The sequence below is a fragment of the Mchenga conophoros genome, linkage group LG4 (assembly GCF_057382185.1).
Source record: "Mchenga conophoros isolate Kocher_MC1m ecotype Shallow Benthic linkage group LG4, M_conophoros_male_GT1.1, whole genome shotgun sequence".
NCBI classification, from domain to species: Eukaryota; Metazoa; Chordata; class Actinopteri; order Cichliformes; family Cichlidae; genus Mchenga; species Mchenga conophoros.
Window position 1 is genome coordinate 14,620,827 of NC_140529.1, and position 68,369 is coordinate 14,689,195.

General features: G+C 41.0%; 6 protein-coding genes and 1 non-coding gene across 15 annotated transcripts; 2 read left to right on the plus strand and 5 right to left on the minus strand.

Annotated features, from left to right (window-relative positions):
- Positions 1-205: 205 nt before the first annotated feature.
- xpnpep3 (X-prolyl aminopeptidase 3, mitochondrial) lies at positions 206-9,475 on the minus strand. Its single transcript, XM_085270579.1, has 12 exons — positions 9,328-9,475; positions 9,131-9,244; positions 5,781-5,903; positions 5,508-5,695; positions 5,148-5,367; positions 3,553-3,737; positions 3,391-3,453; positions 2,935-3,048; positions 2,730-2,815; positions 1,857-2,040; positions 1,146-1,266; positions 206-1,065 (listed from the first exon to the last, which is right to left on the minus strand). The coding sequence occupies exons 2-12, from the start codon at positions 9,195-9,197 to the stop codon at positions 899-901; spliced, it is 1,518 nt and encodes a 505-aa protein (XP_085126705.1). The 5' UTR covers positions 9,198-9,244; positions 9,328-9,475; the 3' UTR covers positions 206-898.
- A 1,181-nt stretch (positions 9,476-10,656) lies between these two features.
- Positions 10,657-20,895, plus strand: st13 (ST13 Hsp70 interacting protein). Of its 3 annotated transcripts, none has more exons than XM_085270580.1 (13): positions 10,657-10,816; positions 11,214-11,353; positions 13,873-13,921; positions 14,015-14,111; positions 15,436-15,509; positions 15,655-15,721; positions 15,845-15,929; positions 16,036-16,146; positions 17,238-17,340; positions 17,508-17,624; positions 17,722-17,761; positions 17,983-18,089; positions 20,125-20,895. In XM_085270580.1, the coding sequence occupies exons 2-13, from the start codon at positions 11,244-11,246 to the stop codon at positions 20,257-20,259; spliced, it is 1,095 nt and encodes a 364-aa protein (XP_085126706.1). In that variant the 5' UTR covers positions 10,657-10,816; positions 11,214-11,243; the 3' UTR covers positions 20,260-20,895. The 3 variants fall into 3 exon arrangements, with proteins under 3 accessions (XP_085126706.1, XP_085126709.1, XP_085126707.1); XM_085270583.1 differs by lacking the exon at positions 10,657-10,816 and adding an exon at positions 10,889-11,006; XM_085270581.1 differs by lacking the exon at positions 10,657-10,816 and adding an exon at positions 10,959-11,096.
- A 359-nt stretch (positions 20,896-21,254) lies between these two features.
- rbx1 (ring-box 1, E3 ubiquitin protein ligase) lies at positions 21,255-24,072 on the minus strand. The gene is made up of 5 exons (XM_085270585.1): positions 23,929-24,072; positions 23,022-23,100; positions 22,816-22,886; positions 21,592-21,677; positions 21,255-21,414 (listed from the first exon to the last, which is right to left on the minus strand). Exons 1-5 carry the CDS (start codon positions 24,001-24,003, stop codon positions 21,402-21,404), a joined length of 324 nt encoding a protein of 107 aa, XP_085126711.1. The 5' UTR covers positions 24,004-24,072; the 3' UTR covers positions 21,255-21,401.
- Positions 24,073-24,215: 143 nt separating this feature from the next.
- trnaq-cug (transfer RNA glutamine (anticodon CUG)) lies at positions 24,216-24,287 on the minus strand. The gene has a single exon. It is a non-coding gene; the product is annotated as a tRNA-Gln (tRNA).
- A 1,114-nt stretch (positions 24,288-25,401) lies between these two features.
- Positions 25,402-31,737, minus strand: chadla (chondroadherin-like a). Its single transcript, XM_085270584.1, has 11 exons — positions 31,667-31,737; positions 29,813-29,971; positions 29,056-29,250; positions 28,823-28,978; positions 28,578-28,723; positions 28,104-28,342; positions 27,634-27,896; positions 26,652-26,988; positions 26,205-26,557; positions 25,818-25,984; positions 25,402-25,735 (listed from the first exon to the last, which is right to left on the minus strand). The coding sequence occupies exons 2-11, from the start codon at positions 29,969-29,971 to the stop codon at positions 25,444-25,446; spliced, it is 2,307 nt and encodes a 768-aa protein (XP_085126710.1). The 5' UTR covers positions 31,667-31,737; the 3' UTR covers positions 25,402-25,443.
- A 1,309-nt stretch (positions 31,738-33,046) lies between these two features.
- On the minus strand, positions 33,047-44,048 carry LOC146575738 (ran GTPase-activating protein 1-like). Of its 5 annotated transcripts, none has more exons than XM_085270586.1 (16): positions 43,913-44,048; positions 43,011-43,130; positions 42,785-42,912; positions 40,808-40,867; positions 40,539-40,718; positions 40,272-40,406; positions 39,898-40,056; positions 39,398-39,511; positions 38,851-38,950; positions 38,637-38,721; positions 37,528-37,675; positions 35,458-35,574; positions 35,253-35,358; positions 34,251-34,339; positions 34,040-34,161; positions 33,047-33,681 (listed from the first exon to the last, which is right to left on the minus strand). In XM_085270586.1, the coding sequence occupies exons 2-16, from the start codon at positions 43,120-43,122 to the stop codon at positions 33,600-33,602; spliced, it is 1,737 nt and encodes a 578-aa protein (XP_085126712.1). In that variant the 5' UTR covers positions 43,123-43,130; positions 43,913-44,048; the 3' UTR covers positions 33,047-33,599. The 5 variants fall into 5 exon arrangements, with proteins under 5 accessions (XP_085126712.1, XP_085126716.1, XP_085126714.1 ...); XM_085270590.1 differs by having other exon boundaries at positions 33,997-34,161; XM_085270588.1 differs by lacking the exon at positions 43,913-44,048 and adding an exon at positions 43,625-43,736.
- A 4,301-nt stretch (positions 44,049-48,349) lies between these two features.
- On the plus strand, positions 48,350-67,017 carry LOC146575739 (zinc finger CCCH domain-containing protein 7B-like). 3 transcript variants are annotated; one of them, XM_085270592.1, is made up of 22 exons: positions 48,454-48,594; positions 48,852-48,919; positions 49,040-49,076; positions 51,641-51,838; positions 53,241-53,399; positions 55,625-55,705; positions 55,834-55,876; positions 55,979-56,151; positions 57,490-58,084; positions 58,612-58,673; positions 58,765-58,858; positions 59,035-59,196; positions 60,217-60,431; positions 61,104-61,204; positions 61,347-61,528; positions 61,980-62,065; positions 62,402-62,562; positions 63,480-63,585; positions 64,949-65,057; positions 65,210-65,346; positions 65,468-65,637; positions 66,377-67,017. In XM_085270592.1, exons 2-22 carry the CDS (start codon positions 48,861-48,863, stop codon positions 66,555-66,557), a joined length of 3,111 nt encoding a protein of 1,036 aa, XP_085126718.1. In that variant the 5' UTR covers positions 48,454-48,594; positions 48,852-48,860; the 3' UTR covers positions 66,558-67,017. The 3 variants fall into 3 exon arrangements, with proteins under 3 accessions (XP_085126719.1, XP_085126717.1, XP_085126718.1); XM_085270591.1 differs by lacking the exon at positions 49,040-49,076 and having other exon boundaries at positions 48,354-48,594; XM_085270593.1 differs by lacking the exons at positions 49,040-49,076; positions 63,480-63,585; positions 64,949-65,057; ... (1 more) ...; positions 65,468-65,637; positions 66,377-67,017 and adding an exon at positions 62,843-63,471 and having other exon boundaries at positions 48,350-48,594.
- Positions 67,018-68,369: the final 1,352 nt, after the last annotated feature.

The window sequence follows — 68,369 nt, forward strand, 5'->3', positions numbered from 1 at the left end:
TGTAGGGTCTTTACTTTACAATATAAACCACATTGAAGCGAATTCTGTCGTGATTTGACACCATGTAGATAAAAACTGAATTGAATGAATGGTCCTACAATACTGTCCTTTTTGTCCAAGACATAAGGGGACAACTGACCCTTATAATATAGTGAAGGAAATGTCATCTCTCACTATGATCGACCAACAAAACATCCTCCATAAGTAACCCAAGTTAAACCCATTGAATTTATTAGTTATGAAAGAAATATTGGAAATATTTTAATACACAATAATTTAGAAAACAACACAACTCTCCTCTCTGCTAAAAGAAAAACAAAATCCAACACACACTGACACTCTTGTGACCTTTTTCACATTCAGCAGATTAATGAAGACATCACAGTAACTCCAGATTTATGACGAGCAGCCTTTTCAGTACTCAGGTTTTTGGATCCTTTGTACTGCAGTATGAGTTGGAAAACAATTATGCACTTCTGTGTGCAACTTCTTCAGTGAGATATGAAAATGAACCATAGTTCAGAAAACATGATGAGAATCCAACCGGTTTTATCACGTAAAATACTTTTGTGGTAGCTGGATGTTAGCTGTTGTTTGTAGATGTTGATTTAGGCTTTAGTGTCAGATTTGGCTCACTGATAGAATCTGTAATCTGCCTTTTTTTGTAAATAAAGAATTGCAACTTTATGTTTGGCTGTTTGGTTTTATGTCTTGGAGCTGAGTTGCTCTAATGCAGCCAGTATTTCATAGACAGAGTAGTGAGGATAACAGGTTGTTGTGACTTAAAAACTAAAGTCTTATTGTGTGCTCCCACCTGTAATGCACCACGGCCCTGAGTCTCAGGATATAAACAGATAGCAGTGAGTAGCACTCGGTCAGTTCTCTTTCTCTCCCTGCTCTATCTCTGTGCACAGGCCCGCTCTACATCAGCGATGGTCTTTGGTGCGTCAGAGGACAGAATCAGAGGTCCTCCCTTCTCTCTGATAACCACGTCATCCTCAATCCTGACACCCAGACCTCGAAAGTGCTTCGGCGCTTGGTCGTTGTCTTCACAGATGTATAGCCCTGCAGCAAGACACAATGTGAGCCGTAACGGTAACGGGACAGAACATTTACATGCAGGTGCAACCGTGTGGATTTCAAACCTGGCTCTATGGTGATGGCCATTCCTGGCTGAAGAGGTTGCGAGCGAGATAGTTCAGGAGTGTCGTGGACATCCATGCCCAGGTAATGGCCAACGTGGTGGGGGCAGTACTGCCTTGCAGCCTGGAATTTAAATAAATAAATAGTTAAAAAGGCTGCAGCAGTCAGACGAGTGGTTCTACTAAAGTCAAACCTCACATAAACCTTAACAAAGCACAACCACATTAAAAAGCACTTAAAACACCAAAATAAAAGATGAATGGAAGTCCAGCATGGACCTGAGAGGAATCCTCTGGATTAGGTCATCTGGTCTGCACACAAAAAAACAAAACAAAAAAACAAAAAAAACAACAAAAAAAAACTTTTTGAAATGTTGAATTGAAGCTCCAGCTTTAGTAACTACCGACACAAGATATCACCTGTAATACTGAAAGGGAAATCTGACTTCATAAGAATATAACGCCAGCATTCCTTCTGAAGCCTAAATTATACTCTGTTGCAGATACGGACAGCCAAAGACCCGACAACAGAGTAGTTATTCCTGTTATACTTCTTTGACGACCACTTGAAGTCCACTGCATGTGTAAAAATTCTGAGGAAAAGTACGATTTGTCCGGACTCCTCCTCTAGGGACCATGACACTGTGCAGATGAGCCTCATTAAATATGAAGTGCACAACCAATCTGGGCACCCACCGTTTTTCCAATTATTACCTTTAGCGCCTCAGCATCGCTGGTACTGGCCCCGAGGATGCCAAGCCGCTTAAGCTGTCGTCCCAGCAGAGCCAGCATGGTGCTGTAGATGTGATCCAGACTGACGCCTGGAGAGCAAAGAGATAAACAGGAACGCTGGACCTCCAGGACGGATTCGTAGAGCTCAATCTGTGCAGGACTGAATCTAGTATTGAACACAAAAAAAACCAAAACGTTTATTTCTGTGACTGGAACTGATCAACCTTCAAAAACAGACTACAGTTTCTTTAATTTAAGAGACCTAAATTCTAGAAATCAGATAAAATGAAGTTTAAAGTTGAATACCACGATCACCAAACCAGGATTGGAGGTGATGTGAACCACCTTTATTAACACATGCACTCTGGAAACAAATACTTGGAACAAATAGATGACTAAATAAACCTGGATGTAAAATGAAGTTTGACAAATTTACACTGTACACTGACTCATGGGCTGCGATGCACAAATGGGAACTTCACTCTATCGTTAGCGAAGTCATGATAACAGATGGAAAAGAACTTCTGCCACAACTCAAGGCGTAAAGGATTGAAACCTACAATCAGCGATTGTAGTTTTGTAGTTTAGTTTCTCTCATTTCCAAAAGCTAGATCACCCCTTTTTTTATTTTTTCAAACAAATGTCTGGTTCTATTAAGGGTTGCCACACTAGATCATCTGTTGCTATGCAAGCCAATACGCACTGTGGTAGGTAATTTTTCAGATCCCCATATTGAAAAAGCTTTTGTGTCCTTCTTGAGGGCATAAACTCTCCATATTTATGAGCTCATTAAACAAACTATCACTTCTGTAAACAGTTGGCACCAAATATTTTAAGGGTAATCAGCTTACTTACTTTCCATTTATTGGCCACGTTCGAGTGATATCGCTGACATAACCAAAGTATTCGCAACCACCATCCAGCAACACCATCTCACCATCCTGATGGAGACAAAGAGGAGGGAGCAAAACGTAATGAGTCATATATGCTACTTAAATACATGTAAAGTAATTATTCTCAGGAATATCTGTGTCCTCTGACGTGTTCATGGAGTAATTACCTTGATTATTTGGTTGTTATTTATGTAGTGCAGAGTATTAGCTCGATTTCCTCCAGCAATCACAGGAGGGTACGCAAGAAAGTTAGCACCATGGATCCGATTCTCAAAATCAAACTGGAAAAAAGGTTATGTTAAATACAAAGAATGGAGGGGAGGCTCAAGACTTTTGCACAGTACAGTACGTAACAAATAAAGTAGACACTGTAAGACTTAAACAGCATTTTCAGTTTAAGGTACAACTCTCTGGAGTTCCATACCTGCTCTTTTAAAGCAGATTCGTGAAATTAGGAGGGAAATTTGGAAAATTTCAAAGCTGCTTCTCCAACTGTAAAAATCAATAAACTAACACTTACTGTTCTAATAATTACATCATGAGCCTAATCAATGAAAGACACAAAGATAATGACTGCTCGCACACGTAAAGGCAGTGAAGACAAAGGTCATCACAGAAGTCACCTTAGCAAACAGGACAGCTTCATCCACATCTCCTTGAGACAGAGCCATTGTCCTCCTAAAAGCCTGAAAGATAACAATATGAGCTGCTGCAAGTACACTTCATAAATCTAACATTCACTTGGAGTCTTCAAGAGCTTCACAAGAACCAATTTAAACGTCAACCTGTGCCGTGATTCGACCCGCTTCTTGCATGAGAGCCACTTCGGCTGAGCTTTTGAGGGCCCTGAGAGAGTGTATGAGAGGTCTGAGAGTGCGTGGTGTCGGCCCCGCCTCCAGAACGGGACACACGTGAGCCTGGTGGAGCTGAGGGTGAGCCGGCTGAGAAGTGTCGTACCACAGCATAGTGCCTGGAAGAGGATCAGAGAAGACAGAAATGCTAAGAGTGAATTTGAAGTGATAAAAGAGCTAAATAGAAAAAAAAAAAAGAAAAACATTTTAATACCTAAATGAAAAGTTTTGGCACTGAAATAGGAAAGCATTTATCCAACAACTGCATTTTTATTTACCACACACGTCCCATCTTTCTTTACTACCGTCCTGTCAAAAAGAACGTCTTCACATCAGTCAATAAAATTATATTATATACTCATCCCAGATTTTGAGTAGATGCACCTATGGTATCAATTTGTAAATCCTACTTTGCCTCACTCTTAAGTTATCACATCCACCCGGCTGTTCAATGGGCTGATGACAATACCCCATTAGCATTTTACAGTTGAAGGACAAAAGAATCCATGCAGATCCGCAGGTGCAGAGCCAAAAAAATGTGAACACAGAACAATAATCAACAGGTCACACATTGCACAACTCTAGAATCCTTATTTATTGCTTCTAGTGAAGTTTTGAGTACACCTGCTCTTCGTTTATGAAGATGAAGAGCAACCCACCTCAGCAGCAATAACCTCAATTATCAGTTTCTTACATAATTGTGGAGAAACGTTGCTTCACCTCATTGAGGTTTGTGGGCATTCATTTATGCACAGCTCTCTTAAACTTCCACCAAAGCATTTTAGTTGTGCTGAGGTCTGGACTTGAGGCGAGTCTAGGCCTGTCAGGTGAGGTCTGACTGACACCTTGATTTTTCTCTTTCACCCATTTGCTGTTAGGGATCATAGTCCTAATGCATGGCTTAATTTGTGCCAAGCTTCAGCTGCTGCACAGAGGGCCTCCTGTCTGCGTGGAGAATACTTTGGTATGAAGAGGAGTTCATTGTCAACTCAATGACTTCAAGGTGCCCGAGTCCTGTGGCTGGAAAATGAGCCCATTCACCGTGCTGACAGTTGATACGAAGTGCTTGTGCTGATATGCTGTGGTTGGTTTTCCCCTGTGCTGTGTATTATGGCCATAATGCCAAACGTGTGGCTTGTTGCATCATTATAAACCTAATTCCCCCCAAACTGTACAAGCAAGAAACTTGTGGGTCTTTTGCAGATTTTCTGACCTTGAGGTTAATTTGATAGGGCCACCACTCCTGGGCAGAAGTTTTGCTTCCAGAACACTCCATCCATCCATCCATATATATTCCTGCGATAATAAGGTTTGTGAAAGACCCTGAAGCAGTGTCACTTTGCTTCTTTATTCAAGCAACATGCGTAATTCAGACTGACCACCCAAAACCATTGGGCCTCCTTTTCCTTTCTCAGAGAAAGATATGGCAGTTAGTGATCTGGTAGGAATGAACCATAACACTTTTTTTTTTCTCTCCGCAGGATTGCAAAGAGTAACCCCCCCCCCCCCCACCACTCCCATGCACCCACCTTTCAGGCTCTTGAGTACAACACCCAGTTCTTCTATGCTATGAACTCTCTCTATGCCAGTCAAAGCAGCTGCTCCGTCCTTCCCAGACCGCGGTCCGTCCCACAGTTCTCTCCCCGGGTCTCTGCGAGGGACGAACAAAATAGCCTGGTCTGGTTGACCCTTCCCGTGAAGAACCAAGGCACTGTCAGGTTCGAGAAAACCACTGAGGTAGAGGAAATCCTGAGGAACACGTGTTTTGAGATGAATTAGTAAAAACTTACCCAGGAATTTCACCCAGGAAAAGGAAGAAGAGCAAAATCCAATTTTTTCTCCTTTCTGAAGAATTCTGAACTGAATGCAACTTGAAAGCAAGTGCTCACCTGGTTCTGATGGAAGGGATAAGGGATGTCATTGGTCATGTATCTAGTTGGGTGAGACAAAATGATGGCCACATGGGTGCTGGAGGAAGCAGAAGGTCCGAGTCTTTCGGCCTGAGCCTCGATAAGCGAGGCCAGTCGGTGTCTGCGGAGCTCATATTCCGTCTGGCTCAAACCTGGGGTTACCTCACCTGAGGAGAAGCATGCTTTCCTTAAAGAAATAAATTAAGAAATGACATTTTACAAGATCAGCTGTCCACTGTAAACAATACTCACCATGTTTGATGAGGTGCGGATGAGTGAAAGGACTGGGCTGGCCAAGGTAACGAGGTGGAACCGTCTTTGGCTTCAACCCGCCAGGTTTCACAGAAATGTTTCTGCACAGGCACCAAATACATCCTGCAGACAGAAACACACACAGACTGTAAACAGGTGCTTTGGTCAGTTCAGTTTGACTAAAGCAAAGTTATATCAGTTCTGTCCGCTGGGCGATGCTGGAGTATTGAATATAGTAGTTTTTTCTCATGCATCTTTTTAAACAATTTTAGAGTTCGGTACTAAACGTTAGTAAAAGTTAAAAAAATAAAAAAAAAATAAATAAAAATAAAAGACCCAACCCCATTTATAGCAATTTTCAGGCCACTACAAAGCATCCCGATGATTATTTACTGGGTAGAAGTCTGGCTGTCTTTACGGTTTCATGCAACATATCAGTGGGACGAGTGGGTGTCTTCAAAATGAGATAGAGAGAGAAATCAGTTGCATTAACAATCTATTATCTCCCACCTACTTACCTTTTGCTCATGTTACTAGGTAACAACAGGATGTCATGGGACAACTGACTATTAAAATTGGTGAGTGATCTAAGCCCTGTGACATTAACAGATTTTTTTAAAGTGTAAAACTAGCGCAAATGTAATATTATACATATGTATTCAGTTACGGTGTGTCTGATTTCAGCCAATATGTAAAACTTTATCCATACAAAACCATTAAAAAAAAAAGGGGGGGGGGCTCATTTAGCAATCACCTAGAGGTGGGGGGGAGTGACAACGATCAGCTCCAGGCTTCGCAAACCAATAAGTTGCGTCACAGCAGCTTTATCAGCATAGAGCAGCGTCTCGCATCAGAAAGTATTTCAGTGTACCGACGGGTAAATCGCTGCCCACTGGTGGTGAAGGTTTGAAGTTACATTTTTTTAAAAGAGCGATTACAAAACATACCTTTATATAAACAAGTAAAAAGCACAGCGGCGCTGGACAACATTAAATTATTATGACTTTATTAGATATTTATTATCTGAGCATCAACATATGCTGTATTTTACAGGTTGAAGCAATGGTGAAGTTAGAGTAGCCCATCAGTACAGTGCTGTGAAAAAGCATTTCCCTGATTTCTTCGTTTTCTGCATAGTCGGTACACATCTTCATCAAGCTCATCAACAAACACATTTGTTTTTTTAATTAGAAAAATATAACCTGAGTAAATACAAAATTCAGTTTTAAGTGAATATTTTATTTAATAAGGAGAAAAAAAACCCTACCTGACCCAATGTGAAAAAGTATTTTGCTAAATCATGAACTGTGATTAATTAACCACATTTTTGGAAAGCGGAGTGCAATTTCAATTTAACTTTTTTTTTTTTTTTTTTTTTTTTTAAATTAAACCTTCATTTAAGGACCACATTTTGTATTTTCTCAGGTCATCTTTGCACATTCATTAGCTAAACCACATAAATGGGACACATAATCAATAAATAAATCAGGAAGAAGAAAAAAAAAATCATGGCATTGTAACTACATGCCAGTTCAGTTCAGTGGATCTAAGCTCCAGTACTGTGCAAAAGTTTCGAGCCAAATGAAGACGCACAGGGGTGGCTGTGTCCATAAGAACCTTTTGTTGATCCACCTACTGTTCACTGAAGGGTCATTAGAAATGGTCTCAGTGGAAGGTTGAGGGATGCCAAATTACACAAGAACTTGACCAAAAATCAGTGACAACAGGTCTGATGGAGTGTTGAATCCAAATGTGACATTTCTGGTTCAAACTGTCATCAGTACGTACAGGGGAAGTCAAGAGAGAGGTGCAACAGTGAGTGTCTACAGCAATCTGTAAAACAGGGTGGAGGCTCTATCATGGTTTGGAGTTGCATTTAAGCCAGTGGTGTTGGGGATCTTGTCAAAATTGATGGAATTATGAATGCAGAAAAGTACCATCAGACTTTGATCTACCATGCAATCTGCCTTTTAAGTCTGACGTCATTCGCCGTTTCAGGGTCCAAACTCCTCTTCAACTCAAACAAACACTGCGGCATCACTGGGAGCTAAAAAGTGCCAAAATTCTTTAGTTTGTAATGAAGTAAAAAGTGTGGCTGCTCTACCAGATGCAACAATCAAGTTTAAGATTCAGGCATCCATGAAAAACAGGATTTATGAAGTTAGAGGTTAGTGGGGAGTAAGTTCGCTAGTTTCTATCCAAAGATGATACACCATATTCTGACTGAGTTATCCTGAAAAATGAAAAGTACAGCGCAGCAATCACTTTGGACATGCATGAAGACAGAAAACTAAACAGCAGCAATGTTTGTAAGGTTACTGAAGTTGGGCTAGCTGACAGAGCTATGGTTGATATGGAAAATAAAAACACATTAGCACAGTGAAGTTGGAGGATGAACGCAAACTTTTTTGCTCTCAATGAAAGTTAATGTGAGAGACCCCAATGGGCAAAGACAAATGCAATCGTACAACAGGAAAAAGACACTGAAAATGGACCAAACTTCAGTCAGCAGAACGCCTGTGATGATCCATCCCCAGCACGTGGTTAGTCACTGATATCCTGCTGCATAGTTTGGATTACTTGCTATGAACAACAGCTTCATGCACCCATTCAAATCTTCGTTAGCCTCAGAGTGATACTTTTCTGACACATTAAAATATTTGGCGGCTCCCAAACAATAAGCTGGTTTAAATCAACTGAGCTTTACAACGTGCTGCAGACAAATGGCGGTAATAAAAACCCAGAGAGGTGATCAGCCAGTGATCACTGACTATTTTAAGGGCTTGTTCAGATTAAACTGAACACAATACAAACACTTTTAAAAGACACCAGCCTTAATGGAAACAGGGTTTATACGTCATCACTTAACAACCGGATACTATCTGGAAAGTGTCTGATTGATTTTTCAGGATGATAATGATCCCAAACACACTACCAATGCAGTAAAAGCATACCTAGAAAAACACACATTGGCCTCCCCAGAGCACAGACCTCAACATTATTGGAGCAGTGTGGGATCATGTTGAAAGAGAACAGAACAAAACCAACATCCAGAGAAGAGCTTTAAATGTCCTTCAAGAATCCTGGAGAACTATTCCTGAAGATTACTTAAAGAAATGAAAAGAAAGCTGCCTAAAAGACATTAGACTGTGTTGAAGAATAAAGGCGGTCGTACCAAATATTGACTTTCAAGCTGGTTAGAATTATTCAAGCTCTGTTATTGCCTTATATACTGTCTCTAGACGGGTTTTTTTCCCCATTTCCCACCCAACATGTACATAAGAGAGGCATGGTTCAGGACTTTTGCACAGTAATGTCATTGTAGTGATTGTAAAGTTACTGTCTCTAACCTCCACTCCAGGTCCGTGGCATCAGCTTGACAGCGGTCCTCACCAAGGCGCTCGCTGAGAGCAACATTGTTGCTGCAACTTGAGGACACCGATCAGTCACAGCATGTCGCTCCCCTGCGGAACAAAGTGTGACAGTCAGCGAACTACCGAGCACTCATATTCACAGAGACACTCTGAAGTAACTTATTATCACTTACCGAGGTTAACAGTCTCTCCTCCAGCAGTTATATGTACCCTGAATGACAGCTACACCTAGCTAGCTCGCTATTCTCACGTCTGCTAGCCACGCTCGTTTGTAGTTCATGAGAATTGCTTCCCTGAGTTTGGTTTCCCAGGTAGAGAAGCGGAACCCTCTCCCTTTCCTACTTGTTGAACCGACTACAAGCAGCTTTTATTTTAGTCATTTGTACACTCAATAAAATGGAGGCTATCGAGTGCCAAAAATAATCAAATAACTAGTTAAACAATTAATTAAATGTAATTAATTAAAATTGTTAACAAATAAATTATTAAATGTTTTAAATGGCATTATTGATATTTCAATTAATTATGTATAGATTTATTTAATGTATTATTTCATATTTTAATTAATTATCAGATTTTATTATTTACTGAATGATGTATTTATTTGATTCATTGAGGCACTGTATGTCCTCCATAAAATACACCATCAGCTTGTAAAAACAAGTCACAAACATTGCTCTCTCATAAAAAAAATAAACTACTAAACTAGAAACCAGCACAACACTGTCACTCTATTATTTAGTATGATTTTAACTTACAACAAGAAAAAAAAAAGTAGACTATTACAGGAGCTTCTTTCTAGCATTTCTACTACATGGTAGAAACAACAAATACGTGTATATTTATTAGCGATTTACACTATGAAATTCAGCGTATATGATTAGAAAATGAAAGTGCCTAAACCGTCAGGCGCGTTGCTGCCTGGGAGGCTAGACTCCGGGAAAACTGGCCCACTCAATGATGAGGTAACATGCTGCCTGTGCATTTTAACCCTGAGCGTGACATTTCAGGGAATAACGAGACAAGGTTCAAGGTGGGATGGGTTTGTATGTTTTTATTGCCTATTATTGCACTAACTTTTCGTATTTATGTTCCTCTTCTTGTATACAGCGCTTTGTGACTGTTTGCCTGTTAAAGTGCTTATTAATTTATTTATTATTATTGTCACGATGCTGATACAGCCATGACTAGTAAAAAAAAAATCTAAATGCACTGTTATATTAAAATGATCCAGTACAACTACAGGAAATGCTGTTCACTATGTCAGTAGAAAGAATATTAAATATTTATATATATATTTATATTAAATATTATTTTTTAATATTTCTATTTACAGATATTTATATAAGAAGAAAATAATGTTAACACTTTTACTACTTGGGTTCATTAACCCCTCTAATGAAATAATCTCGTACTTCTAGGGTTTACAAAGTTTGGAGGAGCTGAGTTGATTCGCACGCGCTGTGAAGCGGAACCGTTTCTGTCAGGCCATGCTCAGGGCACATACCACCCTTACCCCCTTGGTCTGTCCGATAACACGCCTGAATGAAAACCCAGGAGCGACGCCACTGTCGGTGAAGGTGTATTATAGTACTAACATCGACTGCAGGCTTCTTCTGTGTGTTTTTTCCTTAACTGTCAGTTAGGCATATCTTCGGCGGGGTGAGTTTGCTTTTATTCCTGAAAATAATGTTTGCATCTACGAACTATTTTCATTAATCATGGCCCGCGGTGCAGCAAGCTAACGACGTTATTATGCGTCAAACGGTCGCCGCGTCACAGATGAATTCACATTTCTAGAAACTTCTGACCTACGACCCCTGAAACAGTCAATACTCATAGGCGTTGCGTGGTTGGTTCATTTATAAAGCTTCAGTAGCGCTTGGTGCTGGTTTTATATTGAACTGTGGAGCTGGTTACTGCGCACGCTCATTCAATCCTTGTGCGTTAGCATACCTAGCTTACGGATGCTGTCATTTGTTTACGTGCAGCTAAACACAACTTCGGACTTTGCTAAGCTGTTGATTGTTTTTCCTCTCTGGTTTCCCCCTGCACCTAGAGCTCCGTCTGGTGGACGTGAAACTGCAGCATGGACCCACGGAAAGTGGCCGAGCTGAAAGGCTTCGTGCAGTTGTGCGAGGCTAATCCCGGGATCCTGCACCTTCCAGAGATGGGCTTCTTCCGGACGTGGCTGCTAAAGTCAGTACACTGGGAACTTACCTGTTGCTAAAAACAGTGGGAAGCCATTGTCTAATGCTGGTCTTCCTGGTTTAAGGAATCACAGATGATTTTTTTTTTTCATAATGCCAAAACAAGTGCTTAGGTGAGATCTGAAACAGACTGTAGAGTTGACCACATGCCCTGTTCCGCCCACCTAACGGTAAAGAACACGGCCCCCCCACCGTAGGGTGCACAAAGCAAAGCCTCACAACACAACTAATTGTTAAATTAAAACCCCAGAGGTTGTTTTGCTTCCGTTGATGTTAATACCTCAACTCTGCAATGCAGAAAACTGTTTTGTTTTTTCATCTGAACAGCTCGGACTGTGGTACTATTATTTGTATATATTTTTAAGGTGCAGTCACTTATTTTTTTTGAGTTTGTTTAATATAAAAAGATATTGTGCTTAAGAATATGCATCGATTAGTGTGTAATTACATTTCCAACAAATTGAGGTTCTCATAAACTAATTAGTTCTCTTAAAAAAATACAGAGGAGCAGGTGTCACTTTATGGAAGCCGCCATGTTACCCTGCAAACTTGAATACAGTGACTGACATGTACATCACTGTATGTGGGTAGAGACCAGCAGCATACGTCAGAGGCCGCAGAGAAATCGTAAGCGTTCGCGTACGGTGGAGGTGAGATTTAATTTGTGTCTGCGCCTTCCCACTCAAGATATGAAAAGTTACACCTAGGTTTTATCGGTCCCCTTCACCAAAGAAGTGAAAAACGCATGATGGCATCTTAATAAAACATCATCCTCTTGCTCCTCATCTCAAGCCTCATCTCCTAAATTGAACTCAGAGAGGTCTAACACACAGAAACGTGCATAAACGTGCTTATTTATTCTTGATATTGTCACAGTTGGGTATTGTCAGCCGATTAGACACGCGACCCTCCTGAGCAGACAATGAGCAGGCTAAACAACAAAAGTTGGTTATAAGCTAACATTATGCCAGGTAATTTTAGTCTCTTGTGTCCTAAAAATCGCTGTTCCATGTGATAAACAAACCTCAGTGACACTGTTATCTGAAGAAAGCGATTCGTTTCAGACTCTTTCAAAGCTTTCACAGTTTTACAGCTGCCTCCAGTGTAAATAGACCTAGAAACACATTGACAACTGAGGTAAACAGCTGACTGACAGCCTGTACTCAATACAGATGAACTGCAGTCAGTTGTTTGTCCTGCAGAAGTTCGATGGGATTATGCACTTGAATTGGGGGGGTTTAAAAACAAGCTGAAATCAGTTGACTGCAGTCTGCAAAAGACTGACATCTGGTGGTGAGATTTTCAGCACTGTAACTTTAACTAAAGTAGCAGACTTTTGTCTGTGCTGCTGAGAATTTTTAGAAATAAACTGCTTTGAAAAACTGAATTAAAAACCAATTAGCCAAAACATTAAAAACTAGACTACTAGTATTCAGACACCCACCAAAGGACAGATCTGATATATGTGTGTGCTGCTGAGCTCTAACTTAATTTTTTAACACCTAACTACAAATCATTAGTTTTCTGATGGATTTGAATACAGGTTTTGTTTTACTACACTCTTGGGCTCACCAGGAGCCCACTATGATTGTTGGGGGTCTGACACAACTTCCTGTGGGGATAAAAGAACGGTCTTTAAAGGTTTGGGACAGGTTAAATAGGGTTAGGTAGGGTAAGGGGCTAGTGAGTACACCTTCTCAGCATCTGTCCTCACAATTATTATCATAGAGGCATGTGGGCCAAAATCTCAAATCAAAGTTCACAGAATGAATGTTTTAAGGTGCCAATATATCGTCCGCTGTGATCGCTTTGCTCACTCCGTACCGTCATCACACAGATACAGGCTTATACTGGTTGTTAAGCCATGAAAAAGTCGCTGCAGTATTTTCCTAAATGATAGTTGTTAGGGCTCCGACAATATCGCATCACAAGTGCCGATAAGAAAGAGAAGGAGTCAAAACTTGAAGCCAAGACTTTGTTGAGTGTCATTTTTTTAGGGGGGGGGTTGATTCTTTCTACACACGTTTTCAAACAGTTGCAATATCTCCCTCCGGGCGTCAGTACACGATCGTACACTTGTGTCTTCAAACAACCTGCGACTTCTGCGGGGCAACGAACCAAGTTACAAAACTCAAGAGGTGCAGAACCGGCCAACACGCCACAAAGATTGGGTCTCGCAACACAGGATGTGATCTCAAAATCATCATCAGAAACCAGCGACCCAGGGATCATTAAAGTGGCCTTACTTTGTGCGCTGCTTGTTTTACTCAATTTAAGCTCACTTTTTGCAGTTTTAGATGCTGTGGTTCAGTGAAGTGGTACCAAGGAGAGGGACGTAACTTTAAATCTGATGGTGTATATGATTTGATTACACTAAAATGTTGAGAAATTAACTAAGCAATATGTTCAGGTGAAGTAACCCTGTTGCAATATCTGTTTAGGCTTTTCCTCCAAAACAATGTCTTAAAATTTAATGTTTTGTGTTTATTTTATTGTTCTGTTTTGCAGCATGGGTGCAACAATCCCTCCACCACCCAAGACAAGTGACTCATGCCAGGTGATGCCTAAAATATTATTTAATTGCCTTTTACTTCATGCTAATGTCAGAAATTACACCTCATCGTAACAAAGCGTGCTTTCTGACTTGTAGGGTGGCTGTCCCTGTGGCCCTCCACCCACCACAGCTTCGCCTCCTGAGCCTGAGCCTGCGCCTGCTGTGCCGTCTGAGAGCGAGGAGAGTGAAATAGGTACTGTATGCCCCACTCAACACTTTGTTTCATGACAGCCTGGAGCTTTGATTTACATGCTGTAAATTTAATAGATTAAATGAAATAATGAACACAATTTACAGAAGATTTTTTTTAATAGAGTACACTTTAACTGCTAGTCCTTTATTTATCAATGAATGTTTTAATTAATTATAAATAAACAGAAAACACTTCTATTTACATCCTATTAAAGCATTTTAACATCATTATTTAGTACTGAAACAGACTCAGAGCTTACCCGCAATCATCTAAATTCCTTATTCTAAATATTTCTAAACTATAACAATGAGGGAGTTAACACAAGAATCAAGTAAGAATACTAAAGAGAAATTACTTGAACAGTTACCATCAGGATACAAACATTAAGTTCACCAAGGAGGATGCCGGGGAAAACACACAGACATAAACATATTAAAAGATATCCAAACTGGGCCTTTATCAAGTCACCAAAAATGCACCGAAAAGAACCTGAAGCATCAACCAGTGAGGAGCACAGTGACTGGGAGAATAACGCTGTCATCCACGGCACTTCAGACCCAGCCACACACTCAGACAAAAACCCTAGCTAAACAACTCAGTGCAGAGAGGAGTGCTTGGTTATAGACATGAGAGCGACCATTCCACAGCCACATGGCACAACACCTCTTCTACAGGATGAGACTGGGCTGTATGTTTGCCTTTAAAGGACAAAGGATGCTCTCCTGAGGATTCTAATGTTCACATTTTGGACAGAGAACAGGAGGCAGTCTACATCCAGTTTTGATTTAACCACCATTCGTGTTTCCACACTGACAATCCCGTGAGCTTTTAGAGCTGAAGGGGCTTACTGGATGAGACGTGAAACCCAAAAGAAGTCCAATTGGCTTCAACTTGAGCCATTTCAGATCAGGATAGAATTTTTTCCATCCAGGCTGAAAAAGCTAATGCTATCGACAGATGGAGCACAGTGGAGATGTGGCTGGACGCATGTGCAGAAAAATAGCTCACTGATATGTAACAGTTCTGATGTGGTCACATAAAAATTGGTGTAACATCCCAACATAGAATGTTTTTACATTATATCCCTTGTTGGTAGCTGAGATGTGGTGCAGTTTTTGCTAGCTGTTAACCTGTTTTTAAGCTACACCAATAATTTCATTGAGCTTATTTCAGTTAGTGTGGAGCTGAGTAAACGTTCCCCGCCAACAATAATGGTTCAGTCCTGCAGGGATGCTGATGCGAGTAATTGTCTACCCTCCAAGTTATAGAACAAACTGCTCCCGTCTTAATTATTTATGTTATGTTTTTGTGTTTGGTTTCTCAGAAATCGACAGAGAGGGAGTGATCGAGCCAGACATTGATGACCCGCAGGATATGGGCGAGCTTGAAGACATTGAGGTAAAATTATGCACATACATTAAATCAAAATTTAACCCTATCTTAGTTGGAAGCTGAGCCCCTGACTAAGATTCAGAGACAGAGAAATTACTATATTTTAAATTTTAGAGAGACTTGAGGCATAGATATCCATACTCTCCCACAGGTCACAGAGGAAATGATGGACCAGGCCAATGAGAAGAAGATGGAGGCCATTAACGCTCTAGGAGAAGGTGGGTTGATGGTCTGTTTACAATGAACAGTGAATGCAATTCCTGAATGCTTCTCCCTGTACATGGAAGAAGAAATTAAAAGGACTCTATGATCTGTAATGTCTCATTTTAAATATATTTTAGGTGATCTGCAGAAAGCTCTGGATCTTTTCACTGAAGCCATCAAGCTTAACCCCTGCCTTGCCATCCTCTATGCCAAGAGAGCAAGGTGAGAGTCCACTGTGTCCTTCATTTGAAACCACTGCCTCTTCTTCCCTCAGATACCGTCTGTTCTGAATGCCTTTGAGTGTAACTGGTTATTCTCTTCGTTTTAGTGTCTACATCCAGATGCAGAAACCCAACGCAGCCATAAGAGACTGTGACAGAGCCATCAGCATCAATCCAGACTCTGCACAGCCTTACAAGTGGAGGGGGAAAGCTCACAGGTACGAGAGAGCTTCTGCTGCACAGGCAACATAGCCAAACTCTCATTCCAAACTTCCGCAAAAGCATCATTCAGGCCTGAATTACTCCCCTAAATGGGCTGGTCAGTGCTCATGATGTTTGCAGTGATAAGACATGCTTTTATTTTGAAGGCGAATATTGTCCATTTCTGGTTCATGTCACACTTTTTCAGCTTTCACAACCAGTCGGAGAGTAAAATTTTAAAGTTTGCAGACAAGTTGATGTCTTCCATGCAAACTACATGTGACAAGGTTTTTTGGTACAGCACCCTCTTTTACCTAGCAACAGCCAGCAGCCCTCAGCAACCACCAATCACCAAACAGATGGAGGAATGTGCATTTTCCCTCTTGGCCTGTGTGAATGGGGCCTTAAAAATGCTCCAAATAGCACCAACAACAGACAAAAACACTTCAGTGAGTCAGATTAAGGGAGGTGATGTTAAGCAGATCTCTGTCAGCTCTGCTTCACTGTATTCAATTAGTTCAGTTCGGTTTTATTTATTTAAAAAAAAACTTGTTGGGGGTGAAGGAAAAGGAAAAAAAGGAGTGCATAGGGAGATGATGACAAATGAAAGTAGAGAAAATGTAATGTTGCCCAGTAGTGGCTTCTTAACTAAAGGATATTTCAGAGGGTGTCTGTCTCTTGAATCCAAACTGGGGCCTCAAAGCTGAAGGCTCTGCCTCCCATTCTACTTCTAGAAACCACAAGTAAGCCTGCAGTGTGAGAGTGAAGTGCTCTATGAGAGTAACAGGATGATTTGATGAGGACTGATTGATCAGGGTTTTATATGTGAGGAAAAAGATTGTAAATTCAATTATGGATTTAGCAGTGAGTCAGAGAAGAGAAGCTAATGTGGGAGAAATTTGATCTCTGTGTCTAGTCTCTGTTGGTGCTACAGGTGCAGCATTTTGGATCAACTGAAGGCTTTTTAGGAGCTTTTAGAAATACCTTTAACTCAAGCAGCCATATAAGTCCTAAAGTGATTAAATATGTGAGTTATTAAAGTTCTGAAGAAGGTAACTGGAAATGGAAACCAAATATTGTCAGTAAATTGATGTTTGTCCTGCTGCAGGCTGCTGGGACACTGGGAGGAGGCAGCCAGGGACCTGGCCACAGCCTGTAAACTGGACTATGATGAGGATGCCAGTGCAATGCTGAAGGAGGTCCAGCCAAAGGTAATAGTGAAGTGAACAGAAAGATTAAAAAACGCTTTGCCACAGTTTCATTTTTTTGGTGGGAACAGTAATGCAGGTAGTTCAATATGTAGAAGGTTGCAGTTAAACAGCAAAGTCCTGATCTGTTTACACGATCTTAATGCAGATGAACTCTTTGTAATTTTCAGGCCAACAAAATCATAGAGCACAGACGCAAATATGAGCGCAAGAGAGAAGAGAAGGAGATCAAAGAGAAGCAAGACCGGATAAAGAAAGCCAGAGAGGAGCACGCACGGGCTCAGAGGGTGAGTTGCTGGGAGGAATTCCACAGATTTTCCAGGAGTGAAAAAATCCAAAAACTGTATGACACTGATGAATGTCTCATTCATTGTTTTGCAACAGGAAGAGGAAGCACGACAGGCTGGAGGAGGATTCTTCCCAGGTAGGAGAGCAAAAGCAACTCATTTTACTGCCGAATGCCTTATGATGGAGTCCCATAATTTATACTCCTGTAAACACTGATTGTTTTATTGATCATCCCGTGTCTGCAACGTCCAGGGTGAGAACAATGTGTGAAGCTGTGTGTTCATGTCAGGGTTCTGTTATGCATCCATTTATTAGACACATAAGTGCAAGTATAAGTCTATAATCATTGCTTGGCAGGTCCGGGTGGATTCCCAGGCGGATTCCCAGGTGGAGCCGGAGCTGGTCCCGGCATGGCTGGTCTAGGTGAACTCCTGAAAGATCCTGAGCTGCTTAATGCCATGAAGGTGACTAACTCTGTCCTCCACATCACAGCTGTCCCATGGTTAGGGTTGGTTATTTTAACACGTAACACGGTGCTGAGGAGAGTCTTGTAGACAGGACGGCTAATAGAACAATTTTGATGCGCACACTTAGACCAGGGAGCTTCAGGAGTGGGTTGGTTGTTTTTCCACACAGTAACAAATGATTATTTTAGCCTTTAGGGCAGCATGGAGATGAATTTAGTTGTTGTTCTAATTTTTACTCACTGACAAAGCTGTCTGCACAGTGTAGCCAGCACCTCAATAAAGGCAGATACCTAGAAACTGTATTTCTACTTGGTTTAGGAAAAATTCTCATCGTTTTGACATTTAAAAATCATTGATGTCACCTTTAACATTATGTCAGCAGCTATTCTCCACCGTGAACTATGTTAAAAACAAACACCGCTCACGCCTCACAGATGACAGCTTACAGTCCTGCGTAAAGATGAAAGTGACTTCGTACAGCCCCGATTTGCAGATGCTGTGTGCAGAGGTTCAGGAGCAGAAGTCCCATTGTAAACATATCACGGCAGACCTGACGATGTTTGCATGAACATGCTTTTCAGCTTCTCTTTATTGACCACTTTTCACTCACGGTTGCTTTACGCATACAGCCGGCTGTAGCTTTGCAGCTCACAGCCCGACACACACCAACACAACAGCACAGACGTTAAGGCGGCGAGGCGTGATTGCGTGTGCCGCTCAGGTGTGTCCGCCTCCCCTGCAGTGGCGCTGCAGACCACGCCCCGCCAGACACATTAACCGGGTAAAATACATATTTAGGCAGAATTTTGCAAATATCTATTTTTCTTTTTTAGCAGCATAGTACTTTTTTTCCAGTTATTTTTTTAAAAGTCAGGTCAAGGATCCAAAAGCCCAAATAAGGGTGGCGGCTCACAACAGTGTTTGTTTGCTGAATCATTTTAGTTCAGCTGGGTGTCTTTCCTTTTGTTATATTTCTTTAAGAGTTCAAAATGTGTTAATTACATAAATAAAATGTAATTTTCTCTGTAGCACTTCATGGATTTCATAAGCAACACACCTTAGTTGTTCACACAAAGCATAAAGGTAAAAAACAATATATACAGTGTTATCTTCATTTTAGATGTCAAAAAGTATTTGCTGCTCCCAGTGTTTTCGTTTTCATGGAAACCGGGTTCAAATGGCTCTTCAAATGGTGTTAAAGGTTGCTGACCCCTGGTCTAGTCAGCCGATCACATGGCAGCAGCCTTTAGGCATGTAGACATGATCCAGATGACAAACTGAAGTTCAGACTGAGCAACATACTGGTGATTTAAGTGGCTTTCAATACAACATTGTTCTTGGTGCCAGACAGGCTGGTGTGTCTGGATTTAAATCAGGGGTGCCCAATCCCGGTCCTCGAGAGCTACTATCCTGCAGCTTTTAGATGCATCCCTACTCCGACACAGCTGAATCAAATGGTTTGATCTCTTCAGCATGCCATCATGTTTGGCAAAGGCCTGATAACAAGCCATTCATGTGATTCAGGTGTGTGGGAACAAGGATGCATCTAAAAGCTGCAGGACGGTAGCTCTCGAGGACCGGGATTGGGCACCCCTGATTTAAATCAAGTTCTTATGCTGAACAGTACATAAATCGGGGTAGGCAACTCCAGGCCTCAAGTGCCAGTGTCCTGCAGGTTTTAGATGTGTCCTTGATCCAACACAGCTGATTCAAATGGCTAAATTACCTCCTCAACATGTCTTGAAGTTCTCCAGAGGCCTGGTAATGAACTAATCATTTGATTTAGGTGTATTGACCCAGGGTGAGATCTAAAACCTGCAGGACACTGGCAATTGAGGCCTGGAGTTGCCTACTCCTGACATAAATCATTCAGCCACACATGGCTGTTATGCATTGTTGAATCAGTAAGACCACCATATGACCTATGGTTAAAAAAAAAACAAAAAAACATCCAACAGTTTTTGTTAAGCTGATTTGGAAATGCCCTGGGTGAGCAAAGTTGACCCCATTTTTGTCCAATATCCAACTCCAGGACCCTGAGGTGATGGCCGCCTTCCAGGATGTCGCCCAGAACCCGGCCAACATCTCCAAGTATCAGAACAACCCCAAAATCATGGCCCTCGTCACCAAGCTGAGCTCTAAATTTGGAGCTCCTCCACAGCCATAGACAGGACAGGACCGAAATGGGAGAGCAAAGCTTTTCAACAATTATTCACTGTGTGTAGTTCAAACAGGGGAGCAGGTGACGGGTTATCTGGCATGGTGTAGAGGAAGATTGGCAATTTCTTTTTTTTTTTAATGTTCTTAATCAACCTGTTAGCACTTAGCAACATGTCAACAAAGCAGCCCGGTGGTTAGGAGTCAGGTCTGATACTTATACACCCCGTCCAGCACATCTCAGCTGGGAATTCACTTAAACCACAGGTTGACGTTTTCTAACCTGCGTCATGAACAGCCAAACCGGGAGCCTCCTGCATTAAGACGCTAGCTTAGAAACATTTCTACCGCTGTTTAATACTCACTATGATTTAGCTACTGGTTTCTTTCTTTCTGTGGACGGAGCTGAACTCTCACACCACTGTGGGCCCTTCTTGTTATCAGACGTATTATTATAAAAAGTATTGAACATGTTTGACCCTGTTGGAAAAATTCACAAAAATAAAAGCTCTGTTCCTGCAAATCAGGTTTGATCTGCATTTCTAGTTCTGTTTCCCGTTAAATGTCATGTGTAAAAGAGTTCACTCATTTTTATTTTGACTTCAGTTTTCCTGTGATAATTAAACTGGAAAGAATGATCAGAAAACTCGACTCATCTTTAAACCTGTCATAATCATTGCCTCAATCTGTTTACAAACACATCAGCTGGTTCCAAATGTGGGTCTTTAAAGGTACTTTGATAAATCCGGCCTGGTGGGAGAGTGGGCCACCAGCTACTTAATCCATCCACAACATCTGTCTTTCAGCCAGAGGATTACCACTCTAACACGCAGCCGGCTGGGCTCTTATCAAAGCAGATCTGACTGAGCACTGTCCTGTCACAGCAGACGGCTGATTTGTCCTTTGGATCTCCTTCATTAACTCAGTCTTTTGCCCACAACCCCTGAAAATGTGCTGCTTGTCCCTTCCTCTTTAAAATTCCGACAACACAAGTCACACAAGCTGTATTTTTCACAAGATTCCTGTTTATTTCTGTACTTACAATATACCAGAACAAAATACATGAGAAACAGCTTTTATAAGCGGGTCAGAACAAGGATAAAGTGAGGGTGCTGCTTGCAGAAGCCAACAAAGGGGTGAAGGATAAACGAGCTAGTGTCCATATCTGTGAAAACATGACAGAGAGGATGTTCTGTCAGTACAGCTCTTCAGTTTTAAAGAATAAACAATTTTCTCTGCGGGTCAACAAATGATCAAATGCACTGTTAACCAAGGAACCCCTTAAACCCTTGTGATTGGACCACACAGTAAAACTGTATACAATGTAATGCATGGTACTCACTTCTGAAACTCCCACTCCCTGTTGTCCAGAGGACACACCTGTCTGGTCTTCAGCCAGCGAGAAATACAGTGGAAGTGGAAAGCATGCTGGAAAAGAGAAACAGTAGAAGGATGGTAAAACTACCTAAAAGAATTTTATTTAACAAAAATAACTTCTCTAGTGGAAAATCGATATTTTACTTCAGGTTTACAATATTTAAGTATCATGTATTTTATTTATTATTAGTCCTTTATTTATCCAGGCAAAAATCTCATTTCCAAGAGAGACCTGGCAATACTGCTAATACTAATTCTTTGTACTTCCACACGACAACAATCAAACTTTGAGGCACAACTGGAAAACAAAGAAATAGATCATGTGCGCTTAAAATAACAAAATGACCAGAGGATCAAGTTATCCCAGATTATTTAAAACCATTTTTAAGGATTTGGGAAACTTTAAAACCTTCCATTTAAATAGTGTTCATTGCATGTATAGTTCCTGCATATAAACCTGGCATGAGCAAGCTCTTATAAGCACAACAGCCTTGTGCAGGAAATTCCTATTAAAGTTCATTATGATCAATGTTGGGAAAATCGCTTCAGAAGTTATACTAATATTAATTTGTGTTTAACATGATTCCTCTCACCTTTATGGATCAGCATGCTGATCATTTTTGATAATGATATATCATCTGGAAGATCACCTCTGCCCGATACATAGAACTTCCTATATCTGCCCTTCCTGGCAGCAGAGATGATTGTTACAGGAGGTGCCTGTCATCGTCTTTTTAAGATCACTCCTTAGAAGTCCTAATCTGACTTTGTGAATCTGCATGTTTTCAGTATGAATGCCAAATTTGAACAGGGAGCATCAACAACTGTCAGTGCTACAGACACCAGGGTCAGACTGTGAAGACTCAGTTCTACTGTGATATCCTGAGTTGTCCCAGGGAGATCATTCAGTAGAAACAACCTGAACTGTGGAGTGCAGGGCACACACACTTCCTATGACTTCCTCCTTTGTTCCCAAAAAATAATTTCAGACACCCATTTTCATCTTCTTTGCTGTGTGTGATTGGCTTTTGTTGCCAATCACACACAGCAAAGACAGAGAGAAAACAGAGAAAATCAAGTGGTCAGATCAGGATTTTTCTTCCACAGTGCAATTCAAACAAAGAGCAATGGTCTTAAAGGGGAGCTGAGACCATTTTGATCACACTGTACATGTTATATAGAAGCTTACATTGCAAACACCCCAGGCTACAGTGCACTCTTCAGAGGTTGCAGAAGCTTGGTTGGCCTGGCACTCTATGCCTAATGGGTGAGGAGGGAAAAGAGAAATGTGTCAACATAAAAAGCACCATATCACCTACAATGATAAGCAAACCTCATTTACTGTCAAAATGTTCACCAAAGAGATCAAAGACCAAAATGTAAAACTGAACTCACAGAGATCCATGATGTGGTTCCTACAGATAGCACAGTTGTCCACCACAATGTCCCAGGCCCAGAGCGCCACAGCATTCCACTGAGGGGGGAAAAATAAAATCACACAAATATATGATCCAAGATTCATAATCTGGAGATTATTTAATTTAAAAAAATGTCTATATCCCCTTATTTGAACCACACGAGGGCCAGCAGTGCACAAACTGCTGTGACTTGAGGGGCACTTTTTGAGCTTAATAACAAACATGACATAAACATATGTTTTATTTAAAAATATATATTTTAACTTTGGTTCATTATGAGTGTCAAATGTCTTTTGATTTGAAAAAGAAGAAGCAAAAGCATCTCTTGAGTGTCTGTAAGAGGGCCTTATCCACTTCCCCATCCCAGAAACACGCCTGAGATGTTACTGTAAACTCTATAGAAGTCCTCAAATCATTAGAGATTTAAGGCATGGGGCCCTAAATATATCATTTGAGTCTAGCTTATTGAGAAAAGAATAGCATAAGAACGAGACACACAGTCGCCATCGAAAGCATGTCAAACGTGTAAACATTATTTTTAAATACAAAACAAAAATTACGTGTGATGTGTAGCTAGGCTAATTCCGCCGGGGTACCGTTTGAACAGCTGATGTGTTTCTGCCCATTACACCTTTGTTATTAATTCAGAGATATCTGTAAGGGCGTTGATTCTCGGCCCCTTAATGGGAAGTGCAAATTCGTGGGTATTCGTTACTAACAGCTACAAGCCTAGTGTCCTATGCCACAGTGACATAGCGCTAAAGTTAGCATGCTAGAGTTAGCTTAGTAAAGGCAGTGAGCGGCACTGAGCTATGATAGCGTCCATTGTTCACATTAGACAGCTTCTTAGTAACTCCCCGGTGAGAGACTTTTTACAGCCATACCTTCTTTACTTCAAATCGTTTCTTGCTTGCGCTATTAGTACCGCTCGGTGTATCCACGTCCATTGCTGCTGCCATCTTGAACGGAAGAGTATGACGTATGAGCCAAATCAGGCGGAAGAAGAGCGGCAGTTTCCGCCGTCGAATTTGAGAAATTTTAAAGCGTATTATATCGATATTTGACGGCGTAATGAAGACAGATCATAGTTATTTTCTTATATTTATTTCAAAAGCTAACAATGTTAACTTTCATGAACACAAAGCGAAAAGCTTCTCCATCCAAAACATTTAGGTTCCACCGAGATTTGAACTCGGATCGCTGGATTCAGAGTCCAGAGTGCTAACCATTACACCATGGAACCCCCACGACTAACCCTCAACTACACCTCAGTATAAAGGTAGGTATCACAGACACAATGTTCTGTCATTTCCCATTAGATATAGTAAATTGTTAGAGCACAAATGTTGCTAACACTGCCAAGTAGTTTGAATTACTATTGATCTCCCATCGATGCTACGGTGATAAGATCAATACTTTGCTTCTATCCTATAAGTTCAGTTTGTAGCCCACTGAATTTTGGAATTAAAAAACTATAGCTCAGACATGCTGTATGAAAATATCTGAAAGATTTTGTATTTACCGTCACGTCTAGAATATTTAAAACCTATAGCACATTTAGATAACAGATGTTGACCAAAAGTGCTTAAAAGACAGGTCTAAAAAAAAAAAGAATAGTTTTAAAATAATTAAGAAGGTGAAAGATTTGTTTTGTTGTCGTGTTAACTAATTATTGTGGGAAATTTAAAAAAAAAAATCAAAGTGATTTTAGTGGTCATTAAAATGTGTTCAGAATTTGCATATTGATGACTATTTCATAAATCATGAAACACTGCTCTCCCTTACATAAGCTGCCCTTATAGGCTAAAAATATTTGTATTGGTATAGGGAATACTGGCTTGATATCAGATCAATACCAACATTTGCAGTACTGCACATAACTAGCTGTGTTTGTCCGTTTTTGTTAGCTTTCAGTATGGATACACCCATAGATAAGATTTTTTTTGGCTATGTGGTTCTTCTATAAACTACACTCAATTCCAATGTGGGATATTGCTGTGCCGTCTCACATAGGGACAATGTGGGATAACATGGCCTCGCTGATTTCACCTATAGACACTTGACGCTTGGCCTCTGTAAATTAGTATGTGCACCACTAAATATACATTTCTGTAATATGCATAGCAGTTGGGCTCCTCTAAAAATGCGTTGTTATTCTCTCTCAACAAACCTTTTTAGTGTTGCATTAAAGTATCCCTGCAAGAATGGTGAGAGATTGGCTGAGTGACTGTCAGGTTTCCTCTGACTTTTTGACTTTGATTTTTCGCTTGGATACAAAAGACTTGCATGGCTCAACATTTTAATTTAGAACCAAACAAATGTAGCTTTCAAGAAACCCAGCTCCTTAACACTCAGGTTTATTGCAAAAAAAGAGGAAAAGGAAAATGAGTTACATGTTCTCATTTCAGTATCTTCTTTTTCTTTGTTACTTTTGGTGGCCCAGGTTTTCTTTGAGGCTGCTTCCTGGGCAGTTTGGCGACTTTAGCTGTGGTCTGTGCTTTGACTTTTCGGGATTTCAAGGAGTCTGCTTTGGATTTCTTCACTTTTGGATATGCAGCACTCTTCTTTTCTGGTGGAGAAATGTTCTCTGGGCAGGACTTGAAGACGTGGATGCCCCGGACCTTCTGACCTCTGAGCTCAGGAGGGTGACCACAAGTTGCGGTCAGCTCCAAACTAACATTCTCCATCCACCTGAGCCACAGATACAAAGAGACAGAGTCAGTAAAGCTGTCAGTTCATTCTAACTGTAGTCCCAGGTAAATCTTACACCGACCTGCGCAGAGGAAGCAGAGAGCAGTCACAACGCAGTGGGTTGTCCTGCAGGTCCACAGTCTCCAGGCCGGTGAGTGGGCTCAGATCAGGAAACTCCTCCAGCTGGTTTCCTCTCACAGTCAAAGTCCGCAGCTCTGAGGCCAGCCCCAGCAGTGCATCCTTGGAGATCTGCACAGTGGTGCAATACAAAGAGTTGAAAAGAAAATTCTTTATCTTGAACAAGCCCTCAGTGCAGTGAATAATCAGCACATATTTTCACATAAACAGTACAGTCACGTTTGGACTAGATATTGGAAACCTGGCTGGTGTTCAAATACTGACAATGCTGAGAAAACATAAACACGTTGCAAACGAACTTGTGATATTAGCTTAAAAGGGTCTCTCGTACCTTTTCCATTCCCATATGATCCATGTAAAGTCTCTTCAGACTTTTGGATAAGGGCTGGAAAGCATTTGGTCCCACCCAACGAACTGAGTTCCCAGAGAGGTTGAGCTCCTGCAGATTAGGGGTCTCAAGCAGAGCGTGGGTGGGCACCTCAGTCAGCTGATTTGAATCCAGGTGAAGGGTACATAGAGAGTCAGAGTCAAGAGCGCCCTTGGCAATGTAAGTTAAGTTGTTATTGCCCAGGTATAACTCAGTAAGTTTAGAGCCCAGTGAGGACAGCAACCCACTGGTCTTAAGTTTAGAGATGGCATTTTGCTCCAGGTGTAACACAACCAGACTTGGTAAGAGTGACAGAGCTAGAAGAAAGACACAGAACAGCCATGTTTTAGTTCCAGTGTTTCTTGTAGATAGTATCTACTGAGGCAGACTTAATGTAATTTTTCCACTGACCTGATCCAGGGAACTGCGCCAGCTTGTTCCTCTCCAGGTGGATGTAGGTGAGCTTGGGCACTCCAGCAAAGGCCTTGGGGTCCAAGGACATGAGGTCATTATCAGAAAGATACAAATACAAAAGGTTTTTCATCCCTTGGAGGGCACCACCTTCAATTTCATGGATTTTGCAGGACTGCAAGTGAAGAGAAACAAGTTGGCTGCTGCCTGGGAAGCTGTTGGCTGGAAGGTAGTGGAAGTGATTATCGTGGAGGTCCAGCAACTGCGTCTGGGCGGGGAAGCCTCGTGGGATTCTAGTATGGCCCCGACCCTCACATGTGGCATGCTGGGTCTCAGTCTAGAGAAAATCAGTTTTGAATGTGAAACCTGCAAAACGTCTCAGTGGAAATAACAAACAGTCATCGAGGAAGTACTCTGAGGGTTTTCTTAATAGAATACCGACATATCACAGTGCTCTGAGACACTGATAAACATATGAGTAAAACAGCTGCCTTGTAGCATGCAGCATTAGCCTTCATTTAAAGGCCTTTGAAGCATTATTTGTGGTGTGCCAAAAATCTACCACTATGTTACCCATCAACCTACAGTGGAGTTTTAGAGCTTTCAACTCAATTTTATTCATATAGCATGGCCACTTGATCCAACCCCTAAATATATGCTTTATCAAAACCCTTTTAGCATAGCTCTCTAGCTTAAAACTAGAGAGGGTGTCTGCCTCCTGAATCCAAACTGGAAGCTGGTCCCACAGATTAGGGCCCTGAAAGCTGAAGGCTGTGCCTCCCATTCTACTTTTAAATATCCTAGGAATCACAAGTAAGCCACAGTCTGAGAGCCAAGTGCTCTACTGTGATTAGCGAAGTAAGTAAGTACAAGTGAGCCAAGTGAGAGTGTGGTAAAACAGCAAATCTATGAGAAACTGGAGTTTTTATTTTTTCTTCCTGCTTTCATTGTGTCCCAGAAGTGTTTTCTGTCTCCAACTTACATCACATTCACAGTTAGCTGGACACTTGACCTTCTGCTTTGGCTTGGCAGTGGCTGTGACCGTGGGTGGGACTCTTTCCGTACTCTCCTCCTCCTCCACCGGTGACTCCCCCCTCCTGCAGCGCAGATCCAGAGGAGACACCGCCTGCAGAGGCTCATCTGAGAGGTGAGGAGGTCCAGAGCAGGCCCCCAGCAGCTTCACACCACTAACTCTCGCCCACTGCCTCAGTGGAGACATGTAGCAGTTACAGTAGATGGGGTTCCCTTTAGAAAAAGTAAGAAATGCCTGTTGGTCAGCATGTAAAAATGACACATGGTATGCTATCACCCCCCTACATCTTTCTTTCTTGGCCTCACTATGAGACATGAGAAGTCAGATCACTTACATCTGCTGGTTTGGAAAAAATGAAAGCCTGTTATGTTAAAGTAAAAATCTGTGTCCAATAAAAAATATCAGAACACAGGCTTTACCTGTCAGGTTGAGGCTGGTGAGGTCTCTAGGGCCTGAGAAGGGCTCCACGTACCGAAGATGGTTGTGGCTGAGGTCAAGGTGTGAGAGGAGGGGGGCTTGAGAGAAGGCCTTGTCTGAGAGGTCCTGAAGGGACATGTGGCTGAGGTACAGGTGTGTAAGCTTTGCCATGGAAACGGAATCTTCCCCGAGGTAGACCATGGGGTTGTGGTTCATGTGCAGCCGTGTGACCTCACGGAGTCTTAACAGGTGGAGGACATGGCAATTTAAAATTGTCACTTAAAAGCTCACAAATGTTACTACATATATATATATATATATATATATATATATATATATATATATATATATATATATATATATATATATATTATTGACTTCTTTCTGAGTGCTGCTGCAGCTGAGGATTCAATGCTAAACACACATTAAAACACACATATCAATACGTCCCATAACAGTCGTCCAGGTTGTCCCACCTCGTCATTGTCTGTGTGGGGAAGAACTGCAGCTCATTGTGATCCAAGTCGAGGCGGCTGAGGGTGAAGAGCCCAGCAAACGCCTCAGGTGCCAGGTTGTTCAGAGAGTTGTGGCTAAGACGAAGAAACTTAATGTTCTGCAGCCCCTTGAGGAGGAAGAGGAGGAGAAGGAGGACCGTTGTGGAATCGCATTACCAAACACATCCAAAAAGATTATTAACGTATTTACCCATAATTTGGAGTACCTGGAAGACCATGTTAGGGATGTAAACCAGCTGGTTGTGGGTTATGGCCAGTGTGTTGAGGAAGCCGAGCTGTGTGAAGGCTCCAGGCTGGATCTCCTCGATGCGATTGTTGTCAAGTCGCAGCTCTTTCAGGGAGGAGAGACCGTCAAAGGACTCCTGCAGCAGTGAAAAGAAGAGAACATCATTCTCATAATAAAGACTCGAGAGGAAAAACTGCGGGCCTCTGATCTTACTTGGTAAAGGATTTCAATTTTGTTGTGAGCCAGGTTTAGAGAGACCACTCGGCCAAGAGTCCGAAAGGCGCCCTCTTTAATCTCGATGATGTTGCAGCGCTGCAGGTTGAGATGGGTGAGGTAGGGTGTGTGCATGAATGTCCCCCTGGACAGCACCTGCAAGTTGTTATTTCTCAGGTCGAGTTTCACAGTAATCTAGAGGAAACAATGAGTATTGGACACACAATTACATGCCAGGACGGAAACCAGAGTGAGGCTGGTTTATTCAGATAATAAGTCTGGTTAGCTAATCACTCTTTGGTTCTAAAATCACGCTCTCTTGATTTCAGCACTAATTACTCACAGAATGTGGTCCGTGCTTCATAATTATACGCTTTCATTCTTTCTTTACTGAGGACAATGAGTGATCATTCACAACACAGGCTGGAAAATAATTACATGCAGTATTTTACAGAAGCTTCTTTAGCAGCAGCAAACTCCCTTTAGATGTTTCTGATGTTTCACTGAGGAGAAATCTTTGTCCTATAAACCTGTTTCAGTTCATCGATATTTCTGGGATGTCTTAATTGAAAACCCTTTTCAGGTCGTGCCAGAGCATCTCAGTCAGGTTAAGAGGAGAGCATTTGAAATTGTTATTGAAACACGTGCACGCGCCATCCTTCAGAGTAAAGAGGAGAGGATCCATCCAGCTTGTTATCAACCCTCAGTTTAAAAAGCCTACATGTCTAAGATACAGCAAAACCCCTGAATTCCTCACCTCCTCCACAGTCGGGGGGACATCTGTTAGGTTCTTGCCCACACAGGCTGTTGTGAGTGTGATGCTGTCACAACTGCAGGCTCTGGGACACTTTTTGGCTTCCACGGGTAAAGACAGTGTTAAAACAAGGAGGACGACTTCAGCAGAGAAGATCTGCATCTGTGCCAGTAACACATGTTAGAAATAGAATTACAGGAGTGGCTAAAGGCCCCGGGTTGGGAGACAGACACTAGACACACTAGTTCAAGTTATAAAGCTCTTCTGCATTTCACAGAAGCAAAACAACAGATTTGGGGGTCTTGAAACATGGATTCCTCCTCATTTAGTTGGATAAAGGACTCTGCTTTTCCTTTCATGTCTATAAAATATTTTTGAAGGATTGTCATGTTACCTAAGGTATCTTTAAGGAGGCAGAAGAGCTCTCCACGGTTGAAACCAGCATAGCCTTTTACTTTGTTTGATTTCCCCTGATCTCCCACAACTGGTTCCTGGTTCCCAAAACTCAACGGTTTGGCTTTAGCAACACATGGCACACATCATTTATCTGCCATTTTTAAAATATAGATGTAGCAGGTGATGATCAAAACTGATCGATACTCAATATCTTACACTATATAGCTTAACACTGAATGCTACCATATGAGAAATCTAAACTCCAAAGAAAATCCGAGTTCAAAACCCAGACTCACTGAAAACAAGCAGCTTGGCTTACCTTTAACCATATGGCTGTGCTATCAGTGTTTCCTTGGTAACAAGAATTAGAGATGGATTTAATCTGCCAGTTCGGGCTTTAAGTTGTTCACTGAGGGCTTTACTTCACTCTGAGTGTGCTCAGTACTTACAGCCTGTGGTCCAACAGGCTAACAAACAAGACTTTGGTAAATTCTTTTGTGGTGACCCCTGATCTTTGTGTCCTCTCTCTGCAAATTAACACACTGGCTTCACATTTTCTGAGGCACAAGAAGCGAGCAGCTTCTATTTGCTGACACATGAGATGAAATAACTCACTGCTGGTTTGGAAAAATCAAGGCTTTTAAATCTGAATGCCGGAGTTTCATCCATAAGCTTCCATTATAACCTTAAAAAAGCCTGCTTCATCAGGCAATAATAATTGTGTGAATGCCTCAAAGTATTCTGTTATTTCTGCTAATTCCGGCTATATCTTTTGGTATTTATTACTATTATACTTTTTAAAATATTACACTTTTTTCCTTTTGTCCCATTGAAATGAATGGAAAACTTCCACAATTCTGCTAAAACTTGCTTGTTTTTGAAACTTAACTACTTCCTCATACTTTCACGTAGAAACTCCATTCAAACTTTAAAATGTTCTCAAATTATTGGGCTTTTTATGTGTGATTCAGCTTTTTCATATGTGTTACTGTTTTAATTTAATGCCTCTTTAAGTTTTCAGTTGCAGCTTTGTGATTTTCCAGAAAATACATGCGTTGTTATGGTTGCTATGCAATTAACTCAGAGTGACAACTTGTCCTTTCTGAACTTTCTCTTCATGTCTGAACAACTTCTTGCTACTCACTCAATTTTCACTCAACCTCCACAAATTATACATCAAAACGTGGGGATTTTTGCTGGCTTTCAGAAAATGTCACTATCATTGTTGTGGAAGTTACAGATTTTTATCAGATTGCCTCAGAGCAACACAAAGTCTGAAAACTCTCCATAGAAAGTCAATGGAGAGTTTGTTCAAAATCAGCGCTGGAACTCTTTAATGAGAGCCATTTTCAAATCGTCATATCTCCTTAACAAAGCAAAGTTAACAAATGAGGCTTGTGCCAATTCATCTTCAGACACTGCTGACACTCACGGTCGAAGCAGTTTTTACAGTCATCTTACCGTTGAGCCATAAATTACATTTGTTTGAGGGGTGGAAATCTGTCCTTTCTGTCCGCAGTGAAGGTTCAAAGTCTGCCGATTCACCCAGTACAAGTGACAGGACAAGTGCTTCTATCCCACCGAGTTTTACAGTAGTTACACAACGTTTTGTAACTCCAAAAAACGGCGCAGTACCTCTGATTGGTGGACTGAAATTGAGCAGAACCAGGTTGTTCTGCCTCTTTTCAGCAGAAATTTCAGCGTTTTCACCTCTTATCAGCACAAATCTCAGCCTCTTCTGCTGTTTTTATCAGAATTGTCAGCTTTTTTCAGTTACGTGAGAACCAGTTTGGCTCAATGAGTAGCTGAAAAATTGCAGCCTCTTCTGCTCTTTCAGAAGAATTTCAGCTTTTTTACCTCTTTTCAGCACAATTCAGCTTCTTCGGCCCCCTGCATATTTTTTCTCTCATCATATCTATTGTTGGGACAAGAACTGCTTTGGCTCAGTGAGATGAGCAGCTGCTGTGAGATCTGTTGGTGCAGGTTTGAATCCTACTTGTTGCTGTTAGCACACCTCTGCTTGCATGGACTCTGCTTTAGTGACACTGTTCAGTGTACCCTTTCAAATAAAGCAGTTTTCAGCAAAGAGTTCAGCTTCTACACAGTGTTTTCATCAGATAGTTCTCCTGCTGTTTTCAGATTCCACTGCAAGGCATTCACACAGCATTTTCGCAGGAAATGCAACTTTTTCTAGTTATTACTACCATTTCAACTTTTCTTTCTCCGTTTTGCATTACTGTAAAATCTGTATCTGCATTACATCTTTGGAGTTTAAAGTTTTGCTTTTTATTTTTAAATAAAACTCATTCCAATAAAAGCTCGGATGCTATCTGAAATATAAAAAAACCTAAGTGTAATGATTTGAAATGCTTATAAATCCCATTTTTATTCTGACTGCAACATTCGAAGAAGGAAAAAATTATTTGGGAAAGAGCCACGTTCACCACAACAGCCTTCTTCTTTTAACTGCAGCCAGGCCATTTCAGCACTGAACCTCTTCGCTAGGTTTAGCATCGTCTTGCAGATTTGTGCAGATTATTCTGAAATTGCTCCGTAAATTGTGGACAAGGTCTTTTGCCAAATTGGTTAATATATATCCAATCACGTTACTGACCCGTTGCCAGTTAACCTGAATTTTCCTTCAGCTGTTTCAGTAGTTTCCCTTATCATTTTAAATATTTAACATTTTCCATGTTTTATTGTGAATAAAATATGGGTTTATGAGACTTGCAAATCACTGCATTCCAGTTTTATTTCCTTTAAACAGCATTTTGTCTTTTTTGGAATCGGGGTTGTAGAAACTACACAGTCAGCTTGCAGACACTTAAAAAAAACAACAACAACACTCAAATGAGCTTTATTTTTGCAACACAATTTCATCAACAACTGTCTAACCTGAAAATACATTTCAATTTATTTAATGCATTTTAATGTGGTATGTTACAGTCTTGTTTCTGCTTGTCAATAGATATTTTAATATCACAATTTGACAATATTTGTGAATATATAACAAATATTTGGTGTGAAACAAGAGAACAGCAAAGGTGAAAATTAAATAGAGAAGCCACAATAGCTGCAAGTGCCAAGTCCACACTGATCCTGGTTTACAGCTGTCATCTGTGGAGCGTGAGGCCTTTTCTCATTCACCCATATACAAAGAAGGTGAAGTTAAAGGTGTCAGTGCTGTCTGGTAGTTATTTGAACATATACAAAAGGCTTCAACAATTTCACACCTTCAGAGCTTTTTCTATTTCATAAGACATATTCAAGTTATGTCCGAAGTCCAGGGAAAAAAGGGGTTTTCTCAAGTGCTCCTCTTTTTTACTTTTGTGTTTGTGTGTGCTGGTTTCCAAAGGCCATGAATGATCAGTCTATGCGCACGTGTCCACAGTCCTCAGCTCTGAGACCGGACTCTCTGCAGTGTTGATTGGAGATTGTTTTTAGCATTTCCACATGACTCCAAGGTCTTGTTATTCCTAAGAATGACACGTGCAGATTGTACAATTATTTATCCTGTATTACAATTTTTTCATTAAAAGATCTGGAGATTTTCTAGGATCCCATGAAACACCCCAAAATCAACAATAATTATTTAATTATTAATTTTTTTATAAGTAAACTGCACCAAAATATTGCATTATATAAATAGTTTAATCAAGAATATAATGAATCCTCTCCAACACAAAAGTGAGATAAAACCAGGGCGAATTAATCACCATCTGTTTACGCACCTGGTGCAGAAGCATTTATGTGCTACGTTACTAAGGATAGGAAATAATGGCGTTTTGTACCTGGAAGCTGCCTTTTGATTGGCTCATTCTGTCACGTCCTTACCGGGACATGAAGGCCTCCAGCACAGCCACGCTCTCTTTGGGGAAGTAGTCCTGTCGAACGACATGCTCCAAAGCTTGGAGGTGGCCGGGGACCACAATCACAGGTTTCACCTTATCCTCGCTCTGAAGGTAGAGGACCAAAAACATTAGGGGGGGGGGGGGGGGGGGGGGGGGGGGCAAACCAAAGACACATTTTGCAGAGTGTTTCATACCTTAATAAGTCCAAGCAGCACTAACAAAGATGATACAAAGCTGTAGCCTTGGAAGGAAGAGGAGGTGAAAGCTTTCCTCAGGAGCCCATCTGCAAGAGGAAAAACATCTTTACAAACAGAATTTTCAACACTGGAATAACACATCACTGACAACAAGTTTAGTTTCTCCAACTCCAAGCACTACAAAACACACATTTATGCAAAGCAAAATAAGATTATTTATTTTTTTAAAGCACAACTTTCCATCCACCAATTTGTTTGTTGATGGGAAAAATTACAATAATATGAAAAAAAAGTGCAACGTGTGGGGAACGTATACATATATATATCGTTATATCTTAAGGTTAGCGTGGCTCTCTTGGATGGAAACAACTACCAGCATCTGAAGCTAATGATTTTATACTGCTTCATAAATCCATACACACCATGCTAGTGTAAAAACAATGAAAATAAATAAATAACATACATTTAAAAAAAAACAAAAAAAAAAAAAAAACTCTGGCACATACTGTATACAACAACAGAAACAAATGCCAGTTTTACATGTGGCTTTTGTTCTAAATAAACCTTTAAGTGGATCTATTATTATAAAGCTCCACTTAAAATTTTTGACTCCGTATGAACTCGACGAGACCGGTGAGGACAGAAGCCCCGCCCACCTTCCGCACAAACCCTTTGTTTGCAAGTGGCAGCCAAACGTGACAGCTGGCTCTAACTGTGATGAGCCAAAACCACTTTTTCCAGAGTAGACTGAGCTTTCTAATGACTTAGATGAAGTAAATTGTAGGATTATTTAAATAAAATTAAATAAAAATAATTTAAGAGCATTTTAAGCTTCAGCAATAGCTGAAAATGAGAAAACTATACTAATACTCAAAGTAATATGTGAAAAAAAGAAAAAGAAAGAAAGAATCAAACAGCTTAGCACAAAATAACTAAAATACACAAATGTCACACAAGTCTGGCATTTGCAAGATGACTCAACTCCACAAAGTGTCTTACCAATACTGTCCAACACTGCATTCTTCACTTCAGTATTGTCCTCCTTGTACACAGATGCAATCTTGAGGAAGGCTTCAGCTGTTTTTGTAGCGTCTGAAACATCCACCTGGGCCCGGAAGAAGAAATGTTTACACACTAAAGAACTGCTGGATCTTTGCATAGGATTACAAGTGTGTTTTAATGTCACTGGAGATTTCTTTGCTACCTGCTGCTCAATAAGCAATGCTCTCGTGGGGCCCAGTTTAAGCAGTTTGTCAGGGGAGGGAAAGCTGAGGAAGGAGGAGACTTCTGGGGGTCGAGGTGTTGACTGTGGGGTGGAAAACTGTAAGAACAAGGCAAAAGGAAAAAGTCAAAACACAAATGTGTGCATATGATCACAGCTAGTGTGGATTTTAGACTTCCTGTCACCTATTCAGTACAGAATGAGGCTTCTGTTAGACATAATAGTGACGTCCCTCAATACTTTAACATGTTAGTCATCATTTGGATTCAATAAGGCCCATATCTTACATATATCCTACTTAGAACTAGTGTATATTTTTTTCCTTATACAGTGGGGCAAAAAAGTATTTAGTCAGCCACCGATTGTGCAAGTTCCCCCACTTAAAATGATGACAGAGGTCAGTAATTTGCACCAGAGGTACACTTCAACTGTGAGAGACAGAATGTGAAAAAAAAAAATCCATGAATCCACATGGTAGGATTTGTAAAGAATTTATTCGTAAATTAGGGTGGAAAATAAGTATTTGGTCACCTCAAACAAGGAAAATCTCTGGCTCTCACAGACCTGTAACGTCTTCTGTACGAAGCTTTTCTGTCCCCCACTCGTTACCTGTATGAATGGCACCTGTTTGAACTCATCATCTGTATAAAAGACACCTGTCCACAGCCTCAAACAGTCAGACTCCAAACGCTGCCATGGCCAAGACCAAAGAGCTTTCGAAGGACACCAGGAAAAGTATTGTAGACCTGCACCAGACTGGGAAGAGTGAATCTACAATAGGCAAGCAGCTTGGTGTGAAAAACCAACTGTGGGAGCAATCATCAGAAAATGGAAGACATACAAGACCACTGATAATCTCCCTCGATCTGGGGCTCCACGCAAGATCTCATCCCGTGGGGTCAAAATGATCATGAGAACGGTGAGCAAAGATCCCAGAACCACACGGGGGGACCTGGTGAATGACCTGCAGAGAGCTGGGACCAAAGTAACAAAGGTCACCATCAGTAACACACTACAACGGCAGGGAATCAAATCCCGCAGTGCCAGACGTGTCCCGCTGCTGAAGCCAGTGCATGTCCAGGCCCGTCTGAAGTTTGCCAGAGAGCACATGGATGATACAGCAGAGGATTGGGAGAATGTCATGTGGTCAGATGAAACCAAAGTAGAACTTTTTGGTATAAACTCAACTCGTCGTGTTTGGAGGAAGAAGAATACTGAGTTGCATCCCAAGAACACCATACCTACTGTGAAGCATGGGGGTGGAAACATCATGCTATGGGGCTGTTTTTCTGCCAAGGGGACAGGACGACTGATCCGTGTTAAGGACAGAATGAATGGGGCCATGTATCGTGAGATTTTGAGCCAAAACCTCCTTCCATCAGTGAGAACTTTGAAGATGAAACGAGGCTGGGTCTTCCAACATGACAATGATCCAAAACACACCGCCCGGGCAACAAAGGAGTGGCTCCGTAAGAAGCATTTGAAAGTTCTGGAGTGGCCTAGCCAGTCTCCAGACCTCAACCCCATAGAAAATCTGTGGCAGGAGTTGAAAGTCCGTGTTGCTCGGCGACAGCCCCAAAACATCACTGCTCTCGAGAAGATCTGCATGGAGGAATGGGCCAAAATACCAGCTACTGTGTGTGCAAACCTGGTAAAGACCTATAGTAAACGTTTGACCTCTGTTATTGCCAACAAAGGTTATGTTACAAAGTATTGAGTTGTATTTTTGTTATTGACCAAATACTTATTTTCCACCCTGATTTACGAATAAATTCTTTACAAATCCTACCATGTGGATTCATGGATTTTTTTATCACATTCTGTCTCTCACAGTTGAAGTGTACCTCTGGTGCAAATTACTGACCTCTGTCATCATTTTAGGTGGGGGAACTTGCACAATCGGTGGCTGACTAAATACTTTTTTGCCCCACTGTAGAGATTTAATGGTTAGAATTTAAAAAATGATAATTACAGACACATTTGATGCCATTTTACTCATTTAACTTGAGCCAACTTGTGTTAAAACTATTGCAATGAACAGACATGTCTTACCTTATTGCCAGTGCTTTCCTCTTCCTCCTCTTCTTCCTCTTCTTCCTCTACTTCCTCCTCGTCCACATCGTCCTCGTCGTCATCTTCTTCCTCATCGTCGTCTTCGTCCTCCTCGTCATCATCATCTTCTGGCTCGCCCTCATCATCACTGAAGAAGTTTTTTTTTTTTAAAGCACAGCTCTGTAGTGAGGACTTTGCAAAAAGACTTCATGACCTAAAGCTGCGTCCACAGTAGATGCGATTTGCGCGTTTCACATCACTTGATAAACTGATATTTGACATCTGACATGTGATGTATTTACTACCGTGTCATTCAATGGTATCCTGAGTTGGCAGCCGTTTGAATCACTCACCTGGGATTTGAGAAAAGTTTATCTCGGGTACTGTCCACGTCATGCTGGTTAGTATTTGAGTAGAGTATTTAAGAGAAGCCTGGCAGGAGGATCTCAGTATAAAGATTATAGACAGCAGATGTCAGAAGGCTCAAGAGCATCTACGGACCTCGTCAGCATGTGCCAGATAAAGGCCTATTACAATTCAAGGTTCTACACAGGCTACATTTATCAAAACGCAAACTGGCTTCCTTCCTAAAACGATTCATCCTGCGATCGAAGCGAACAAATACCGGCTTCTCTAGCTCAAAAATCCTGAACCTGTCCACACATCCGAGGATTTTGCACTAAGACATTTCAGGCCTTGTCAGAAGTTTTGCTAAAGCAAATTGCTCGGGGCCCAAACCAGACATTATTTTGGGTGAAAGCAGCAACCCTAGAATTGTCAAATAATCAATACATGTTAATCGGATTTGCACTGTTATTGGCACGAAAACTTATTCTGTTGAACTGGAAGCAAACGAAGCCACCGAGGTGGGACTTATTCCATGTCATTGGGCAACTCTTTGACTACTTTAACAAATCCAAGGCATGAAAGATGTATCTATAATATTTTGTCTTTGAGATACTTTTTTAAGTTGCTGTAAGTTCATATGAAGAACCTCAAAAAGAGAGTTGTGGGGGGGGGGGAGGCTCTGAATGTCACTTTCTGCTATGAATCACAACCACTGTGGATGCAGCTCAAGCAAACAGGAGTCAGACTAAGCTGTGATTTACCTGAGTGATCCAAGTAGCTCGCTCATGTTCATGGCTTCCATGGCGACTTTCAAGGCTCTGCAACCATCCTCTCCGATGCAGTTACCTGAAAACCAGAGATCCTTTCACACAAGCCATGAAGCCAAATGCAGCTAAAACAACATTCCTCCATAATGTCTCAAATACAAACAAACAACAGAAGCATCATGACTGACACCGACTGCATTCTTTGTACCATTTAGGTCCAGTTTCTCCAGTTGGTCCTTGTCTTTTACTGCCTGTGCTACGACCAGAGCAGCATCCTCAGTAATCTCACCGTACGACAAATTGAGCTCCTGTGGAACATAAAAACTATTTATTCAGAAAGGTGTCCCACGTACATACATATGCTTTTATTTTAACTTCTGTAACGTCACTGTAGACTTCCACTATGTAAAACAAAAGGCGTTGGATAGGAGCAGCTGTAAAGTAAAGTTTTCCTTCACACGCGAGCTCCTAGATAGGTTTCTACTGCAGGTCTATTCTTTGTTGCAAATGTGAGAGAAAAGCTTTCATGGTGACAACTGAGCGTGAATTAAACGATAAGCGTCGAAGCAAACTTTTACATTAAAGATTTTTTTATAATCAAGTTAATCGATGAATCGTTACAACTCTAATACCATCATTAACCCTGTGCCCTGTTGTCAGGATGATAGGGGAAAAAAAAATTAAATATTGTCCAAGCCTACTGCCAACAACAACTTGCAACAAAGAGCTGGCAGTAGAGGGTTGCCCTCACTTACCTTGAGGATCGGCAGCCCCTCTGACACGCTCACTGCAATCGCTTTGGCTCCTTCCGGTCGTACCAAACAGTCTCCAAAGTTTATCACCTGGATGCTCCGCAAGTGTTTCAAGGCCTGTGAAGACACAGACAGTATCTGCTGTATCAGGCTGAAAATAACCAGTACAAATGATGGTGATGCATATTTTCACTATATTCAAATCATTCTGTCCTATTTTGCAGGCACTGTACAAATGTATCTTGTGAAGGCATAACTTTAAAGAGTTATATAAACAATACAGATCTTTCCTCTGTGCCTTTTAAACCAATCACTCTTTTGTGCAGGTGTCAGTGAAGCAGATTTCCATGCCTTTTTCAAGACTATCCAAGATTCTTTTTCCAGGCCTGGGAAATGAACGTTTTCAAATACTTTTCAGGTATTTCATGAGTGCACAAACTCTGTTTAAAAAAAAACAACTCACTGTCTAGATATGCAACTACTAATCCCTTACATATGTATACCTGAGCCATGGCCATAGCCCCCTTCTCAGTGAACGTGTTGTCATTCAGATTGAGGATTCGAAGTCCTGGATTGTGTTGCATGGCTTCGGCCAGGGCGGTCACACCTGCGTGGTTGATGCCATTCTGGGGCATGTGAACCTCCTCCATGCTGCCCATAAGCTGGAAAGACAAACTTTAATCGTACACGTTCGCTGCTTACACATAAAAGATAAAACTGTAAAGATCTACTTTGAATGTGTCTGACAGCATAAACTGGCTGATAATTATTTATACGAAGTGGTCCAAGAATAAAACGTGTCAATCATTAAGAGACGTATGAGAAACAGTCGTTCTGATGAATCAAAATGAAGCCTGTCGATGAAAATCAGTCTTACCTTAAAAGCCTGAGCGAGGGCAGTGGCTCCGTCATTCTCCAGTCGGTTTCTTCCAGCAACAAACACCTTCAGGCTGAGGGGCGATCCCGCAGCGCTGGATTTTTTATGGTTGTAGATCAATGATGCAGCTAAAATCTGAGGAGTACAAAACAAGTACAGTCATAATGATCTAGGATGCATCTGTCCACTTGTCTGGTTTTCATCTTTGATGCTTTATTCTTGACAATGACGACCTTATCCAAGAACACGTGTCATCTCCACACTTACCTTGCCACCTCCGATGCCCATGCCACAGTTGTTGAGCCGTAGCTCCTGCAGTGTGTAGCAGGTGGAACTCTTTAGCAGATTCTCAATGCCCTTTACTCCATCGGGTCCAAAAGCATTGTCGCTGAGGTCTAAAACTGTGAGCCTGGCACCCGCCAGCATCAGAGCATCACCCAGTGAATTCTACAAAACAAAAATAGGAAAATAGGAAGTGAATCAAAACTAACCGCTTGGGAGTCAAAATTGATGTGTTATTGATAATCATGTAGTACCAGGGAAGGTGGGATCTCAGAGCGCAGGCGACCTGTAAACATGTCACTCCAGTAACAACGCTGAGGAGGAAGGAAGCAAGGAGACAAGAGCAGTGTCAGTGGAAGCCACAAGATGATTGACTGACTGATTGTATTCCATTACAGGGCAGTTAATCATATAAATTATTATTAGATTCACCCATGCTTGTTGCAGGTATCAGTGTGACAGAGAGCAGAAGGCTGTTTTCAGCCATATTTAAACATTGTGTCGGACTAAGTTATCAGTTCATCTGCATATGAAACTTCTTATTTTAAGTGTGCACCCAACCTATCGCCCTAAGGCAGCTGCAGGATGCCAACCCCCCTTCACCCAAGCCATGAATTGGATAAACGTTTGGCTTTCTCATTCCAGATTTTCATACTTCAAACATTTGCTATGATAAAGCACCTTTCATCATATGCCTTTGGAATATTAATATAGGGCTGGGCCATATTATACCGTTCACGGTAATACCGGTATAATGTTAGGCAACGATAGGAAAATGAAATATCGAGATAGAATATGAATAGAACGCGCATGCGCAGTGCCTTTGTTTTCATACGCACATGGCCGATTGTTGAGTGAAACAGATGAACCAGAATTGGTTTGTACAAATGGTGCAACTTCAGTGATGTGGAACTGGTTTGGTGTTTGTCTGTCAGATACACAACAAAGCACATTTTTTTGCAGAACATGCAAGCGGCCGTTCTAAGATGCTCTTAAATCTGGGAGTAATCTGGGTCCTAAACTCCGTATGCTTCAGGTCAAACAACACTGCAGCATCACTTAGAGTTAAAAACTGTCTAAATTCTTTCATCTTTAATAAAACGATCAGCATTGCTGCTTTACCAGGTGTAACTATGAAGTTTAACTTCCAGGCATCCATGAAAACAAAATTAATTACATTTAACAGAGTTAGAAGTTAGCAGGAAGCTAGCGGAAGTTAGCTCGCTAGTTTCGCTAGTTACCTAAGCATGATATTGCATGTTCTGACTGAGAGATTTCTGGAAAAAATCAAACGTACAGCTCTGCTATCACTTCCAACATAAATGAAGACAGGAAACTAAACAGCAGTGACGTTTGTAGGGTTACTGAAGTTGGGCTAGCTGGTATATAATGATGTGCTACGTGATCGCTAGCGACACAGCTATGTTAGCATAACATAAACAGTGAAGCTGGAGGACTAACGCTAACACTTTTCCACTTATAAAAGTTAACGTTAAGGTTCCTCATGGTTAGAGACAAATGCAATCGCATGGCAGGATGCTGTAAAAGGACCAATCTTCAGTCAGGAGAACAACTGAGATAATCCATCCACAATACGAGGTTAGTCATTAATATACTGCAACAACATGGGAATAGAGCAGCTGCCAGAGAATTCAACATTAATGAATCAATGGTACAGAAGTGGAGGAAGCAAGAAGAATGAGTTTAATAAAGTTTGATTTATCTGACTGCTTTGTTTCGCTTAATGTGCCTTATAATCCCGTGCACCTTATGGTCCGAAAAATACGTACTGCACACTGCAGTTTAATGTTGCAAAGCACCTCTTTTTAACTTCAGTGGATATTATACATGGTTATGCTCAGGATATGTCAGCCCATTTCCACTGGAAATGCCTTTTGGTTAAACTTTCAGCAAGGAATTTGCATTTGCACTGTTACATTTTTATAAAGCTTTAATGTACATAAAAACCAGCTTCTTGTTTAAGTGAAAATAAATGGAAGGTTGTCTTTTTGCGCTAGTAATGTTGTGGAGTTGTATTTTGTCTCGCATCAATTATATCGTCGGTTATATCGTTATCGCAAATTTTCAAATATATATCGTGATAAATATTTTTGGCCATATCGCCCTGCTCTATATTAATATTAATTGTATTTTTATTAGTTCGTATTTATTGTGGAGAAATATAAAACTGCTGAAATGTTAGAGATGATGAACAGAGAAAAACGTCTCACCATCAATGCACTCTTTGTCTCCAGGGCCTTAGCGATGGCCTGTGCTGCCTCCACACCTACAGTGTTTCCCTCCAATCTCAGAGCTTGTAAACCCTCAAAGTCCTGGATCTCCTTCACCATCTCCTCAACTGCAGAGATTCAAATGATCATATTAAAACAGGTAACACATAAGAAAAATCATTAAAGCCAAGCCTTTGGATTATTTTAGTGATTAAGTGACACTCACCTGACTGAGCATCATCCAGCTTTCTTCCCTGTCCTTTGTAACTGAGCTCTCCATCCTCCACTCCAGTTTTGGCCAGAGAGTCAGCCAACTGCGCAACGTCGTCTGTCGCCATCCTGGCACCTGAGGACCAAATGCATCACTTTTTAAACTTCATGATAAACTCCGCTGTCTGACTCCTCTGCCCAATACCAGATGCTAACAGAACCAAAACAAAAGCACCCAAAAGAAGTCATTCAAACTCTAAATTATTCAGCTGGGTGTGAACAATCTGGTTTAAAGAGCGCGGGTTTTTTCTGGAAAACCTACCCTTACTGCTAGCCTTACTGCGACACAAAAACAGCTGAAAGCGCTTGTTCCACTGAGGGAATAATGCACCTCAAACACTGATTTTAAGTCTGGAAAACCACCGGAGCTCCCATGTCTACACTGTGTAACCAGTAATCTCTACAGTCTCCTACATAACGTCTGCACTCTGTGTGCTCGTCTAATACCCGGAGACAGCCGACAGCTTTGACGTAACGGTCACTGAGACAGAGTTGTTTTGGGGTGGATTTCCTCTTACAAGCAACCGGCGCCTAGCATGGGCTAACGTTGCTACCGTTATGCTAATATACCTGCATGAACTGTAACAGGCTCGTGTCCGTGGAGCCTTTACGATCGTTTCTGTAATTTATAATCCATCTTTATGCCATAATTACATATTTTCTTATGCGAATATGAACAGAAAAGATTCACGTGCTAGCAAAGGTCCATTCAACGTGGTTACAGCTCGGTCAGTCATCTGTTAGCAAACCTTTCAAGTTGGCCCCAGCCCTCGGGTTGAATTAGTTATTTTACACACCCTAAATCGCGTTTTAGCTAAACATGAGTCTACTCTTTATATAAATGAATGCTGTCATTACCACAACACTGCTGTGCCGCTTGAATACAGTCCGGCGGGTCGCTCCCTCGCTATTGCGCCTCTTCTTCTTCTTCTTCGTGAGTTTTATCAGCGAAAATGGTGCATTACCGCCACCAACTGGTAAGGAAGGACCTTAACAAAAATATTAGTCTGTCTTCAAAAATTAAAAAGCAGCCTCATAACCTTTATATCTTGAAGTTTGTTTGTTTTTTAATTTGTTTATTTATTTTCTTTGCCTTTAATGAATAGCTTTTGTTCTTATACTGAAGTTTTAGATTACTTGTCTAAAACAAGCCAGCATCAGAACTTCAGCCAAACTACAAAAATAAAATACGAAGGTCAGCCAGGAAGTGAATCAGAAACAAAAGCAACAAATCCTGAGATGTTAATAACCCATTAATCTTCGAAAATATTCTGCCATGCCAATTTGTTATGTTTTATTTCTCATGGAAAATACAAACTAGTTGCAACATTACAGAGATCCTCTTTTATTCTTGTTCTTCTTTTGGCTGTTCCCTTTAGAGTTCACCATCCGCTTCACATCAACTCTCTGCATGTCCTCTTTCACTGCATCGATGTATCTTCTCTGTAGTCTTCTTATTATCCTCTTAACTGGCAGCTCCATCTTTAACATCCTTTATTCCATATATTCAATATCGCTTCTTCCCTTGTTATCAGTGCCACCGTCTCCAAACTAAACATCATAGCAGGTCTCACTACCATCTGAATGGTGATTTTGCATATCTTTATGATCACCAGAAACTTTAAACTCGGAGTTATGAACACTTATGCCTGCATGTGATTGTGTGTGTCCTCAGTCATGAGGTCAAACTGCACGTTTTCTCCTCTGAGGGCTGCCTTTGTAATTTCAGACACTTGTAGGTGCCATACAGCAGTGTGATGGTGGGCCTCTTTCTGATATATTCCAGATGTGTATGGGGGTGAAGACGAGTCAACAAATGGCATAGCGGGTAGGTCTTTGGCATTATGCCAAAGACCTACCCGCTATGCCTGCTGGCATATTTATGCAGGCTTTGTCAAACTGCTTTTATTCTTGTGGATGTCAGAGCTGGTAGGCCCTAGCTCGTTAAGTTAAATATGTCCAGAGCCTGTGATGCGCTAAAGGGCGGCAGTTTTATTTCAATAGAGATCAGAGGTCATCTCCTTCTATTTGTCACACTTACAGGATATGATCATGTGATTCATCATCTCTTGACTGTGCTGATCTGCTCTGCTAAACGCAAAATTTCCTTCTGTGTGCTGTGACTGTGCGGACTCAGGAAATATTATGGTACCCATAGTTGTGTGATTTTAGTTCAATTTTTGTCTTAGTGCTTAAAAGGTTTAAAATACCTTACAAATATAAGATGAACCGTTAGTTAATCATCAGTTTATCACAGTATTATATAGGTATCCTTGTTGTCCTTGCTGTTTTTAGTCTGAAGCATGCCTTCTCACCAACACTACAGCACTTTACCAGCTTCTGATTGGCTGATTCAATCATTTCTTCCCCTCCAAAATGGTGCTGTTTCATCTATCTAACATTTTTTTCATCACCACCTCATGCATCCATGTAGTTTGACCGCATAACAGAAATTAAACCATTTATAACGATTTTGTAAAGTGAAATGTAGTACATTCAGATTAAACTAAGAACCATTTTTTATGCTCAAACTTGATCATCTCCTTTACAAACAGGTTTGACAGGTTTCCAGTGCAGCAGGCAAAGTGGGGCGCAACAACCTTGCTTTTGGTTGTTAAAATATTATCATATTACCAAAATAAAACCCCTCTGAATTTTATTTTGTATAGTTATGCCTGTAAAGAAATTATGTATCATGGTTTGTATTTTTTATTGTATGCAAATACCATGTGAGTTAGAGTAAATCAAACAATATCAGCTTTATTTATACATCAGCTTAATGCCAGTTCATATCATTATTTCTAAATATTATTGAAGTGTTTCATACACTAAATTAAAAAATGTAGGGGGAAATACAGCAAAGATTGCGATGTGAGTAAAAAAAGGAAAAGAGGGGTCTAGTAAACTGGGAATAAATGTGAATGTTTTGTATAATACAGTAATTCAGTTTATTTAAGATAGCTTTTTAAAAGACGTGACAGTGCTTATACATTTGTATCTGTTCTCTAATTTCTAAAAATGTCAAATTTGAATTGATAACTCCATCATTTTAAGTCCAGTTTACATATACTGTGCCACACCTCAGGCTTTTCTTCCTATTTCCCTCCCTTAAGAATGGCTTCTTGACAGCCTTTTCACACTGAAACCATTTCTGATGACGCTTCAGTGAACAGTAAATGAATCAGCTGAAGGTTCAGGTATCAGGTCTTTGCTAGATTTCGCCTAATTTTTAAGCTGCTTCTTCTTTTGTGCTCCACTTCTCCTGTCTTATCAGATGTTTTAAGGACACACTGGACATCATGCTGAGATAATCACCTTGGTAATGGATAAATACAATTTTATATAGAATAGAATAGAATAGAATTCAACTTTATTGTCATTGCACATGCACAGGTACAGGGCAACGAAATGCAGTTTGCATCCATCCAGAAGTGCTTTAGTGATATAGATATATTACAATATATATTAGCAATAATATAGATATGTAAGTATATTACAGAAATGGGTCTATTATGGTATGTTATAATGTACACGGTATTAAGTATGTTGTGAATATTCTATAACTATAAGTATGTACAGGCTGTAGTGAGTACAAGCTATGTACAGGCTATGAACAGGATATAAATATGAAAAACTATACAGAATATGAAATAAATAACTTTACAGAAATCTGAGATATACAGCTATACAGAAATGGGAACTATGCAAGTTGTAAACAGTTGTAGGGTTAAAAATTATCGAATGTACAGAATGATTATTTACACAGAGCTATACAGTAGTGCAGTTAAGATAAGTGAGGGTGTAGATAGTTTCTACAGAGGCTATATAAAGTGCTAGTGGTTGTGAGTGGTGGTTCAGTCCATGTTATTATTGTGTGTTTGAGGGTACAGTTGTCCATTGTGTGTGTGTGTATGTTCAGTCCATGTGTTAATGTGGGTCAGATGTCAGGAGGCAGAGTTCAGGAGTCTGACAGCTGTGGGGAAGAAGCTGTTCCGGTACCTGGTGGTCTTAGTCCAGAGGCTCCTGTGGCGCCTCCCAGAGTGCAGGAGGGTGAAGAGTCCATGTGATGGGTGACTGGGGTCTTTGATGATTTTCCCAGCCCTTTTCAGACACCGCTTCCTGTAGATGTGTTTTATGGCAGGAAGTGGTGCTCCGGCGAAGCGCTGGGCAGTTTTCACGACCCTCTGCAACGCCTTCCGGTCCGAGGCAGAGCAGTTCCCGTACCAGACTGTTATACAGTTGGTCAGGATGCTCTCGATGGTGCAACGATAGAAGTTCACCAGGATGTCTGAGGACAGGTGGTTCTTCCTCAGAGTCCTCAAGAAGAAGAGGCGCTGGTGAGCCTTCTTGACCAGCTTGGAGCAGTTGGTCGTCCAGGTGAGATCCTCGGAGATGTGGACTCCCAGGAACTTGAAGCTGCTCACACGCTCCACAGCCGTCCCCTTAATGTGGATGGGTGGATGTGGGTCAGCATTCCTCCTGTAGTCCACGATGAGCTCCTTGGTCTTCTCGGTGTTAAGCAGCAGGTTGTTTCTGTCGCACCACTCAGCCAGACGATCCACCTCCTCCCTGTAGGCGGCCTCATCGTTGTCACTGATGAGGCCAATCACCATGGTGTCATCTGCAAACTTAATGATGGTGTTGGAACCATCAGGAGGTCTGCAGTCGTGGGTGAAGAGGGAGTAGAGGAAAGGGCTCATCACACAGCCTTGTGGTACACCGGTGTTCATCGTGATTGTAGATGAACAGTGGTTATCTGTCAAACTGTTTGTTTTTTGGGTTTTTTTTGTAGATTCAACTAAAGAAATGTGAACAAATTGTGTTTTTTGTTGTTGTTTAAAATGTAAAAATATAAAATTGGTTCTCTTCTAACTTGTCTGCTCTTGAGTTAAGTGCCTTTTTAATATTTGAATGATTCAAAGATCAGAGTTCAGTCGGTTAACAATCAACAACAACGCTCCTGTAAACATGGTCACATACAAAACTGAAACGAAAGAAAAAGCAGCCAAAGAAGACCTTTGAAAGACCCACAGAAAGCCCGGATACCTGGTGCTCAAGAGCACTTAAAAAATGAGAGGGTCCGACTGCTTGTGCAAAATCAAACGAAATCAAGGGTGGCTCAAAATTTTTGCACAGCACTGTATTTATCTACCAATTAATCGAGTTAATATTTTTGTAATGTAAACAGCACGGCACTGCTGTCTTCCTCGCAGGCCGCACTAAACAAACGCCGCCAGGTCTCCGAGGGTCACGATGACGACCTGAGCGCTGGTTGGCCGCGCGCTTGTGACGCATGGGCGCTTGTCGTGTCACGTGACTGCAGCCTGTAACGGGGAGGAGGTCTGCAGCTGTCTGGATGTACTCAGGCTGCAGAGAATCGAAACTTATCCGAGGAGAGGGAAGTGTCGGGCGGTTACAAACGAAACCTCCTCGGGGTTTGCTCCTGTCAAAGTCTCTCCGTCTTCGTCCGGAAACAGCATGGCACACGTTTAAACTTTGCTTCGGCTCAATGAACTTCCTGGCTTCCTCTTCTTCTACTGGTAGGTGTGTCCGATGCTGGCCCAGGCTGGTCTCACAAACGGCCTCGCGTGCTGGATGTTTGCGCCAGTGATAAACGGTGAATGAGGCTGAATGTGGGAGTGTTTATAGAGGCTTGCAGTTCTTTTCGACTACTTTCAAAGGAAGCGGGTGTATCGAAGAGTAGCTCTGATACACCCACTGTCACAGCCACTGTCACTGAAGTTGGTATTTCCTCCTAATCCCTCTCCGTTTGTCTGTGTGTCTCCTCCCACTCCAGTGGACAAGCATGGACCCTGGCCGAGAGAAACGCAAGGAGGAGATAAACAAAGCTCTGGCTTTTATACAGTAAGATCATTTTAATTTTTATCTGAGCGCACCCAGACAGAAAGTGAAACTGTCCCTGGGTTACTCACGCCTCACAGCCTAGCTGTGTCATTACGATTTTAACAAGTTCCTCTGCTCTAGGTCTTCCCTGGCCTATCCTGACCCCGACGGCTATCAGGTAGTGCTAATGCTGTTATGTGCTTTTGCTTTTTATGCCCTGTGCATAAAAAGGGCAGCTGGCCCTGTGCATGCTTTGGTGTGAAGCACTCTGTCCTTTTTGCTACCTTCCTTCTTTCTATTCCTGGCTCTATGTAAAATCAAGCGCCGGATAGCTTTCTTTTGACTCTTTATAATCTTCCCCCATTACTCAGTTCAGTCCATGTTTGCTCGCTATTAACGTTTATTGACCGTTGACTGTTGAAGAAACAAACCACATCCCCACTCTACACCTCCAGAACAATGCATAAACCCCACAGGGAAACCTGTAGACTCAGGGGTTCCAGCTTGAATACCATTAAACAGTGCACCTTTGTCTCTGTTACATCTCATGCAAGTGTCAGAAATCTAAAGGCAAAGTTGTGGAGTTCTGCTGTGTAACATCCTGTTTATAGTTGTGGGTTTCAGTTGAACCCAGTCCTCTTCATATAATAATTCTGCACTCAGAAAACAGAGTAATTTTCTATAAAACATGCAGCAGTATGTGATGAACCATTGGTAGTTAATCTTGGTTATGTGTAGGGCTGCTCGATTATGGCAAAAATGATAATCACGATTATTTTCACTGAAATTGAGATCACGATTATTTGATGATATTTATTTAACCCTTTAAGACCTACTATAGAACCAAGTCCACCAGAGCTTATATATATATATTTTTTTTACATGCTGTAGTGCCATTTGTGGGAGCATTTCAAGTTGCTATACATCAATACAACTGTTATAGCCCATATTTTAATAATATGTATGCATTAAGTCCATAGTAATTACATAAATTGCAAAAAAGTGCAATAAACTACAAAAAAAATTGAAAATCGCTTTTGTTTTGTTTACATATATTTCTACTTGGAGAAATTTAAGAGGTTTATCCCTCAAAACTTTAAATACAATAAAGTTGCAAAAAATAGTTTCCCACCACAAGAAATTTATTTTGAGTGTCTTCATAGTTTTATTTTGGAGATACAGCAATTTTTATATACTGCAGGAAAAACAAAAAACAATCCTATGATGCAAATTTGCAAAGAAAACAGCATGTGCATCATTTCACTGTGGGAAGTGTTACGAACAGCTGATAGGAACGGCAAAGCGTGTTTCTGGAATATTATGTTTTTGTTCCTGCAAGCGCTTTTTATGCAATTTTTGCAAAGCTATATGTGGAACGAAACCGTGACCGAGGACAAGCTGATGGCATCAGATGTAAGTACAACTCCTCCGGTTTCATATGCAAAACAAATTATTGCGCTAGCTTACACGGTTCAGGTGCTACAGGGATTTAACAATAGTTACGCAAAACGGAGCGTGCTGCTCTGACCGGCTTTAAAGGGTTAACAATGACTTTAAAAAAATAATATAAAATAGTGTGCAACACCACTGAAGTTTTTTTTTTTTTTAAACTCTCTTTTCAACCAACGGCAGTCACTCTCCAAATAACTTCTGCTTAGCTTTCCGAGCTTCCCTCGGGTCCTCTTAATCAGCGGTCTCCAACCTTTTTTGCGCCACGGACCGGTTTATGCCCGACAATATTTTCACGGACCGGCCTTTAAGGTGTCGCGGATAAATGAGGGAGGGGCTAATAATCGGCTCAGTCATTTTTAATGATCGTTGAAAGCCCAGATCGTAATCGTGATTAAAATTCGATTAATTGAGCAGCCCTAGTTATGTGCAGTCCTAAGTGCACAGCATGATTGTAGAACCACCTTTAGCAGCGATGACTTGGAGCTCTGGGTTTCTGTATGACTTTATCAGTTATGGAGGAATTTTGGCCCACTTTTCTTTACAACTTTGCTTCAGTCTGGTGATTCTGATCCTTCTGAACCATAGTTGTTCAACCTTTTTCTAATTGTACTGTCATGAACTTTAACATTTAAGGTGCGAACCGAGGCCTGTAGAGTCTGCGCTGCAACTCTTGGGGCTTTTGTATTTTCTCTGAGCATTGCACAATCTGACCTTGGGTTGAAGTTGTCGGGACTTCCACTCCTGAGAAGATTACTATTTATCTTAAAGCTTTCCTGCTTGTGAATGATCTTTCTCACTGCAAAGTGATGGACTTCAAAATGTTTGGAAAAGCATTTTGAAGTCCAATGATCCAGACCAGCAACCTGACAAAACTTCTGCTTTTATAGATTTGCTCACACTTGCTGAAAACCAGTTAATCAGCTACATTTGATTAGCAGCACCCAGATTGATTCCCGATGGGCCATTTTTGCACAGTGACTCCATAACTCTATGAAAAGTGAAATGTATTTTGGAGAAATGTCTCTACATATGAGAAAGAGTGATAATAAGTTATATATGATTTAACATAAACCAAATGAATTGTAAACACATTCAACATTTTCTAATGCAGTTTAAACTCCTGCTTAGAATAGTATTAAAATACTATACTAACCCCCTTAATGTAAATACGTGCATGTCAATATTAAGGTGGACCTTAAAAACATAATGTAACTTACAAGACGTTAGCGCAGGTCCGCATAGGTTAAAAAAAAAGCTTGTTATTCCTTTCTTTTCTTTTGCTCCTCACAGGACTTCCTGACCCAGTTAGTGTGCAACCTGCTCGATGAGGGCAACGCCTTCTTCAGGGATGGCCAGTGCGAGCAGGCTGTCAAAGAATTCAGCGAAGGCTTGAATGTGTCATGCTACGCTGAAACAGAGGAGATCAAGATCCCCGAAGCTTTGCTCGAGAGCCTGTATGTCAACCGGGCGGCTGCCTACCACAGTTTGGTGAGATAACGTTTGATCTTGTGTCTGTGCAGCGTTCTGGGTATAGGAATGAAGTGGGGCAGGTTAACGTCTCATGCTGTGAGATCTCACGATGAAGTTCTAGTATAGCAGCATGTGTAATACATATAAGGCTTATCTACCTCACTATGTAAGGGAGTGAGGGTTTTTTTTCTTTTTCTTTTCCATAGCTGAGACATTTTGAAACAAACGCTTGTGAGGAATTCTCCTCCACACCTAAATGTGCATGAGCCACATAAAAGTGGATCAACCTGAAATGATTGTTGATTGAACCTGAGCTTTTAATATCTATTGAGTGGTTAGTTGATAACATCTATATTTTCTACTTTAACAAAAACCAATTGTAAACATTCTTAAACATGAACTCCATGGCTCTTCCTCCACTGTGCTCCAGACTCACGTTCTCTGCTGGTGGCTGGATTGTCTTGAGTAGCTCCCCTATTCACAAGGTGTCACCACAGAAGATGGATTAGATTTCATGCTGGACGTCCTTCTCGACACAGCTTTTTTTGTTGGGTTTATGCCTCCTTCTGGTCTTTAACTGGAAGTCTTTCACACATTAGGTGAATGTGTTAACCAGGTTGGGATCATCAAACCGCATTTTGTTGATATTTTTTGAGGTATCAAAATTCATCATTAAGGGGACAACAGAGGTCTCCAAATGGTCCAAACACACAATAAAATTCATGCCCAGGCGGTTTCAGGCTGTCCTGCTTGAATATGCTACTGTAGCGGCCCAGAGGTCTGTGACATGCGCGTGTCCACGAATATCCAGCCAAGCCCAGCAGTGTTTACCATTAATCAGCACAGATATTGCCAAATCTATGCATGTGTGATTACAAAGGCTAATAATAGATGATTTAGTTGATGTCTACTTTTGTGGAAATTATCCCTGTTTTTGGAAGAAAAAAATGCAAAAATCAAATGCTTGAGCAACACTGGAGCATGGAACATCTAATTTAATCTTTAACAAAGCCTACAGCGGTATTAAGAAGAAAAGGTAGAAATCCATTGTAGTGGCTATTCTTCCTGTAGCGCATAACTTGGATTTACCATTCTATATAACTGAGGCTATCCTGAACCTCCCACCCCTCACACTTGATTTATGAAACCACTTATAAAAACAGATCTGTTCTGATTTACTGCCTCTAATATGTAAACATCACTAAATCATTCAGATGTGTTTGTCTGCATTCAAGGCCGCAGAGCCTTTGACCTGCATACCAGTGAAGTGCTCCATAGCAGCTACACACAGTTTAAACCAAGAGACTGTGATTTCTTCACCTTGTAGAGTCTTACTTAAAGCTAGATGGGAAAAGGAAGTAAAGAATTGATGGTATATTACTTTGATTTCTTTTGTGTGTTTCTCTCATGTTTTCCACAGGGGGAGTATGAACAAGGTGTGCTGGACTGCAACAGTGCTCTGGAGGTGTGCAAAGACAGCCGCAGAGCGCTGTACAAGAAGGCCCTTTGTTTGAAGGGGCTTGGAAAGTATAAGGAGGCCTACGATTGCAGCGCCAGCTATCTGCTCATTAACCCTCAGGTGAAGGATGGACAGAAATGGGAGAGTTTATGCTGATAGTCTTATATTGGAAGCAGTCAGATAAATCAAACTTTATTAAACTCATTCTTTTTGCTTCCTCCACTTCTGTACCATTGATTCATTAATGTTGAATTCTCTGGCAGCTGCTCTATTCCCATGTTGTTGCAGTATATTAATGACTAACCTCGTATTGTGGATGGATTATCTCAGTTGTTCTCCTGACTGAAGATTGGTCCTTTTACAGCATCCTGCCATGCGATTGCATTTGTCTCTAACCATGAGGAACCTTAACGTTAACTTTTATAAGTGGAAAAGTGTTAGTGTTCGTCCTCCAGCTTCACTGTTTATGTTATGCTAACATAGCTGTGTCGCTAGCGATCACGTAGCACATCATTATATACCAGCTAGCCCAACTTCAGTAACCCTACAAACGTCACTGCTGTTTAGTTTCCTGTCTTCATTTATGTTGGAAGTGATAGCAGAGCTGTACGTTTGATTTTTTTCAGAAATCTCTCCGTCAGAACATGCAATATCATGTTTAGGTAACTAGCGAAACTAGCAAGCTAACTTCCGCTAGCTTCCTGCTAACTTCTAACTCTGTTAAATGTAATAAATTTTGTTTTCATGGATGCCTGGAAGTTAAACTTCATAGTTACACCTGGTAAAGCAGCAATGCTGATCGTTTTATTAAAGATGAAAGAATTTAGACAGTTTTTAACTCTCAGTGATGCTGCAGTGTTCGTTTGAACTGAGGCATACGGAGTTTAGGACCCAGATTACTCCCAGATTTAAGAGCATCTTAGTCCGACAATAACGATGGCCGCTTGCATGTTCTGCAAAAAAATGTGCTTTGTCGTGTATCTGACGGACAAACACCAAACCAGTTCCACATCACTGAAGTTGCACCATTTGTACAAACCAATTCTGGTTCATCTGTTTCACTCAACAATCGGCCATGTGCGTATGAAAACAAAGGCACTGCGCATGCGCGTTCTATTCATATTCTATCGCGATATTTCATTTTCCTATCGTTGCCTAACATTATACCGGTATTACCGTGAACGGTATAATATGGCCCAGCCCTAGTCTTATAAAAAGTTTTCAGTAAGAACTGTATATAAATCTGTTGGTTAAATCAGCAGCAGCACTGATTTGTAGAAGCAAGATACAGTACAGTGTAAACATCTTGAGCCACTCCTTATTACTGTTACGCCACTGAACACTGATCTATGAATCAGTCAAGCATAAGAAAGGCACTTAAGGTTCATCAAAGGATGAACCAGGGCTGTGTCTTTATATAACAAGAAACTTAGCAAATAATGTCTGTGAAGGTTCTCAGTCATCCAAGTCACACCAACTCTCTGCCATTTATAATCCAGTTTTGAGATCCCTTCCCAGACGCCTGGGATCTCCTGATCTCAGGAATTCGCATGAGAAGGTGGAGCCAGGTTTCACAATGAACTCACCCGAAACTCTGGCTGATTGGGACCCACACCCAGTTTCACACCTTGGCTCAGGCGATTAGAGGATCATCAGGGGGTCCTTTTGTCCCTCTGTGGGGGGATACTCCCACTAGGTTTATATCTGGGACTCTCCACCATTTGACCTTAGAACTGAAGAAGCTTCTCGGATGAGAGGTGAAACGTCTTCAAGTAACTTAAAGAAGTCCAGACGCTTTTCTTTGCAAGCTCCTTTGACCTTAGCAAATAATGAATTTTAAATAGTATCTTCAGACACTTTGTAACTACAGCCTGTCACAAAAACACATCCCCAATTCTTAGTGAAAATAAAATAACAACAAGGTGATTCCCAAATTTTGCTAATTAACAACTAGCAAAGACACAGGACCTGAGAGATGTCCCCAAGTCTTAGCCCTGTGACATACTGGTGTCCAGGATGTAAGTGGAAGAAAATTGCTGCATCTTTAAATCCCTGTTAATGTGTATGGAGGAGGTCAGGAGAGAGATTTCATCACATTCCTTTTTTCATTCATGTTTAGTAAAATTTAATCAGTTGTCTGCATTTCTATTCATTTAATTTTTATTTTAAAAAAAATGAAGGCATCCAATCGAAGGAATGCATTTTTTTCCATAACTGAAACGATGAATACTTTTTAACAAGATGAGATAAACTTATCTGTGTCTCAGTCTCGGTGTTGTTCATCGCATATATGTTAATTGTAGCTTGGAGCATATCAGTAAATCCATTCGTTTACCTGTTGGCAGGACCAACAGGTGAATGAGCTCGCACAGGAACTGGCAAACCATCTAGGACTGAAGATTCGAAAACCTTACGTCAGCGCAAAGGTGTGTAAATGTTTAAATCTGGTTCATTGTGGGTTGTAGGACTTTATCAGCCTTCAGCTTAGTCATAGTCAGACAGGACACAGTCATTTTATCAAAAATCTGACAGCGATTTATGTTCTTCTCTCCAGATGTCAGGCGGTAATGTAGAAAATGGTAATGGCGTTGCACCAGGTGGGAATTTTGACATTTGTGGCTCTGTTACTCTCTGTTCTTGATCATTTTGTACACAAACACAAGAATGGTCCAAGTAAATGCACTTCTGTTCCTTTTTAGTCAACTTCCCCAGCGTGCCTCAGTCCTCATTTCCTTCCACACCTACCAGCTGCAGCACACCTACTAACTCTGCAGTACCTGAAAGGTCGGGCACTATCGAGGACTCCGAGCTGATGGGAGATGACATAGACAGTCTGCTGGACTGTGTTTCTACTGAGCCGGAAACAGCTGAGGTAAACTCCAAGTGCTGTGTTTTTTTTCCTTTCAGAACAGCGGACTAACTTTTGTTGCTGATGATGGAAGATGATGTTTGAGTGATATAAGTGCTCAAATGTTTCATTTGAGTGAAAATCAGACACGGTTTACTTCTTGTTTTGAGCAGCTCACCCAACACAGGGAATTCTGTTTACCTTTTACCTCTTTCAAGGCAAAGTATGGTGAGTCCTTGATGAGGTCTGAGTGAAATGCAACAATACTTAGAAATTAAAGAAGAGTCTACTGAACACAGGCATATTTTTTTGTTTTGGAAGATTTAGTGTCAGTGGTTTTCTTACAGACACACAAAATATCAACAGATCTCCCTAACTTTTGTTATTTGTAGTTATTTATGTCAGTACTGTTTAAAAATAATCTTGTTTTATTGTCACAACAAAACATGGATTATTAGTTTATGCTCTGCTTGGATTGGCAGGTTGTTGAGGATGTGCCATTCCAAACTTATTGCCAATACATTTGGAAAGTTGCAGAGTGCCCTCTGGTGGACAACATTGGCAATTATAACATGTTCGAAAGGCGTTTCTCAGAATCTTGTTGGGGGGTTTGTAGGTGCTGATGCTGATATACCAGCAAAAAGCTCATTTTGTCCAATATATAATATATGTTTTTGTGAATATATCTGTTGGGCTGTAAGATATCTGCTAATGCTTGCAAGCCTCATCAATAAACTGCATGGGTGCAACTCCCAGTCACACATCTCCTAACTGGCTCTAAGTAACAGGTTACTAAAATAGTATAATTTCACTCAGCTAAACATCTTGGATAGTTTGTATCACGCAGTAGGATATATTTTTCAACAAATAATTCAATTTAAAATGCTCCAAAATGCATTAGAAGACACCAATCTGCTACAATCTCTGTGCCAGGATACCTGTCAATCAAAGCAACCCCCTTCTCTAACCTCCAGTATCTAGATGGGGAAGAAATTATATTTCAGGGGCAAGCAGGGCCACTTTATGCCTCCTTTTAAACACACCCCTGCTTGGAAGATTAGAAACAAGCTGTCAAAACAGTAGTAGTTGCTAACATAACTTGGGGACAGAAATGATGAAGTAAAACTAACAAGCTAATAGGCATCAAGGACTTTATAGAGTCAGGTGATTCCCCTTTGTGCATAGTGGTTTTATTGATCCATTACTTAGGCCAAAATATTGATTAATGCAGTATTGTATATGGGTTATTTACCAGCTGTGTCGGCCAGCATCCATTCCAACTTTCATGTTTAATTATCCAGTTGAGGCATTGTCATGTTTTGCTTATGTTTTTTTTTTACATCCTGCCTCCTTTCTTGACAGGACGTATTCTCAGTGCCCAGCGGGACATCCACTTGCACACAAAGAGGCCCATCTGTCCTGCCCGCACCGACACCCCAACTACCCCCGGCCTTTTTCAGCTCAGCCGTTAACCAACTCAACTCCTTGGACTCCTTTTCTGGTTCTGGGCTCGGCACCTCAGCTGCTACACTGGATATCCTAGACGACCTCTCGACCTCTGAAAAAGGTGGTGTTGCAGATGCTTCAAACTTACTACTGACCCCTACGAAGCTGGACGGTCTGGATGGTCTTGATTCCCTCGATTCTCTCGATGACGCCTTGGATAAGATGCCGAGGGCTGCTGCTGCTGAAGAAGTTATCGAGGCCAAAACAGAGCTGGATGTAGGAGAAAAGTCTCTTGATGAGCTGCTAGATGAACTAGATCCCTTAGAGACACTCTCTAATCCAAGCAGCCAGGGCGATCATGTCTCTAAAATTAGGAATAGATCCATGGACCGGCTTGACTCCCTTGATTCCTTGGACTCATTTTCCTCGATAGAGGGTGTTAGAGTAGTTTCGTCAGCAGTCTTACTCGGGGGGTCTGGCCTGGACTCGCTCTCCGATTTCAACTCAGCAGGTGACTATGATTTATATCTGGCTTATTATAAGGGATGCTTTTTTGCTCAAACATCCACCGATATACACCGATTTGTATGATTCACATGCCCATTTAAAGATATTCAGAAAGGCTGAAGAACAGTTATTATTTAGTAATAACTGAAGCAGTCTGACCATTCTCCCCAGGGATTAACGAAGCATTTTCTCCCAAAGAACTGTTGCTCGCCGGATGTTATCTCTTTCTCATACCACTCTCTGTAAACCTTACAGATGGTTGCATAGAAAAATCCCAGCAGATCGGCTGATTCTGAAACATTCAAACCTGCCACATTTAAATCCTAAAGCTGAGTTTGAACTTCAGCCATGTCTGTGAGCCTAAATGCATCAGGTTTCTGCCGTGTGATTATATGATAAATATTGACATTAGTGAGCAGCTGAACAGTTGTACCTAATGAAGTGGCCAGCTCCCCTTTAGCGTCTGAGGTTGGTGCTTCAGCCCTTTTACCTCATGCAGTTCATAATTTATGTTCTCTCCTTGCTCCTCAGGTATCTCAGGCTCTCATAGTATTGCGGCTCCAGTAATGCGATCTCCAAAAAATCATTACAAAGTAAGACTGATGATCAGGCTTGTGTTACGTTTTCTTTCCTTGTATCTTCCTTAGCATTAACTGATGTCTTATTCTTACCTTGGAAACAAAGGCGAAGGAAAACCAAAGGCCGGGTGCAGTGTATAACCCTCTGTCCTCCACCCATGAGTTCCTGCAGGCCTGCTCTGCTTGCTACCCTCGAGAAGGTATGGTAGGATTTGAGTGACATCAAAATGGTCCTGCTGCTTATCAGCTGGTGATGGTTTTACAGTGTGGGAAGTTTGATGCCCTGCTGTTCTCAGTGGAACTTTAAAAGAACTTGTTTTCCTCTTTAATGTTTGATCAATATGTATTGTGTATTTGTGCACTAATTCCTTCACAGGTGTAGGGATATATACTTACGTTCACAAGCCAGACCTGGTCCACAACTGTAAGAGAGACATTCTGCTATGCAGACTAAAAGCCGACCCCCCTTTAGACTGGACCAGAGTGCGACCGCTGCCCATACTGAAGGCCTTTGGTGGGCGATTTCTACTTTGCAAAGGTAAGGAGCTCAAGATCAAGGTCACGAGTCTCTTCTATTTTTCATAGTTATTTACTTATTATTGCAGATAAATATGTCTTTAATGGTAAAGTCTGAAAATGGTGACAATCATACATTTATAAGTTGTTGCCAGATAATCAACAATAAGGGACTAGTTTCCCACTTTTTCATTCATCAAGTTTAATTTCTTTTATGATTAAAAAATACAATTAATAAAATTTTATTATACCAATTCCCTTAATTGTCTGACCAGTCTATTGGAAGAGAGAAGAATATTTTAATACACATTTTATGTATTTATTTATCTTTATTTAACCAGGAAAATATGACTGTTGACTTTCAAAATTTCTGACCTGTCCTGTTCTGGCCAAGACTTGTATAAACTAGTAACACACATACAAATACACACAGAAAAACCCCACACAAGCCACATAACATACAGTTGATTTGAAAAATGTCTAAAAACATCAAAAATTTATAAACTTCATTGTGAGTAAAGCCTGAAACATCAATAAGATTATTTTTCCTGTGCCAGAAACAAACAAGGGTGGTAATATTCAGGCAGAACATTTTCAGTAACTACATCCAAGTCATCTAAATTCCTTCAGTCAGACCAGTTCCTGAAGTTCAAGAGCAGCTGACTCATCACCATGTCTTTCCAAATATACGGGAATAGATTAGAGCTTACAGTCGTTTTAGTTTTCAAAGTCACCCCAGAGCACAGTTGGTTCTTCCAGAGATATTTTAAGGACTCAGTGTTTCTTGTTTCCATATTCCCTAACCAGGTGAGCATGTTTTGAAAACATTGAAAAATGTGATAAATTTGGGGAAAATTGTTCAGATTTTCTGTTAATTTGCTGCAGAGAGTTGAGAATGAGCCAGCTGTGGATTGCACACGAATACTGTGTGTGTGCCTGTTACTACACTTCAAATTTCTGTGCAGTGAAAGAAGGAAGGCAGTAAAACTCGCATACTTAGTGCGCTTATGTGAATGAAATGTGTGTTTTCTTATATTTCCAGAGTTGCTGAAGTCTGGAGAGCTGGGTGTGTGTAAGTATGGAGAGAAATGCACGTTTGCCTACAACCAGATGGAGATCGATGTTTGGACAGAGGAGAAGAAAGGGAGGCTGGACAGAACCCGACTGTTTGGCACAAAAGCTTTTAAACTGGACCCCGTGAGCAGCATCATATGCCTCCTACAGGAAAACAAAGGCACGTTCATGTTCCTCTGTCAGGTTAGTGCACGTGAGCTGTGTTTATTTGAAATCTCTGTTTTTCTCTTTGATAATGGAGCAGGGGTATAAAAGCTCTTTAACCTGATCGGATTAATGTTAAAGATTTACATGATGCACGCTGGAGTTTCTCCATTTGTTTTGTGTTTAAATGTTTAATCTGGAAACTTCAAAAGTACCACTTTCCATTTGTTCTTTTGAACTATGAGAGTTGAAAATGTGTGGCTACTAACCAATTTAAATGAACTATGGTACCCATTCTTCCAAGAGTGTTCAAATATTCAACCAGAATTATGCCAGAAGTTTGTTGATTGCTATCAAAAGTGTTGGCTGAGGTGCATCTTACTAAGGGACATTTAAACACAGATATCAGTGGTAATAATTTATATAACCACTTATAATTTGTATAATGTTAAACCTGTGTGAATTTGAAAAAAGGGGAGTTCAAAGACAATGCAGTTAAATCCAACGATAAGTGGATGTAAACTGCTGACTGTATGTTAGCCAATGCACACTATGTTTGTAATATTTGTGTCTGGATGTAGCACGCTTCCATCACGACAAATGTTCATTTCATTTCTAAGATGATCTTCTCCATCTTTCTCCCTTTGTTTCCGTCACCGGTCTCTCTTCCTTTCCTTTCAAAATCTTCGTCTTCCTGCCGTGTCTCTCCAGGCGTGCTATGACAGTAAACCGAGAATAATCAGTAAGCGCTTCCAAGACGATCAGACCATCTGCTCTAACTTGGATGTTCGCCACAACTTTGATGCTAATAAGTGAGTGTGCTTACAACATACGGGTCATTACAAGTCCTTGTTCTCTCACCCACTCTCACTTCTAATCCTGCACCAACTCTTTGCTCCGTGTGCCTTCTCATCTGTCTCCATCACGCTTTCTTTTTCCCTCTGTGCCCATCAGGTGCTTGGCTTTCGTGGTGAGGACCCACAATGTGATTTACAAGAAGGTTCGCCCGTTGAGCATCCTGTGTCACATGGATCTGTGCAACCAAGCCATCCGGTACGGCTGTGTCAGAGAGGACAACTGCCACTACGCCCACTCTGTTATCGAGCTCAAAACCTGGAAGGTGCAGAGAGAAACAGGTGCCTGACAAATACTTTGCTTTACTGTTGTCATAGTACTGTTAATTACTGAGATCAAACTTAGAACAACAGATTGAGAGCTTGTGTGCTGAAATGATCTGAACCAAACCTGTGCTTTATAATAATGTCACACTATTATGTTTTAGTAGTAAGTGTTTAATTCATCATTTATATAGCATCACTCCTCCTTAGTATGCCATTTACAGCAGTGATGTAGTAGCAGTGTGAAAATTAAGTTGCACTGAAGAATTGTACTCAATGAAAATGATCTATACTATAAATAGAAATAATAAACAGTTAATTTCATTCATCGATGACAGAAAATCCATCGCGATCTGCCAGTATTTCCACTGTGGAAAACATTCACTGCCACAATATTCATTCAAAAAGTCCATCAAAGTGCACTGTTGTCCTGTAATCGTTCTCCTTCTTTATGCATTTTTATTTTCAGGTGTCAGCCCTGATGAGATTGTGAGAATATCCGCAAAGTATCATGACAAGCAGGAGCAAAACTCAAGCAAACAGAAAGGAAACAGAGTAAGAAGCATTGTGATGATCACTTTTATAGAAATAGTATTTTTCTTACTAACCCGTTCCAGTCTGGCTCTTCTTTAATGTTACTGTTATTACTGTAAATATGTGTTGGAGAGATGATGCTCTGTAAGGTGAATGTTTCATCTTGTCAACCATTCAGTAGATTTTGATATGAGGACGGTCATACTTATCATCAGTATGCTTGTAGTGGCCCGACAATGTGTGTGCGTTTGCGTTACTGCTGATACTAAATGCAGACTTCCATCCAGCAGCCTGTGACTTTATTTAACATTTCATCTGTGGACGAACGTCCCTTTTTTGTCATTTAAATTTAAACAGGTGCCTTTTGAAGGAGGTGGGAGCAAACCAGGAGGGGGAGGAGGTGCTGGGAAGAGTCTTAACATGCGGATGAAGTTTGCCTGCTGTCAGTGCTGGTTGGACGGCCTGATCAGTGAGCCAGACAAAGGCCTCAAGCACTGCGGTGCTAAAGCTAGACATGCGTGAGTAAAGTGAATACAGGTGCTCAGTTCCTGTACGAGTCTAGAGTTTTATTTTTAATATTTTATATTATGTCATATTAGGCGATCACTTCAGTGATTAAAACTTAATCATTGTCCAGTGCACCTCAACACAGCCAATTAAACTGTATTCAGACCTCCTGACCTTATGTGATTTTTCCCTCCAGGGTGTGTCTGGCAATGAATGAATGAATGAATGAATCACTGAAAGAGAAACACTTTTTGCACTGCAGCGACTTCTCTTGTATTTCAATTTTAACAGTAGAACCACCAGGGGGGGTCGCTTTGACCACGTCTTGCAACAACAGCATCAATAACAAGGAAGTCATTCAGCTCATTTTTCTCATATAAGAAATATTTAATTTTTTTTAAAGCATTTAAGGTTAAGTTTTAGGATTTTTATTCATTTTGCAGTGATTTTTAATATTTCATTTTAGATCATAAAGGTAAAATATATAGAGTTTGCTAATAAGCAGCACACATTTTAATAAATACATTATTTTAAAGTACAACAGTGAAAGTTTATCACACAGTCCATGTTTTCTTTTCTTTTTGTCCCACACGCGGCAAAATTCACCATATGAAGAAAAAAAACTATTAAAAAAGTCATAAATAAGAGATGTTGGACTTTTAATCTAACAGAGTTACATGAATTTTAAAATGCCGAGCAGTCAAAACACCCCGCTGGGCATTTTGTGTTGAAGAATTGTTTCACCAACCAATCGAATGATAATCCCTCAATGTCTGTCACTGCAATCAAACAGAAAGTGCTGTTTAACTGCAGATGCACTGCTCTTACAAAGGCACCTAAATGGACCCTTTACAGCTTTTCTCTTCCTCACCAGATAAATCCGCCAAAGCACGGAGCATATTTACAACGTTTTTGTCGTCACCTTCAGGTGGACTAAAGACAGGCGAGTGCTGCTGGTCAAGTCCCAAGAGAGAAGTAAATGGGTTCAGGTGCGACCACTGCCACACGCCAAGGATCTCCCTGCACAGTATTATGTAAGTCTGCACTTTAAAGCAGAAGGCATTTAAACCAAGGACTTGCATCATAGACATCATCCCTGCACTGATACAAATGAGGACTTCCCTCATCTTTGTTACATTATTTGGTGGCATTTGTAGCGTTCCAGTAGAGAAGTTGGATACTTTGTCTCACAAATGGCACTGTGCGTTGTTGGTTGAACAGTAATGTGTTCCCCCGTCACTGCTTAATTTCTTAAAATTTCACTTGTCAGCAGTGTTGGGGAGTAACGGAATACATGTACCGCCGTTACGTACTTAGAATACAAAATATGAGTAACTGTATTCCGTTACAGTTACCGTTTAAAAAGGTGGTATTCAGAATACAGTTACTTTGTTGAAATAAATGGATTACACTGCGGTACTTTCCTGTTTCATATTGTCGCGGGTCAGGACTGTTTGGGTTTTGTTTGACAGCTACGTTCTGTTGTTCCAGGCGGCAGCGCTACGGTTGCCATGGTTACAGGGTGACGCTCTCTCTCTCTGCGACTGTGTGTTTCCTGGGTGAGAGAGCGCCTTTTCGTCGTTGTTGTTGTTGTTGTGCTAAGCTAACAGGCAGAATGCTACAAGCATAGCTCTAAAGAATGTAGCATCATGGGCAGTGTAGTCCGTGCTGCAGGGAGAATGCACTGCCATACATGTTATGGGTCTGTGAGCGCGAGGAGGGAGAACAAGGGGAGTGGAAAGGTTGGAGTTGTCATCGAGGAAAAACGGGAGCTGGAAGCATGTAAATATAATAATAACCACTGCAGCCAAGAAGAGTGCCTGACGAGCCCAGTTGTAAGTAAGCTATTAAGACTCGACTGTACACCGTGTTCGTGTTTTCCTCCGAAAACAATAAGTTCCGTTGGAGCAGCCTTTCAACGCCTCTCTCTGTCTCTCGCAAGAAAAGTTGACCCACACAACAAAGTAAAGCTATTTTTACGGCTATGAGCCGACAGGGACCCCGCCGTATTAGTCAGAGGTCCCTTTACTACAGTTCGGAGTCGCGGACCTTCAGTAATAGTAATAAATCACACAGCAATAGTACATTCACGTTGTTGTAAAAAGCATGATAATATATTAAGTAATCCAAAGTATTCAGAATACGTTACTGTCATTGAGTAACGTAACGGAATACGTTACAGAATACATTTTGGGGCATGTATTCTGTATTCTGTAATGGAATACATTTTAAAAGTAATCTTCCCAACACTGCTTGTCAGTCATTATAAATTCTGATACCGATATATCAGCGAATAGCTATTATTGTCCGGGCAGGCTCTAGTGTTGATATTTCAAATGATGGGGAAGGGCGTCGTCTGCGATCGGTGTTTAACAGCGTGATGCTTTCTCCTGACAGATGTGTGCACAGATTTTGGAGAAGAGGAAATGTAGCTACTCTGGGGTCTGCACCTTTGCTCACAGCCCAGAGGAGAAGGACATGTGGATGTATATGAAAAATAATGACTGTAAGTTACTAAAAGCAGCCAACGCTATTTGGTTTGATTGGAAAAATAAAGGAAGCACTTCTTATCTGCATGAGGAGGGAAGTGCAGTTTGTACGAGAAGAGGTCCACTCACTGAATGTCCTCTCAGTGATCTGATGTTTGTGTGCCTGTAGTGAAAGACATGCAGCAGATGTATGACATGTGGCTGGAATTAAGCGGTTATAATCGTCAAGCAGATGGATCCACGGTCAACCAGCCCAGCCCTGAGGAAAAATACATCACTATGCCCACTGATTATGCTGAGCCAATGGTGGGTTTCACTTTTCTCTCTTTGTTTCAACAAAGCAAAAGTCTGAAAATCTTAAAACTCCCATATTGTTCTTTCAGTTAGTAAGAAAAGATGAGAGTATTTCTTCCCGTCTTTATTTTAGAGTGGCTTTCACTGCCGCCTGTGTGGCAAACACAGTAACAGCGAGCGGCAGTGGCAGCAGCACATTTCCACCGAGAAGCACAAGGACAGAGTGTTCAGCTGCGAGGGAGAAGATGAAGCTCTGACGTGGAGCTACCGCTTCCCGGGTACACGCTTTGAACTGTGCTCCAAGTAAGAAATTTTCCTGGATCAGTTTGTACATGCAGACAATGAATAAAAGTGAGCTATTATGCTTTTTTTTTTTTTTATTTATTTATTTTTTTTATTTAATAAATGCAGAAATTAAGTCAGCATATGTACAAGTAATCAACTTGAGCCACTTCAGGCTTCAGTGTCTGTTTTAGTCCATTTTCTTTCCTACTCTTTGCTCTGATGAGGTCATAGAGAGGGGAAATCCCGAGTATGGTCATCTCAGGGACACATATGTGACTGTGACCACAGAGGCCCCACCCACTGTTTATGATGGACAGCCAATCAGAGAAAAAGCTGGCTTAAGTTGAGGATGAAAGGAGCTAAAACTGCTTGTTTCAGACAGAAGAAACTGACGGGCTGCACTAAGTCCACTGTGAACTGCAAATCATGCAAAACTACCTCAGTACAGTTTAAGAGTGAACATAAGTGAGAATAATAGATCCACTGTGTGAGGTGTAAATCACATGACCAGTTTGCAAAACCTGAGCTGTTGTAACAAACTGTGCAGCACAGGATATGAGGCGTTTGGGGACAGTACAGAGCTGTAGGTCACTTGTGTGCAGGAAGTATCCAGGTCCTAACATACAGAAGGACTCTCACACTTTATCATCCAGCAAAGATTAAGTTATAAAGTCTGCTGAGTGAGTGGACTAAATCGTATGGTAGTGTTTAGTTAAAGTAAAGCTCACAGCATAGTGTTTTATTTAATAACTGACAGGTTGGATGGCAGCTGTCCTGATGGTGCATGCTGTGACTACGCCCATAGCCCGGAGGAGCTCCAGGAGTGGATAGAGAGACGAGAGTTCTTACGACAAAAGCTGGCCAAAGCTAGGGAAGATATGCTCGTCATGCCTGATGAGGTCGACTTTGGAAAATACAACTTCCTGCTTCAGGACTAACAAGAATTTGACTTTGTGAGCCAATTTTGTAACTGCCAAACAGCATTTCAGTTTGTCAAGAGTTTTCAAATTAAAACCAACAGCAGCAGTTCACTCGAAGGCACATATATATTTAACAAACCTGAATTTAAAAAAGCGCATATTTTAATTTTCTTGTGACTTCACGGCGCTACATTCACAGCTCGTGTCTCTCCAGCCAAAACATTAACTGCACTGTGCTGTGAGCTTAAGGCTATGTGGTGCCACACTAAGAAAGAAAGAAAAAATGATCATCAGTGAAGATTTATAAAGGTTTCATATGCCATACCTGCAGCCTTCCTCGTGCCTTTGTTGTTTTACCTTCTGTTTGTGTTTTGCTCAATCAGGGAATGTTACTGAAGTGTGCCTTCATTGTGCAGTTCATTAAGAAAGGAGGTTTTCAAAACTTTCATTGTGCAATAAAATGTCCCCTATATGGCAAGCTGGCTTGTACTTCTGATTTGTACTCGTGCAAAGACAGCAGAGGTCCAATTTTGTGTTCTGTTTAATACATTTGAACTAATTGAGTGGTAAGGGAGTACTTGACCCCAATGACTATCTCAACCACGAAAGAATATCATTCCTTTGCCTTGAGATTCTTGGGTTGTTTTTGTAGTGTGCTTTGGATCATTGTGCATTTGCACTGTGGAGAGCTCTCTGATCACTTTTGTAGCATTTGTCTGAATCTGGGCAGAGAGTGTAACTCTGTACACGTCACCATTCATCCTGCAGCTTCTATAAGCAGTCATAGTATCAGTGAACGCTAGTAAACCAGTTATAGTGCTATCTGTATAAAATATACTGCCAAAAGCATTCAGTCACCCATCCAAATCATTGAATTCAGGTGTTTAAATCAATTGTATGGCCACAGGTTTATAAATTTCGCCACCTATTCATGCAGACTGCATTTATGAAAGAATGGGTCATCCTCAGGGGCTCAGTGAGTTCCAGGGTGGTCCTGTCATAGGATGCTATCTGTGCAACAAGTCCAGTCGTGAAATGTCCTTGCTGCTAAATATTCCACAGTCAGCTGTTAGTGGTGTTATAACAAAGTGGAAACGACTGGAAATGACAGCAACTCTACTATGAAGTGGTAGGACATGTAAAATCACAGAGTGTGTTCCATGGATGCTGAGGCTTATAGAGCACAGACGTTGCCAATTTTCTGAAGAATCAACCGCTATAGTCCTCCAAACTTCATTTGACCTTTAGATTATGTCAAGAACAGTGCAGCCAGACCTTGATACAATGGGTTTTCATGACCAGGCAGCTGCGTCCAAGCTTTACATCACCAAACACAACAAACCGTCAGATTCAGTAGTATAAAGCACACACTGGACTCTAGAGCATAGACGATTCATGCTTATCCATATGGCAATCTGATGAATGATTCTGGATTTGGTGGATGTCAGGAGAACGGTACTTGTCTGGTTGCATTGTGCCAAGTCTAAAGTTTGGTAGAGGGGAGATTATAGAGCGAGTTTGGTGTGGAAGAAGTTGACTCTTCTGACCTCAACACAATCAAACACCTTTGGGATGAATTATAGCAGAGACTGAGAGGCAGACCTCATGGATGTACTTCTGGAAAAATGGTCAAAATTTCCCATAAACACTACTAAACCTGTGGAAAGTCTTCCCAGAAGAGCTGAAGCTGTTATAGCTGCAAAGGTGCAAAGGTATATGCACATGCCATAACATCCCGATCATGTTTGAAGGTAATGTGGTATTCTGTATCATTCTTGTACAAGTTCATCTTGTTTTCATCTGTTCATAGAATTTTCCAGAACTGTGAAG

What these genes read in the sequence shown, in the direction of transcription:
- xpnpep3 (XM_085270579.1), bottom strand. Translation starts at nt 9,197, where the DNA reads ATGTTGCTCTCAGCGAGCGCCTTGGTGAGGACCGCTGTCAAGCTGATG. An exon ending in CGGGTCGAATCACGGCACAG is followed by an intron (nt 3,454 to 3,552) that starts GTTGACGTTTAA and finishes GTTATCTTTCAG; the next exon opens with GCTTTTAGGAGGACAATGGC. An exon ending in AAGCTGTCCTGTTTGCTAAG is followed by an intron (nt 3,049 to 3,390) that starts GTGACTTCTGTG and finishes CCTTTTTTCCAG; the next exon opens with TTTGATTTTGAGAATCGGAT.
- LOC146575739 (XM_085270591.1), top strand. Translation starts at nt 48,411, where the DNA reads ATGTACTCAGGCTGCAGAGAATCGAAACTTATCCGAGGAGAGGGAAGT. An exon ending in CGGCTGCCTACCACAGTTTG is followed by an intron (nt 51,839 to 53,240) that starts GTGAGATAACGT and finishes TGTTTTCCACAG; the next exon opens with GGGGAGTATGAACAAGGTGT. An exon ending in CTGAGCCGGAAACAGCTGAG is followed by an intron (nt 56,152 to 57,489) that starts GTAAACTCCAAG and finishes CTTTCTTGACAG; the next exon opens with GACGTATTCTCAGTGCCCAG.
- st13 (XM_085270580.1), top strand. Translation starts at nt 11,244, where the DNA reads ATGGACCCACGGAAAGTGGCCGAGCTGAAAGGCTTCGTGCAGTTGTGC. An exon ending in CTCTATGCCAAGAGAGCAAG is followed by an intron (nt 15,930 to 16,035) that starts GTGAGAGTCCAC and finishes TCTTCGTTTTAG; the next exon opens with TGTCTACATCCAGATGCAGA. An exon ending in TGGAGGAGGATTCTTCCCAG is followed by an intron (nt 17,762 to 17,982) that starts GTAGGAGAGCAA and finishes ATTGCTTGGCAG; the next exon opens with GTCCGGGTGGATTCCCAGGC.
- rbx1 (XM_085270585.1), bottom strand. Translation starts at nt 24,003, where the DNA reads ATGGCAGCAGCAATGGACGTGGATACACCGAGCGGTACTAATAGCGCA. An exon ending in AACGATTTGAAGTAAAGAAG is followed by an intron (nt 23,101 to 23,928) that starts GTATGGCTGTAA and finishes TTCCCCCCTCAG; the next exon opens with TGGAATGCTGTGGCGCTCTG. An exon ending in TAGCCTGGGGTGTTTGCAAT is followed by an intron (nt 21,678 to 22,815) that starts GTAAGCTTCTAT and finishes TCTCTTTTCCAG; the next exon opens with CATGCTTTCCACTTCCACTG.
- chadla (XM_085270584.1), bottom strand. Translation starts at nt 29,971, where the DNA reads ATGCAGATCTTCTCTGCTGAAGTCGTCCTCCTTGTTTTAACACTGTCT. An exon ending in CCCACACAGACAATGACGAG is followed by an intron (nt 28,343 to 28,577) that starts GTGGGACAACCT and finishes CCACCTGTTAAG; the next exon opens with ACTCCGTGAGGTCACACGGC. An exon ending in TCTCTGCTTCCTCTGCGCAG is followed by an intron (nt 25,736 to 25,817) that starts GTCGGTGTAAGA and finishes TCTGTGGCTCAG; the next exon opens with GTGGATGGAGAATGTTAGTT.
- LOC146575738 (XM_085270586.1), bottom strand. Translation starts at nt 43,122, where the DNA reads ATGGCGACAGACGACGTTGCGCAGTTGGCTGACTCTCTGGCCAAAACT. An exon ending in CCCTCGCTCAGGCTTTTAAG is followed by an intron (nt 40,057 to 40,271) that starts GTAAGACTGATT and finishes TTGTCTTTCCAG; the next exon opens with CTTATGGGCAGCATGGAGGA. An exon ending in TGCTGCTTGGACTTATTAAG is followed by an intron (nt 34,162 to 34,250) that starts GTATGAAACACT and finishes CTCTACCTTCAG; the next exon opens with AGCGAGGATAAGGTGAAACC.